At 36.6% G+C, this 68,332-nt stretch overlaps 2 protein-coding genes across 2 annotated transcripts in view; both read left to right on the forward strand.

Annotated features, from left to right (window-relative positions):
- SAMD7 (sterile alpha motif domain containing 7) overlaps nucleotides 1–6,139 on the forward strand; it is a gene marked incomplete at both ends in the record, with an annotated part of 16,801 nt that extends 10,662 nt beyond the window's left edge. The window contains 2 exons of the mRNA XM_081300887.1: nucleotides 3,029–3,139; nucleotides 5,945–6,139. Coding sequence (XP_081157013.1) covers nucleotides 3,029–3,139; nucleotides 5,945–6,139 — 306 coding nt within the window. The remainder of the gene's footprint in view (nucleotides 1–3,028; nucleotides 3,140–5,944) is intronic.
- A 27,810-nt stretch (nucleotides 6,140–33,949) lies between these two features.
- Nucleotides 33,950–60,353, forward strand: SEC62 (SEC62 homolog, preprotein translocation factor). The gene is made up of 8 exons (XM_081302327.1): nucleotides 33,950–34,105; nucleotides 41,330–41,438; nucleotides 42,346–42,451; nucleotides 48,172–48,376; nucleotides 48,606–48,698; nucleotides 51,496–51,556; nucleotides 53,377–53,496; nucleotides 57,469–60,353. Exons 1-8 carry the CDS (start codon nucleotides 34,070–34,072, stop codon nucleotides 57,936–57,938), a joined length of 1,200 nt encoding a protein of 399 aa, XP_081158453.1. The 5' UTR covers nucleotides 33,950–34,069; the 3' UTR covers nucleotides 57,939–60,353.
- Nucleotides 60,354–68,332: the final 7,979 nt, after the last annotated feature.

Genomic DNA, 68,332 nt, shown 5'->3' on the forward strand with positions numbered 1-68,332 from the left:
GTTATTGAGCTTCCAACCAAGGATCTCTGGTCTCCTAGAAAGTCTATAGGGTGGCAAAAGAGGAATATTGCTTTTGATATTTCAAAGAGATATTTCTAAGAAAATTATAATTCCTCCAATATAAGGCTACACAGACTAACCTAGACTGCCAACATTTTTAATTTGGCTCAAATTAAATTAATTCATATTAGCCTATTTGTTATTTGCTTAATTGAAATAGGAAAAGAACTAATTACTTAATACACTTTGTAAATGACTCAACCGAAACACAAGATCCTGGTCTTAGCTTTCCAAGAAATTTCTATTTTCCAGCTGGTCCCAAGGCATGCCTTTCAAGGCCTGGGACCACATAAGGAAACATGCACATGTGATTCCTCTTCTGATGGAGCTCAAAGTCCAGAGGAGGACACCAGTCAGGGATCCCACATCAACAGAAATGTGCTACAAGAGGGGATATGAAGTGCAGTAGGAGCACACAGGAGGAAATCATGGCCCCCTAAAGGAAGTGGCCTCTGAAGTGAGATGTGAAGGTCAGAAGGGAGGGGAGGCAGAAGGGAGGGAATAAGGAGCTTCCCAGTGAGGGCCAGAGCCAGAGAGAACTTAACATACTTGGATTTTGAGAATAGTTCGCAGTAGCATAAAGGGCCAAGGCCAACGTGGAAGAAATGAGAACAGCAAGGCAGGATCCTAAAGAGAAAGAAGGGGCCAGGTCACAAGGAGCCTTGAAGACCTTGGGAAGGACTTTGAGTTTATCCTAGAGGCAGTGGAGGTTTTAAGCAGGAGAGACATGATTCACTTTATTCCTCAGAAATGTCACTCAAGTTGATTTTTGTGAAAATAGATTGAAGGGAGCAAGACCACAGGGCAAGATGCCTCACGTGAGCTATAAGGAGGTTAAGCCAGGGTAGGAGCAATGTGGGTGGGCAGATAAAAACACTATCTATGAGGCAGAATTGGCAGGATTGAGCATCTAAGTTAAATACAGATGTTAGAGAGCCTTCAGCATATAGAGATGGTCATGTTCACAAAGGAGTAGTCATCGATGTCAAAAGCATCCAGGAATTTAGCAAATACAAGAAATGAAACTAGAAAATGTCCAAGTGTTTGGTACCTTAGATGCACTAGGGAGCCTGAAAAGAGAAGGATTAATGGTATGGAAGGGAAAGAACTCAGAACCTATGAGACTAAAGAATGACAGGAATGCAGGGAAGATCACTGAACCCCTTTTGAGAAATGCAGCGATGAAGGGAAAGAGAGATGTGGGGCAGACCTAGAAATGGAGTGTGTGTGTTGTCATTATTGTTCACTTATCAATGGTGGAAACTTACTTAGCTAATGGGAAAGAGCTAGCAGAAGAGGAAAAGTTGAAGACAAAAGAGGGAATTTTCTATTCATTTGAGGCCCCAAAGTGGAAGAGGTGAAGATCCACAGCAAATGTGGAGAAATAGTCTTTAAGTAGTAGAGCGACCTTGTTGTGGTTAGGATATGTGGTGCTCCAAAAAAGCTCCTGTGTGAGACAATGCAGAAAAACATTCAGAAGAGAAAATTAGATTATGACAGCTGTGAACAAATCTGTGGATTAATCCACTTGAATGGATTAAATGGGTGGTACCTGTAGGCAGGTAAGGTGTGGCTAGAGGAAGTAGGTCACTGGAGGGTGTGCCTTTAGGGTTCACATTTTTTCCCTGGTGAAGGGAGCTCTCTCTGTTTCCTGGTTGCCATGTCCTGTACATTTTCCTCTGCCATGCCTGGGCCCAGTGCTACGGAGTCAGCCAACTGTAGTCTGAACCTCTAAAACCAGGAGCCAAAATAAACTTTTCCTCCTCTAAGTTGTTCTTGTCAGGCATTTTTGTCACACCAACCACAAACTCACTAAAACAGACTTGTTTTCCATTAAGTAGGATAGTGGGAGAAACATCAGTTGTTAGTTTCATTATACAGATTTAGTGGAAATTCTTATTTATTTTTTTATTGGTTTTTCTTCCATTTTTGGTACTGGGGATTGAACCCAGGGATGGTTAATCACTGAGCCACATCCTCAGCCCTTTATATATTCTGTTTAGGCACGGGTCTTACTAAGTTACTGAGGCTGGCTTTGAACTCACAATCCCACCCCCTCAGCCTCCAGAGCGATCATGCCTGGCCTTTCTTTCTTTTCTTCTTTCTTTCTTTTTAAATTAGGAAGGTATATGATCTGCTGAAAACAAAGGAGGACTCTGTAGTTTAAGGAGGATGGAGAAGCCTTCAAAGAGAAGGAGAGAAAGCTCATGAATGAACACAAGGATTGTCAGGCAGATTGAAGTTGGAAATCATGAAATTATGGTCCCACTAACTGATCCAGACCCATGTCTTTATTTGCCTGGAAACTTTGTCCACCAGTAGCTTTCCTAGCTTCTGGAAGAAAGAAAGGCATGGAAACATCCACTAAAGAGTTAAAATGAACAGGCCTTGCTAGAAAGGCCCAGGGTAACTGCTCTCACCTGCATTTTCAAACATTAAATAGTGGGCAGAGGACACTGCATCTGCAAACCGGGGCGGTTTGAGCTCTACCGGCATCCCTTTACTCAGGGTACTTGCCCATTTATTGATTCATCCTACAGTGTTTATTGCACATCTTCTACCATAAACCACCCTGCATTAGGGGTACATTGATACATAGAACATCTGCCTTGTCCTCAAATAATAAGTGTTTTAGGTTGGAAATAAGTTCTATAAACAGAGAATTATAATCTATTCCAAGGGTTATTAATGTGCCACTGGGACATAGGAAAGAGAGCAACTAGAAATAAGTTGGGAGCTGGGAGTGTAGGACAGTAGTGTAGCACTTGCCCAGCATGTGCCCTGGGTCCAATCCCCAGCAAAGAAAGAAAAAAAAAAAGGAAAGAAGAAAGAAAGTTATTTTATAAAATTTTGTGTCAGTCCCAAATAGTCTCAATGTTTCTACCAAAACTAAAATATCTGTATACAGAGCAAGAACATTATTTTTTAAAGACATTTGAATAAAGCTGATGCCTTTTTGTTTAATAAGGTATTTAAAGATCATGCAATTGATGGAGAAACTTTACCATTACTCACAGAGGAGCATCTTCGAGGTACTCTGGGATTGAAGCTAGGGCCAGCACTAAAAATTCAATCACAGGTATGATGATTTCATATAATTAAATATCTATTAATGGGGTGATGCTTGGGAGATTTTTTTTTTTACCTTTATTCTGTTGTAATATGCAGAATATTTAACCTCTTTATTGAGCTTTCCTGTCTGTAGTGGGAACATGTTAGACATGAAGGAACCTGAAAACATTAGGTTGGAGGAGTGGTAACACACTCTTAGGTATAACTGAGAAGGCAATAAGAAGTGGTGTGTGGTAAATGTTTGACAATTAGAACTTCTTAAAAACAAATGAACCCTGATTTGTAGCATTTGCCAATCTCTAGCACATAAATCACTCTCACCATAGTCAACAATATCATAATGACACTGAATATGAATATAGAATTGCAAAGAGACCGAGGCAGCACCACACTTTATTTTCATCAGATACAATTGACATATTATATCTCAGATATAATAGATATAAATAACCCTAAGTACACAGACAATGATAAATAATAACATGCCCAGCTTACCCAGCTTGATTTTAAGTTTTTAATATAAGTTTTAATAATGGAATGTTTAACAACTGGCTCACAAACTTCCTACAAGTTTAGTAAGTGGCTGTGGTGAGTAGGAACAAACTGGCTGCAGCCACCACTTTTTGCCACCTCCCTGCTCCATTCGTGTCTAAAGCACCATTGTCTTTTTCTAAAGCACCAATTACTGCCTTAGCCTTCTTCTGTTCTCCCTGATTCTGCCTTTACCTACTCAAGTCCACTCACCAAACAGTAAAAAGTGGTCCTTTTTATACATAAGACAGATCATGTCTCTCTTCTATTCAAAACTGTGCAAGAGCTCCCCACTTCCTTCAGAGTCAAAGCCAAGGTCCCATATCAGTTGCACTGTCCCACCCACCACAACCTTGCAGATCTCACCCTCCACATCCCCTCTTCAGTGCTGTTGCTCTTGCTTACCTGCCAGCAGTTGTTCCTTAACTGCTACAGGCATGTTCCATGCCAGGGCTTTCCCAACAGCTGTTCCCTCTGCCCAAGATGCTCTGCCCCTGATGCCTTCATTCTTTAACCCCTACATTCATATTTGTTCAAGCATACCTTCTCATTGAGACTTGCTCTGATTACCCTATTTAAAATGTCACACTGCTCAGGCCCCATGCATGCTCCTGATATCATCTTCCTGCTGTCCTTTCCACTCATAACACTTATCACCTTCAACCATAAATGTGATCTATTTATGTGTTATATTCATTGCTTATTGTTGACTTCCCTTGCCACCATTTGAAAGGATTTGTCTGCTTTGTGGACTCATGTAACTTTAGAACATGCAACATTCGTAAATAGGTCAACAATTAACTTTCAAAAGATTAAGCTTCCTAAAAGGTAAGCCAAAAAGCAATAACTAATTTGTTCCAGAATTTGTTCCAGGATTCGTTCAGGACCATTCCTAGTCAGCATAAATGTTTATGCCAGGAACTAAAATTTCAGATTGTCCTTTGAAAACCATTTTTATTTGTCTAAAGTTTTTAAGGTAAGGAAATTATTTTTTTCTTAATATAAATACTTCAATATTTCCATTGATATTATTTTTTCCAACATTTCGGAATAATTTTAGATTATTTTTTTCTTAATATAAATACTTCAATATTTCCATTGATATTATTTTTTCCAACATTTCGGAATAATTTTAGAGACAGTAAAGTTGTAAAGATTGTACAGCTTATCTAGTTTTCCCCAATTTTAACATCTTATACCACATGGTACATCTGTCAAAACTAAGAAATTAACATTGATGCAATATGACATTTGTTTTTAGATTATTTACTTTTCTTTAGTAAGGATCTTATATCCCTCAGCATACTTACAATGACTTCATGATTTTTTTTCCTCAAATCAAATAGTCTTTGGCTTCAACTTATCATTAATTTTTGTTAGTATACATACTTCCATGAAACACAACTGAGCTACTACATCCCAGGCACCATCTGCCAGCATAACCAACAAGGTTCCCTCAGAACCTGGGGGGAAGGCCAAGTTGATTGACAGTTGAGATTGGGAACTGAAGTGGCAGAACTGGAAGACTCTAAGTAACATGTGGAAGATCCAGAAGGTGAACAGCCAAGCGTTCATCACTGGATAAGATAATCAGGTCTCAACATCCCAAACTGGAGACTGAAGGAAAGCCCCATGATAGCCAGCACCACCACCAAGAAGAAACGCCCCCACCACCACCACCATCAGCACAAAACCAAGAAGGCGGATCTGAACTGGCCATACAAGGAAAAGGATGGATGGAAGAAAAAAGTTACAGAAACTTGGAACAGATGTATTATTATAATGAAGGCAGTTTTGGATCTAAGCTGAGACAGTGTGACCTGGGTTCCATCCAGGGTCAAGCTTATAGCAAGATCAGCTGAAGCCTCATGTAGGGTCCCAGTTAGCAACAGGGCACTAAGTCTCTGAGCAGCTTCATTTGTCTCACCAGTAACCAGCCAGGAGAAGGACTGGCTAGAGCTGGTGTAGGTGGTGGTGGTAGCGGGTGTGGGAACGTCAAGGTGGGGTATACTTGAAGTAGAGTCATGGTCAGTGCCCTTGAACCATATTAGAACCAGGAAGGGGAACTGGAAAATTAGAGCCAGGCTGACACAAAGCTTTACGGCTGAAAACACTGTATGCTTCTAAGAGAAAGAAAAAGCTCACCATAACCTAGCACTGTGACCCTGCAAACTACATATAGGTTACATGACTTAAATTACCTCAGCCTCCCTCTGTGGTTAGTGTTGGGTTATTGAATGAATTCACAGACTTAATTACTATAATTATTTTGTCTTCAAAGGTATCTCAACATGTGGGAAAAATGTTCTACAAGAAAACTCTTTCACTTCCTACCCATACAAGACAAGCATTTGATCAACCAGCAGATACATCTCCTCTTTTGGATTTTAATTCCTGGAGTGATTTGATGAACATTCCTTGTCCCCAGGATATAAAGATTCCTAAAAGAATTGAGCAAGACAGTTCAAGAAATTAAAAACCCTCAAAGAGCAAAGGGCAGTCTGAACCAGTTTTCCAAAGAATCTAAGATTCACCAAGGGTGTGTGAGAGCTTCCCAGGACCAGACAGAGGATGAGAGAGAGGGAGCTTCTCACCGAGCTGTCTCAGGAGGTTTTGCCAGGACTGAAGTGATACTACCTTCAAGGGGTTGGAGAATTGTCCTTGGAAGAAAAGAACAATTCTAATTGTCTCCTAATGAAGGAGAGAATTCGCAAACATGAAGAAAGCCACAGTTGGTTGTTTCTGTGAGAAAATCTCTGAATAAGCCAAAAGAGCAGAAATGAAAAAGAGAGCTCCCCATTTCCCATCCTCGAGCCCTGATAAAGACAGACTGAGAAAGGAGGTAGAAGAGGAAGGGAAAGGCTCATGGTAGTGGAGGAGCTGACCACAAGACCCCCTCCTTCTTCTTTCAGGCCTGGCTGCAAGGGGAGATATTCTACACAAAAGTTCCAAGCCTGACTTGGTATTGCTCAGGACTAGATATTTTATTTCTGAAAATGATTGGAGAACTCATTATCTGACAAGAAGATGAAAAGTCATAGTATTCACTTCAGATTTTATCCAAGAAGGAGGAAAGAGTTATCTCTACAAAGCAGGTTTAAACTGGCAAGAGAGAGGGGAAGATTAAAGCGGCTTTCTGCTCCTATCTGTGGAGTTTCTCTCTCCCAACATCGGGTTTGGCAGAAGGTCTCAGAAAGGTTACACAGGAAAATGATAACAATTTGCTCAAGGAGGGGACTGGAAGATAGGGGTGTGAGAAAAACTTCTTCCTCTGTATCCTCTTGAACATTTTGAAATATTAACCATGAGAATGTATTTTCTATTTTAAAAACTTACATTTAAAGGCTGGGAATATAGCTCAGTGTGTAGAACTCTTGCCTAGCATGAGAGAGTCCCTGGGTTTGGTCCCCAGTATAGCAAAAAACAACAAAAAATTACATTTAAAATAACAGACTGTTGCAGGCAGCGTCTAAATTAGGCCCCAGCAATCTCTCTTCCCGGTGATTTACTCCTCTTGCGGGTGGGCTGGACTGACTGATTTTTTCTCATCAACAGAATACAGAAAGTGTGATGCAGGTCACTTCTGTGGCCTCAGTACTCTCTGGAACTCTCTTTGAATCACACTCTTGGGGCAACCAACTTCCATGTCTCCAGACAGCCCCCAGTGGAAAGCCCTATGTGGTCAAACTTGGCAAAGGATCTTCTGAAACTTGCCAATGGCCACATACTGTTCAGGTAGTGAAGGTGCTCTAGCTCCAGCCTACAGCTTGACAGCAGCTCCTGAGAGGCCCAGAGCCAGAGGCTCCCAGCTAAGCCACACCCAGATTCCTGAGCTACTGAGACTGAGATGAAGAATGTGTGTCATCTTCAGCCACTAATTGTAATCTGTCGCATGGCAATGGAGGACCAAAACAAACACGTTACATTTCATAACACAAAAAGCATGCTACCTACCTCACCCTTTGACTTGGAAGGTGGGCTTTCTTTTTCCCCAACAACCATGCTGATTTAGTTGAATTGTGCTTGCCTTCACTTTTACAATGAAGGTAATTGTTTTGTTTTCTGACATACAACTATATTATACCATCAAAGATACTTGTGAATTGCTTGTTTACTCTCTTGGTTCCTTTGCTGAGGGACAGGAAAAAAGCCGTCCCCTAAAATTTCAAAATTTTATTTTGTGTTAGATACTTATGATTAAATAAGTATAGATGAATAACAAGGGTCGGGAATTTTACTAAAAATAAAAGATAGCTTCTTCAACAAATGGTGCTGGGAAAATTGGAAATCCATATGTAGCAGAATGAAATTGAATCCCTATCTCTCATCCTGTGCAAAATTCAACTCAAAGTGGATCAAGGACCTGGACATTAGACCAGAGATCCTGCCGCTACTAAAAGAAATTGTAGAACCAACTCTCCATCATGTCAGCTTAGGAACCAAATTCCTCAAGACTCCTAAAGCACAAGAAGTAAAATCAAGAATCAATAAATGGGATGGTGTCAAACTAAAAAGCATCTTCACAGCAAAGGAAACTATCAAGAATGTGAAGAGAGAGCCTACAGAATGAGGGAAAATCTTTGGTACCTGTAACTCAGATAGAGTTTTAATCTCCAGGATATATAAAGAACTCAAAAAACTTAACACCAAAAAAAAAAAAAACCACCCAAATAATATGATCGATAAATGGGCAAAGGAACTGAACAGACACTTCACAAAAGAAGATACATGAATTGTCAACAAATATATATAAAAAAAATGTTCAACTTCTCTAGCAATTAGAGAAATGCAAATTAAAACTACATTGAGATGCTGTCTCACTATAGTCAGAATGGCAATTATCAAGAATACAAGCAACAATAAATGTTAGCAAGGATGAGGGGGAAAGGTACACTCATACATTGTTGGAGAGACTGCAATTGGTGCAACCACTCTGAAAAGCAATATGGAGATTCCTCAGAAAACTTGGAATGGAACCACCATTTGACTCAGTTATCCCACTCCTTCATATATATCCAAAAGATTTAAAATCAGCAAACTATAGTGACTCAGCCTCATCAATGTTTATAGCAGCACAATTCACAATAGTTAAGGTATGGAACCAACCTAGATGGATGACGAAAATGTGAGATACACACAGACACACAATGGAGTATTACTCAACTATAAAGTAAACTTAAATATGGCATTTGCCAGTAAATGGATAGAACTGGAGAGTATCATGCTAAATATGAATTAAGCCAATACCAAAAACCAAAGGCTGAATGTTCTCTGTGATATGCAGATGATAAGGGGGTTGTGCAGGAAAGAATAAAAGTTCACTGGATTAGGCAAAGGGGAATGAAGGGAAGGGAAGGGAAGGGGATGGGAATAGAAAAGACAGTTGAATGATTCAGACATTAGTTTCCTATGTTCATATATGAATATACCACCAATGAAACTCCACATCAAAAATGGGATCCTAATTAGAATAAGTTATACTCCATGTATGTATAATATGTCAAAATATACTCTACTGTCATGTATATCTAAAAAGAACAAATAAAAATTTTAAGAAGAAGTTCACTAAAAAATAAATTTAAAAAAACTTGAAAAATACCTGACTCTCTCATTCCCTCTTTGTAGTCATCCAGTATTTAGTGTGCTGAACAACTGTTTTGTCATATGACCTTTTACTTGTTATAATCTCCAGCATTGACAAGTTTCACAAAATGCCTGGTGTAAGTTAGCAGATGCTATGGTGGGAGATAAAAAGAAAAGTTTAATATTGTAGTGATAAAGGAATTGTATGGTTCAATCCATATGATGATTTTTAAATTTTCATTCCTGCTAAATTAGTCAATCAAGTTGGTAACTGATTGATTTGAACAGATGTGTCTCAATTTTGCACTGATGAACTGTTCTGATATGTCATCCTGGCATGCACTATCACCAAAAAAAGCACTGTGCTTAATTTTAGATCAATGCATAAAAAAGGACTAGAAAAGATATATTAAGAAGGCTCTCCCAAGCTCTCAGGACATTTCATTGGAAGAAGAAACTTAAATTACTTGTTCATACTGTTACAGAGCAGGGGCCTCTTGGGAAGTTGAGGCAGCATGAAGACTGTGCCCCCTTTCAAACCCCAATTCTCGCAATCAAGTCAGAAAGATTTTAGACATGTCACTCAGAGTAACAATCATGAGTTTATTGAAGAGATAGAAACAAGAAAAGGAACACTCTCAAGGAATAGCGGGTTCTCTTGGAGAAGAGAGGGACAGAGTGCCTCTTCTACACTCCAGTTTTATTAGGAATACCAAAGAAGTTTTCAGAGAGTCCCACCAGGTCTACCTCTTGACTTTTGGGTGACAGCAGGATGACATCAGACTTTCAAGTTCCCACTGCCATGAGAACTCTGTGTCACCTTGGCTCATGCTGATGGGTTCTAATTAGATTCTTAACCATAAATTCTCACAAATTGTATGGTTAGGAGGAATTATCCTTATCTCCCTGAGTTTGGGGATCTGATCTATGAAGAGGGTCACAAAAGTCTCCCCCTCAAAATAACTTGGGTTCCTCTTACATACATTACTTCAGGCCTGCATTTCTCCTGCAGATAAAAAGTAGTTTGCTGAGGAATATAACATAGCTTGCTACTTAAACCAGGCAGTGCTGCAGGTAAATTGCTCTTGGAAAAGAAAGCATGTGGGAGTCATCACAGAGGGCCCATTTTATAGAATTATTCTCTTAACCTCATGTCCCCACCATTCACATCTGTCTGTCCCCTAGCAATATCAGTACTGCTTTCTTTCCATGTTAAAGACTCCCAGGTGCCAGGCACATGCCCATAATCCAGGCAGCTTGGGAGACTGAAACTAGAGTATCATTAAGTTCAAAGCTAGTCTTGCAAAAAGCAAGGTACTATGCAACTCAGGGAGACCCTGTCTCTAAATAAAATACAAAATAGGACTTGGGAGGTGGCTCAGTGGTTGAGTGCTTCTGAGTTCAATCCCCAATACAAAAAAAAAAAAAAAAAAAAAAGACTACTAGGTACCTTTTAACAAAAGGGACACTTTGGCAATACAGATGATTTTGGAGAGTGAAATTTATCCTTATGTTATCATATTGAAATAATTTTTAACTTTTCCTCAAATGTTACTTCAGTCTTAAACATTACTCTATGAAAATAAAGTGGAATATACATTTTTCAAAAACCCTTTCTTTTGGTTAAAAACTAGTTACAATAAAATCATTTGAAAAATAAAGTATTGTGACAGGAAATAATCTATCTAGACTGACAGAACATTCACACAATAGAGTGCTATGCAACTCTTTCCCTAATGGAAGTGTTAAAACTACTAAAAGGAAGTATTAGAATTTAAATATTCTCCTATTGTGTCCCTAAAACATAAAAGACTTAGGCAATGATCATAAATACTTCAAAGATAAACAACTGGATATTATGTCCCTCCTGATGGAAGTCCACAAAACTCCAATGTGAAGTAGTCTTTTAAAAAAATTTTTTTTGAGCCCAATCTAATTTGACCCCAAAAATAATTTATAGGAAATACAGGATACAGAAGAAAGTATTAATTATTATTAAACATTACCACAGTTGTAAAAATAACAAAATCAAGATTGTGGGAGCTGGGCAACAGTGGCGCACACCTGTAATTACAGCAACTCAAGAGGCTGAGGCAGAAGGAAATTTCAAGTTCAAGGACAGACTGGGCAACTTAGTGCGACTCTGTCACAAATGAAAAATAAAAAGGGCTAGAAATGTAACTTATTTGTAGGGCATATCTGGGTTAAATCCCCAGTACCACACACACACACACACACACACACACACACACACACAAATTGAGGGGAACCACGTAGTAAAAATGATCCTATCTCCTGCAATGAATAAATTGCAAGTAAAAACAGAGAAAACACATTTTTTATGATTCTTAGTCAGGTACAGTGGCACATGCCTGTTGTCTCAGCCACTCAAGAGCCTGAGGCAGGAGAGTCACTTGAGTTCAGGGATTCGAAGCCACCAACCTAGAGTCCCATTTCAAAACTAAACAAACAGAAACAAAAAATTTTTAAGATTCAAATCATTCAGATGTAAAAATTTGGAAAACAGTGGTGTTGGTTGCAAACATTGTAAATACAATTTATACCACTGTTATATACTTAGAAATGGTTGTAATTATAAATTTTGTGTAATATGTATTTTACTACTGTAAAAAAGTGTAAGTCAAGTCACTTAATATGACTATAAAAATTATTTAGGTCCTTATTTAAATACATCATAAGAAAATAATAAAAAATTTGGAAAAAATTTGAGCACATTAGGAATATCCAATGATAGTAAAGAATTATTGTTATTTTAAAATATGTGATAATACTACTGTAATGTTTTTAAGTAGACTTCTTATTTTTTAAGTATATTTCATATACTGAAATATGAACAGATAAAATGATATAAGTTTTATCTGGGGTTTTATTTGATCCTGCCTACAACCTAATAAATTAGCCTGTCATTATTTTATGGAGATAGGCAGAATACATGAGACATTTAGAGAAGACACATAGGACTTATTTTTACCAATCGTGTATTAAGCAGCACAACCATCAGCATATTTGTGTTGCTCCCCCTTGCCCTCAGGTACCATAGAAGCACAGGTGGTCCCAGAGGATGCCTGCACACGTAGTGAATTTGCTTCACAGCTGAGGAACACTGAACTTGGATAACCACCAATTTTATAGCAAGCAGTGAGCTTGCTTTTTTGTCCTGGAGCTAGCGTGGGTATGCAAGGAGGGGAAAACATGTCTCATCTCTTAAGGTTACCAAATACAAAAACCAACCTTGAGAAATTTCCCTGGTAAAAGAACAGCTGGGCTTTGCACTCTTGGCTCATCCAGCAAGATATGCAGGAACAAAAGAGGCCCAAGAAAGAGTGTCTCTTCCAACCATACCAGGACGCTGATTTGCTCAATTGAGAGGGGGTATAGGCAAGTCAATGTGAACGTGGGTGAAACAAGTTTAGTCATGAGTTTGATATTTTTTAATGCTGAATCTTGAGTACATTAGTTTCCCTATACTTTTCACTTTATTTCACCCTATTCTATGTATATTTGAAAATTTCCATAATATAATTTCTGTAAAGTTTATTTATTACAAAGTTATTGGACTGGGTATACAGCTCAGCAAGAAAGCACTTCCATAGCATGTGCAAGACCCTGGGTGAAATTCCACAAAAATAAATAAATAAATAGTTATATAGAATATGTGTGACACCAATTTTTTAAAATAGAATATTTTATTTTATTTTAAGATAATTTTTATTGATTATTCTTAGTTATACATGACAATGGGACTAATTTTGACATAATTATAAAAGTATGGAATACAATTTGTTCTAATTCAGTCTTCAGTACTTTCTCTTTCCCTCCCCTCCCCCATTCCCTTCCCTCTACTAATCTTTCTGCTACTTAGTTTTGTTTTGTTTTTTTGTTTTGTTTTTAGTTAGTGTCTCATGGATGTACATGATGGTAATATCCACTGTGGTATATTCATATATGTCCACAGGAAAGTTAGGTCAGATTCATTCCCTTGCCTTTCCCCATCCCATCTCTTCTCCCCTTTATTCCCTTTTGTCTACTCCACTGATCTTTCTTCTATTCTTTTTTAAAATTCAGCACCAGCCCCTTATTTTGGATTAGCTTCTGCATATTAGAGAAAACATTCATTTTTTACTTTTGGGGACTGGCTTATTTCATTAAGCATTATCATGTTTGTTTTGTTTGATGAGAATAATTTCCTAGAATTAGGAAACAAATAATCATTTAATTTAATTCAACAATAAGATTAGTAAACTTTAAAAAATTTTTCAGTTGGCAAAATAAAATTACCTATTAGGGAGTGAGTCAAGAGGGAGGTGAAATATATTAGAATAGTAGTTTTTATAAAATATGTGCACAGCCTAAAAACATTAAGAAACAAATAATTTCCAGTTCCATCTATTTACTGGCAAATGCCATAATTTCATTCGGCTTTATGGTCAAGTAATATTCCATTGTGTATATATACCACATTTTCTTTATCCATTCATCTGTTGTAGGGCTTCTAGTTTGGCTCTATAGTTTGGCTACTGTGAATTGTGCTGCTATAAACATTGATGTGGCTACATTACTGTAGTGTGCTGATTTAAAATCCTTTGGGATAGCTGCATTATATGATAGTTCCATTCCTAGTTTTTTGAGGAATCTCCATACTGCTTTCCAGAGTGGTTGTACCAATTTGCAGTGCCACCAACAATGTATGAGTGTACCTTTTTCCCCCACATCCTCATCAACATTTATTGTTACTTTTATTCTTGATAATTGTCATTCTGACTGGAGTGAGATGTAATCTTAATGTAGTTTTAATTTGTATTTCTCTAATTGCTAGAAAAGTTGGACATCTTTTCATATTTTTGTTGACCATTTATGTTTCTTTCTTTTGTCTGTTTAGTTCTTTTACCCATTTATTAATTGGATTTGTTCTTTTTGTTGTTGTTTATTTGTTTTTGGTTTTGGTCTTTTGGTGTTAAGTTTTTTTTATATATCCTGGATATTAATGCCCTATTTGAGGAGCAGGTGGCAAAAATTTTCTCCCATTCTGTTGGCTCTTTTTTCATACTCTTAATTGACTCCTTTGCTGTGAAAAAACCTTTTAATTTGATGCCATCCCACTTATTTTTTATTTTACTTCTTGCACTTCAGGAAGTCAGTTGTTAAGGAAGCCAATATGTTGAAATGTTGGGCCTACATTTTCTTCTAGCAGTTGCAGTGTTTCTGTTTCAGTTTCTAGGTCTTTGATCCATTTTGCATTGTATCCCAGTAAAGGGAATAGATCACTTGAACATTATTGGTGCCATTTTTAAAAAAACTCTAAATGCTTTTAAGCTGTGCACATATTTTATAAAAACTACTATTCTCATATATTTTACCTCCCTCTTGGACTCACTTCCTAGTAGGTGATTCTTATTTTGCTAACTGGAATTTTTTTTAAGTTTACTAATCTATTGTTGAATTTAATCAAATGATCATTTGATTAATGCTAGGAAATTATTCTCATCAAACAAAACAAAAGCAAGGACCTTAAGCACCTTATTACTTTAAGGGAAGAAAAGGAAAAAAAAACCCAAAACTATCTTCTCAGTATAGGTTAACCCTTAGTCCTTGGGTGGGGGAGGGGTGGAGCAGGGAGACAAAAAATAATTTTTTAAATTTATAATTATTTTTCAAAACATCTTTTGGAAACTTCATTTATGCTAATAATTTTTATACTAGCTTTGGTTCCAAACACTTAAAAAAATAGTTACTAAAACTAAGCCAAGGGCTGGGGTTATGGCTCAGTGGTAGAGCGTTTGCCTAGCATGCATGAAGCACTAGGTTCGTTCCTTGGCACCACATAAAAATAAACAAATGAAATAAAGATATTGTGTCCATCTACAACTAAATATGTATATATTTAAAAAATAAAACTAAGCCAATCATTTTGTGGTGCCTAGGCTAATCCTCTCTTTCAATGCATGCATTATATCAGGTCTCTTTTTTCAGTAATCTACAGATTCTCAGAAATAATTAGAAACCATTAGTTCTTCAGTATTGCTGTTCAACAATACATTCACTGAATAATTTCTTACCAAAAACATATGTACCAGGCTAGGTGCTACAGGCTAGGGATCAAGGGCAAATAATGTAGATTCTACCTTCATCAAATTTGTGGTCTAGCAGATACATAATTAGACCATCTTTTGTAAACAGAACTATTCCTCTGTGTGTCTATGTATGTTTAGCTAAGCCAAGTTTGAGGGAAAAGGGTATTAGATAATGCTCAAATCTTTTATTAGTCCATTCCATGTCAGTCCCCTCTCAAATTCTTAGTTCTCTGATAAATAGTGAAATGTATTTAGCAATTTCTAGTGCTCTTCTGTGCTTCTTTTTGGAAATAGGTTTCTACACATTTTCCCCCATAGTTGCACTCCTATAGAGATAAATAGCCTATTTCACTTCAGAAAGGATAAGAAAGGTGATAAGCCAGTCATAATGAGAAACTAAAAGCCCTACTTCTTCATTGTATATCTTCCTGTCTCCCTAAGAGCATGCTTTGGGAAGCACAAAAATAAAGAAATTGTGTCTTCCTCCTGGGGATCAACAACCCGTACTGGAAGCCTGGATCCTCATAACCACTCAGGGATCCCACTTGCTTAGAGAATCTGCTCTTTGCTGAGAACCTGATGAGCGATATTGGGAGCTGAGGGCCACAAAGAGTGCATGCATCTTTGTCAGGGGAAAGGGGCCAACAAGCAAACTGAGATGTATAATACAATTCTACTTAAAGCAAAAGCTACCTGGAAAATTTCTCTCCTCAGAGCTAATGCCCCTGAACCCATCTATAGCCCTACCAGAAGTAATCTGGAGAGAGAGCTGTCAAGAAGAAAGGGGTCAGGGGATATGGCTCAGTGACCTAGTACTTGTCTAGCATTCCTGAAGCTCTGAGTTCAATCCCCAACATCACAACAAAGAAAGAGAAAAGAGACCCAAGAGGAAGGAATGCAAAGAAGATGTTACACTTGCCTACTTTTTAGCTTCTACCATCTGTGGCAACAAGAGAGCTAGAGAAATTGTTACCTACCACTCAACGACCTCTCTTTTATACTGATTATAACTACCAAAACAAACAATGAGATTGACTCACCCCCCCCACCCCACCCATAGTGTCCGTTTTGAACTACACCATCTATCTTGTCTCATAGGAAAAGGGAGAGATTTTTGACTGTACAACCTGTGGATTAGAGTCTGTGGTTTGGATTCACCTTTTATAGTCACCCCTCACCTTGAATAAATGGCAGATCATTGGCAATCTGCAGCTCCTGGCCCCTTCCCTTTTTCAGCTATATCCTCCTGGGGAACCCATCTTGCAGATGTCCTAAATTAAGGTCCCAGACTTCTCTGGAACTCTACCTTTCCCAAACAAGCAAACTCATTACCGGAGTTTTGGCCAATGAGATTCTGGGAAGTCTCACTGATCTCACTCTGGAGGGATATTACTCCCTGTGCTTAAAAGACGACATCAAATAGTGCTTGGTTCTTCTTCCTGCTTCTTAACTTCAAAGTCCTTAAGCCTCCACATTCTAAATGCAGAGTGTGTCACTTCCTGAGTACTTCTGAAACAGTAAGACATCTGTTATTTCTCCCAAACTGTTGAAGTTTCTTACAGTGAACATCTCAACCATTCTTACACTCAGTGTCCCAAGATGGGGGGGGGGGATTATTCAAATGACTCCCAGGGTATAGGATTCTAATATCTCCCTTTTATCAAAGGCACTGGCCTCTTCAGACACACACCAGGATGCACAATCTATGAACTATACTTATAGAATGGCAATGAAGTAAGTTTTCTCTTGGATCTACAATCCATCCTGCTGCTTCTGTCTGACTTACCTTGCTTCTCAAATTCTGTTTTAAGCATTTATGAGTTTATATTCACTATTGTAAAGCTGTTTAATAAACTTAAGTTCTACACGTTGCACAGTCTCCCCAAGGCAGAGTTTAGTCCTATAACCAGATGGCACCACCAGTGCTTTGGACTTTAGATTAGAAGTCATTCGGGTGCTCTCTGAAGACTGCAAAATGTGGAAACTATAAGAAATTTCTGTCTTCCTATATGGGCCAGGCTGATGCTTTGCTACACAGTTGACCTATTCTTTGACATTTATGTGAGTAATCCAACAAGTTCTGTACAGGAAGCACAGTATTTGCTGGAGTTATTTCAAATGCAGAGCTGTGTTTTGCTTTGATAATAAAACTCCCTGCAGTTTTCCTTCACCTGCAAAACAGAGATTACAAGTGTTTACAGAAAGCACTTGTACAATTTGATAAATAATACTTCAGAGCAGTTCTCTGATGTTTGCAGTCCTCTACATAGAAGCATTTACTTTTCAGACACATCCATATATAGGTCCCCAAACATCAAATAAATAGAAATTGTTTCCTTCAGAAGAACTTTTATCCATGGTAGTCTTTTTTTTTTCTTATGAGGGAGATGATGATCAGGAAGTTAATTGTTACATGGCATTGAAATTACTGTCACAGTCTAACTTTTGGTTCAGAATGCTTTAATACTCAGCTTTCCCTAAGTGATGGAGTTGGGTGTGTGTGTCTTTTGCATTAGTACCAAATATTTGTCATTAAAACCACTCATTTAAATGAGCAAGAAAATAAATAAATGAAGATTCACAGCACAGGGAACAGAATGAACCAGCCGACGACGACAGATTATATAGGTTGTGCAGACACAAGGGATATCAGCAACTCCAAAGTAAAGTTCTAAACAGGACAAAACAGCAACATGTTTAGTATTTGGAAACATATGGAAAAGAAATCTACTCCAGGCATGATAACTGTCCTTATGCTGTGGGCATAGCAAATCTTTATTTACTAGGCTTTGTCTATACCCACCAATTCTTTAGGCAAAATGACATCTACAATAAGTATTCTAAGCACTACTTCCTATATAAAGATATTACCTCTTTTTTTTTTTCCTTTTCTGTAGCGCTAGGTTTTGAACCCAGGGCTCCTACATACTAGGTAAGTGTTTCTACCCACTGTACTACATCCTCAGTCCTGAGAACTCTCTAAAGTGAATGGTCTAATTGAACTTTTTTTTTGTACTAGGAATTGAACCCAGGGGCACTTAACCTTAACCACTGAGCCACATCTCCAGCCCTTTTTATTTTTTTATTTTGAGACAGGTTCTCACTTAATTGCCTAGGGCCCCACTAAGTTGCTGAGGCTGGCTTTGAACTTGGCAATCCTCCTGCTTCAGCTTTTTGAGCCGCTGGGATTACAGCGGCTGGCCTAATTGGATTATTTTTAATGAAATGTTAGTTAATAGAACTGAAATTTTTAAAATCATAAATTAGGATTTTTTTTAATTTGGATAAAGGAGAAGAATAAGAACCTTTTGGAAGCACAGGTATTTGTATATGAAAAAGGTGACTGAGTCTGGGTAGAAACTATGAAATGTAATAATTCTTATAAAATTTCAAACAGTGGGCCAGGGTTTATGGCTCAGTGGTAGAGGGCTTACCTAGCACATGTGAGGCACTGGATTCCATCCTTAGCACCACATAAAAATAAACAAAATAAAGGTATTGTGTCTGTCTACAACTAAAAAATATTTAAAAAACAAACAAACAATACGTTTGTTCTTGCTATCTATTGGGATCCTTGATTATACCAAAACTCACAGATGCTCAAGTCCCTTGGGTCAAATGGATAGTCTTTACATATAACTCACACACATCCTCCTAGATACTTTAAGTCGTCTCTAGATTGCTTGTAATGTCTAATACAATGTAAGTGCTATGTAAATTGTTGTTATACTACATTATCTAGGGAATAATGTTGAGAAAAAGTCTGTTCAGTGTAGATGCAACTTTTTGTGAATATTTTCAATCCATAGTTGGTTGAATCCTCTGATGCAGAACCAGTGGATACAGAGGGCTGATGATAGTTTGTTCAGTTATTATTATGGTTTAGATCTCCCATAAAGCTCATGTGTTGAAAGCATGGTTCCAAATGCAGTAAGGTTCAGAGATGGGACTTAGGCAATGATTTGATCATGAGGGTTCTGACCTCATGAGTGGATTAATCCTCTCATGATAGCTGAATCATCCATTGATGGCTAAATGGACCATTGGGAGGTGGGGCCTCATTGGAAAAAGTAGGTCACTGAGGGTGTGCCTTAGAAGATTTTACCTTCTCTCTGGCCCCTTCTCGGCTTCCCTGCTGCCTGCTGCTGTGAACTGACAGCTTTCTTCCTCCAGGCCCTTCCACCGTGATGTTTCTGCCTTGGGGCCAGCCAACCATGGGCTGAATCCTCTGAAACTTTGAGCCAAAATAAACCTTTCCTCTTTGAAGTTTTTCTTGTTAGACTGGTCACAGCAACAAAAGGCTGACTAACACAATCATCTTGTTTCACGGTAGTGTATCAGTTAGAATGTTCTACAATGCAAAAATAACCAAAAAAAATTTTCAAAACTATAAAGGAAGCATCGTATTTAGTAACTAAAAAATTCTAGATGTCTGGCTTCAGGCAAAGCTGAATCTAGTGGTTCAATGATCACCAAGGATCCAGTTTTTCTCTGTGACCTGTTCCTTGATTTCATCTTCAGCATCCCTAGAAGTGATTTCTAGGCAGTCCAAGGCTCCTCTCTCAAGGTAGTAAAATGGTTCTTGAAGTCCAGACCTAACATTCTCAAACCACAAAGTTGAAAAGAAGAATACATGTCTCTTTGCTGACCTCAAAGTCCTGGCAGTCACTCTGTCTCATTGGTTCTTTTGGATCTTGTGCCCAATTGCTGTGGCCAATAAGGCTGGATATACTTATCAGGCCATCCCCAAAGACAGGAATTTTTGAAACAATTTTTAGCCCCATAACTTTGTATTTAATTTGTAATATCTCATCTCACTCTTTTGACTGTTTGCCCCTTGAGGGCAATTATTATGACTCCTAAATTTCTTGCACTGTTTCAAAGCATCCAAAACAAATGCTAAACAAATGAAACTATGAGCCAAAATAAACCTTTCCTCTATTTGATCACTCAAATAATTTAAGATAATCATATGTTGTGATGATCATGGTAATAATTTATGAATGGTTATCTAGTTATCTAGTTACCCCAAGGTCCTTTGTAAAACACTGTTAGGGTCACAGGACAATGCATGTTCTCCATGGCCCTTCCAGATCCTCTCTCCAGCCTCTCCTTCATTCTCAGTGCTCAAGAGGTTGACTTCAATAGACTGCATCAAATGGCCTTTTTTCTTTCACTCAGTGCTGAGAGCCACAGCCGTGTCGGAATGGCCCCTGGCATTTTGCCAACAGTATTGGTTGACAGGCGAGGCATTACTATCCACCTCAGCCACTACTTTGGAGTTCTCGTGGGGATTCCCGGGGATTCCCGGAGAGTTCCCATTGGTTGGGGAAGTGCAGGAGGAGGGATTTCCGGAGGAGATATTTCTGGTTGCTGATTCCTAGAGGAGCTGCGTGGCGGTCGGCAGATTTCCCAGGAGCGTGTGTGGAGTGTGCTGGTAGAGTTCAGAAATAAAGTTTGTTCCTGCTTCAGTGGCTCATGATTTGTGCCCAGCCAGACTGTGGCAACTCAAATCCATCCAGTGGGAACCAACAAGAGGAGTTCAAGGAGTAGAAGAGAAGTCAGAGTATTTATTCTTTGGTTGCCTCTCTGCTTTCCCCGGCCACTGGTAGACCCAGCCTGATTTTCTCTTAAAATTGGGAGCCATCTCACCACAAAGCCATGAAAAGATTATTTTGGTTTTACTATAAATTACTGCAAATTCTGTACTAGCTTGGAATGCCTGCCCATGCCTTGAACTCACCCATGCCTGGCTCTCTCTGACCAGATAGCAGCCCTCTCTGAAACTTTAGTGATGCCTCATCAATCTTCGCCTTCCCTGGCCAGATAACGACCCTCTCTGAGGCTCTAATGACCTTCATAAATTCTGATGTCGGGGCCAGCAAAAATGTAAACTAGCCTTTGTGTTATGCTCCTCAGAGTTTTGTTATCTGTAACCCCCCTTTGTGTAACTTTCTGGGCTATAAAGCTGGGCTGCAAGAAAGATGCAAGGCTGTCTTGTTCCCACGGTTTTTGTTGGGAGAGGCAGCCCGGCCAGTCGAAATAATAAGCTTGCTTTAATTTGATTTTAATTGGAGTCAGTGGTCTTTTCTTGTGTCCTGGTCTAACACCACCTTCTCCATGCAGGCTACAGTTTATATCAGGCCACCTTTTCCCCAAACCCTGGATTCTGGGAAAGTGGTTCCTCTGCCAGTCCTTTCAGGTGTAGGAATGAGAAGGCTTCCTGGCTATTTCTAGTTCTTGTTGATTTCCTTTAATCCTCTCCATACCTGTGTCAATGATCCTGCACTATCTCCTCAAGTAACTCATTTAAGTGTGCCATTTGTGTACTGCCAGGATCCTGACTCATACACATACTATCAGAAAATCCAGTTCAAACAAGCTTAAATCCCAAATGGGATTTGTTGAATCAGGCAACCAAGAAATATGGACATGGCTTCAGGCCAGTGCAGTGGTTCAAATGATGTCCAAGGTTATCTGAACTAGCAGGGACTTTTAAAAGTCAGATTGTTACTTTGATTATAGTAGAATTAAGTCTGTTGTGCAGAAAAGGTGAGAGGAAGTTTTCTTACCCCATTTTGCTGATAGGAAAAGAAAGAGAAAGGTGGTTTGCCAATCTGGTTGTTTCATCTTATCTAAGCACTTTGTAAACATTTGAGGTAAATAAATTAGAACTTTCAGAGACAAAAGCAGAAACTAACACTAAGCAGAGAAACTAAAGAGAAAAATAAATGGCCATTTATTTACATCTTTGTATATCATTAACTTTATTAATAATCTTTTATTCCCCACCACATCTAACCAGTCTGTATTGAGTAGGTTCAGTAAATTGATGGATGATGGAAAGTCCAAACTAGATCTTTTCCCTTCCTTCCTTCCTTCCTTCCTTCCTTCCTTCCTTCCTTCCTTCCTTCCTTCCTTCCTTCCTTTCTCCCTTCTTTTCTTTCTTTTCCCACAGTACTGGGGTTTGAACCCAGGGATGCTTTACCCACTGAACCACAGCCCCAGCTCTTTTTACTTTTTATTTTGAAACAGGGTCTTTCGAAATTGCTAATGTTGGCCTCGAACTTGCAATCCTGCTGCTTCAGCCTCCAAAGTAGCTGGGATTACAGGTATGCACCATTGTGCCACACTAGCTCTTTTCTTTCATGTGATGCTGGAGGTGATATCGCAGCTTCTGTACCTCTGCACTTATATCTGCTTGCCAGCCTCTGCTACAGTCATAAAATGGAGAGACAGGGGAAGACAAAGGAGCACCAGTCTGTGATTTATATGAACTAAGGACAGTGAAACGTACACTAGTTCTGATTATTTTAAATTAAGACTTTTGCTGTATGTACAATATTTATAATGACACTACAGTGCCAAAGTTAGGGGAAAAGGTAGCATAAAGTATGTTTTTAATTTTTTATTGTTTCAAGTACTTTGAATTATTTGCCCTTGTGAAAAATGAACAGTTTCCCCACTAAACTAAAATACTTTTATGTGATTTAACACACAGCTGACCTTCTATCTAATGTCCCCTAAATTAACCTTTTACACTTTCTAAGTTTGAAAAATATGTTAATCTGGCAGAAGAGCAGAAAGGGATAAACTGTCTCCCTCAAACCTTTTCTCAGGCTGTAAATACCACTTGTGAAGGCAGAGCCCTCATGGCCCAATCACCAACTAGTGGTCCCACCTCTTAAAACCACTTCTTTTAGGGATAAGTTCCAACGTGTGAATTCTGGAGGGATACACACACACACACACACACACACACACACACACACACACATCCAAACAAGAGCAGCATGTCTTAGTTAATTTTTTTACATACAAATACATTTTTTAAATTCTAAAAGCAATAAATTCTTATTATGAGGAATATAGAAATTTGAGATTACCCCCCACACCCCCCCAAAAAAAAGGAAATGGGAGAGAGTAGGCTTTAATTCTATCACTTAGGAATGAGTGAACACTTTGGTGACTATTTGAAGTTCACTCACTCCTCTCTCTCCCCTTTTGGGATCTTATTGTAAATATTCTCTTGCATTCCATTAATTTTATCTATCTGACATTCCTCACAGAATCTAACACTGTCTAACCTGTGTAGATTTTCAGTAAAAGGATGAAAAATTGGCTATCCATATAGTAACTGCTATACCATTTGGTTCCCATGTGCCTGCAAAGGAGTACAATTTCAAGGGCTTTTCTGTAGCCATCGACAACCATGATACTAAACTCCACATCATGTACAACCTCAAGAATGGGACCCTAATTACAATCGTTTATGCTCCAAGTATATACAACATGTCAAAAATACACTCTACTCTCCATATAAATAGAACAAATAATATGAAAAAGAAAAAGAACCATAGTACTGCATCTGCCTTCGGAAAACCCCTCCTTAAAAGGAGCAGGACTTCACAAGCCTATTGGCAGTGCCTTCCAAGTAAAAAGGCTCTCAATGTGGAGCTAGAAGATCTAAGTTTGAATTCCAATTGGGTAATTTCATTTCTCATTTTACTTCCTTAAGCCTCCATTTTTCTAATCTGTGAAACGAAGACATTGACCTATAGCCTATAAAATCCCTAGCTATGCAAGCAGTAAAATCAAGAATCAATAAATGGGATGGATTCAAACTAAAAAGCTTCTCCTCAGCAAGAAAAACAATTAATGAAGTGAAGACAGAACCTACAGAATGGGAGCAAATTTTTACCACACACACATCACATAAAGCACTAATCTCCAGGATATGTAAAGAACTCAAAAAACTTAACAAAAAAACAATAACCCAATTAATAAATGGGCTAAGGAAATGAGCAGACACTTCACAGAAAATATACAATTGATCAACAAATTTTTTAAAAAATGTTCAACATCTCTAGCAGTTAGAGAAATGCAAATTAAAACTACTCTAAGATTTCATCTTACTCTAGTCAGAATGGCAATTATCAAAAAATCAAGCAACTGGGCTGGGGATGTGGCTCAAGCGGTAGCGCGCTCGCCTGGCATGCGTGCGGCCCGGGTTCGATCCTCAGCACCACATACCAACAAAGATGTTGTGTCCGCCGAGAACTAAAAAATAAATATTAAAAATTCTCTCTCTCTCTCTCTCTCTCTCTCTCTCTCTCTCTCTCTCTCTCCTCTCTCACTCTCTCTTTAAAAAAAAAATCAAGCAACAATAAGTACTGGCAAGGTTGTGGGGGGAAAAGTACACTGATTCATTCATTACTGGTGGGATTGCAAAACGGTACAACCACTTTAGAAAGCAATATGGAGATACCTTAGAAAACTTGGAATGGAATCACCATTTGACCCAGCTATCCCACTCCTTAGTCTATACCCAAAGGACTTAAAATCAAAACGCTACAGTGATGCAGCCACCTCAATGTTTATAGCAGTCTAATTCACGGTAGCTAAACTGTGGAAACAGCCTAGATGCCCTTAAATAGATGAATGAATAGAGAAACTGTGGTATATATACACAATGGAATACTACTCAGCCTTAAAGAAGGATGAAATTATGGCATTTACGGGTAAGTGGATGGAATTGGAGAGTATCAGGCTAAGGGAAGTAAGCCAGTCCCAAAAAAACAAAGGCCAGATGTTTTCTTTGATATGCTGATTCATAATGGGTGGGGGGCAAGAGAAGAAAAGAGGAATTTTGGATTGAGCAGAGGAGAAGGAGAGGAAAGAGAGGGGAAGGAAGGGGGAGTGTGTGTAGGGGGAAAATGGTAGAATGACACAGACACTATTACCCCTATGTAGGGGTATGATTACACGAATGGTGTAACTCTACATCATGTACAACCAGAGGAATGAAAAGTTGTTCTCCATTTGTGTAAAAAAAATAAAATTAATTAAAAAAATAAAATCCCTAGCTATTAATATTCTTTTATATTTTAATATATCTAAACACACATACTTGTATATATAAATGTGTGGATATACATGTAAAATTTTTTAAAAAATTTTATGGAGAAAGGAGGCAATGACTATGCCTGGAGGTGCAAGTATGATAAAATCTGATTTGGTTTGCTTATTTTCTGAACAGTGAAAGTCTTACAGGAAATCCAGCCACTGTTTTTCATCATACAAACACTTTCTGTGGCTAAGTTGGGAAAATTAAAAGCAGGAAACCCAACAAGAAACAACAGAAAAAAAGTAATAAAAACATCCCTCTATGTATGTGGTTTTTATTACTTCTCAGTCACAGTCTCAGATGATTGTCATAATTCTGTCTGAAGTTTTCCTTTCTTGTTTCACAGCTTTACACTTTGTTGTGTCATTTCTGAAACACTCCCCCATTTTTAAGGTTATAAGCAAAAACAACTCTTTGCTCACTTGTGAACAATGAGTTTTGTGAGAGAACACAGCAAATGAAGCAAAAGAAATCCTAATCTCAGATCAAGTTGACATGAGCAAATGTGTTTCTGCTTGAGCAGCGTGAACTATCACCACCCACCCACTCCTTCCCATCAAACTTGGAGATGTTTTAAACCCCACACCAATTCTCTGAGAACATTTGGAAATGAGAAGTTTCTAACATGATCTGGGTTGTGCAGAGATGCCTCCTCACTCTGCCTCAGAGGAGGTAGATTAAATATGATAGATGGGGACCAAAGGGAGATACACTTGGGGAAGTGTGCCCCTAGGAAGCCTGTCCACTCATGAGGCTTTGGAACAAACCACATGCATAGTGTCTGCCATCTTAAATAACCACTCAGGACAGGTTTGTTAGGGCAAATTCTTGAAAATAGAAAATGGAATGCTGGGCCAAAAGGCTTTTACAATTATAATTTATACTGATGTTGCAAAATTGTGTTCCAAATTGCACTAATTTATACTCTTGCCAGAAATATGAGTGAATGCCTTTTGCTCCACACTCTTACCCACAATTTCATTAAAACTGTTGATTTTTGTTGTCTAATAGGTGAAAAAAAATATCAGTATACTTTTAATTTGTAATGGTTCCCAACAGGAAGTAGCAATAATGGCCACCATGATTACCTATTCATTCTCTCCCTCTGGATGAGTGTTTCCTTTATCGAGCTAGCTATACTCTGGGCATTGTTTTTGTCAGCTTTTTGTTGCTATGACCAAAACATCCAACAAGAACAACTTAGAGGAGGAAAAGTTTATTTTTGCTCACAGTTTCAGAAGTTAGGTCCATGGTGGGCCAACTCCATTGCTCTGGGCCCAAAGTGATGGGCCAAGGGCATCATGGCCAAGGGCATAGTGGATATAAGGTCCTTGCTTAGCACCTGGATGGCAATTTTAAGGAAAAAGTTTCTCTTTCCCGCCCAAGGGTGTTTCTGAGAAAGGCTCACCATTCCATCATACCAACCCAATCCCTAACCACCTGCATTAGGACTCGCCCAGCTCTGATTTCTGAGCCTGCCCTATAAAAGTTCTGGAACCCAAGCCTGTTTTGCCTCTCTCCGCTATAGAGAGATGGCCTTTATGTGTTAGTTTTGATAAATAAACTCTCGTGTGTATCTCTGCCTGGTCTCCATCTTTCATTTCTTGCTTACCCGTCTCTGTTTCTCACTTTCCCTTCAGTGGAGAGTACTGCTCGGTTTATGGTGGCCAGGAAGTGAAGAGAGAAAGGAGAAGGGGCCACAGGAAAGAAGAACTTTCCAGGGCTTGCCCCCAGTGACCCACCTTCCTCAGTCACACCTCACCTCTCTATGGTTAATACCCAGTTAGCCCATTCAAACTAAGATGGACTAATTAGATTATAGTTCTCACAATCCAATCATTTTGTTTCTGAATATTCCTGTATTAACACAGGAGCTTTTGGGCGACACCACCTCATATCCAAATCATAATAGGCATGTATTTAAAAGTTCAATAACATTTCCATGGAGAGGGAAGTTCATTTCACCCTCTCAGAGGGAGGGAGAAGTTCTAAGTTCTCATATATGGGGCCCTAAAAGATGTCCACCTTTAAATAAAGCATCAAACAGAACAAAATACAAACTCCAAAACAAAAACATCATAGAACAAATTATGTGTTTGGAATCATTCAAAACTATGTAATAATTCAGTTGAAAGAAAAAAAAACAAATATAATGTACACTATATAATCTCTCTCCAGAATTTGCATAAAATATTGTAGGAGGTACAATTGAGTCAACCACAAAAAGTATTCAGGAAGCTTTGATTCTGGAAGTGACATGTTTCCTGACCTTTGAAAGCTTGCCCAGGTAGGAAAGGGGGAAAAAAAAAAACAGGAAACACATGAATGTGAAAGTACATGTGATGAAATGGGAGGGGGAATGGTTTCAAGGTGACAAAACGCATTGTTCCTTAGGAAAGTGAAAAGGTAAGACTAGATAAGGTCATTCTAAGGAAGAAATGATGATGTTGGGTATGGTCAACGGCACACAGCAAAAGATGGAAAGCCTTTATTTTCAAGATTCTCTTTAGCTAGAGTTCTGGTTTCAATTAGATGCACTGGAAGGATACAAAGAGGATACATGTGATGAGGAGGCCATCTTCCCTCTGCTGCTGGCTATCAAATGCATAGAGACAGGGGTTTTCCACAGCATAGCACCAGCAGCAATTCTGGATCTTTGTGGGAATAAAGCAACTGCAGCAGTACTGGCAACGATTTCCTGATCTTGACTTCCTGGCATGTAGATCACAGCTCTCCTAACAGTTTGCTAAACTCAGTGTTGCTATGGCCTTCCTCACACCCCAAAAGAGGAGGTTCTCCTGGCTGGTCCATTCTGCAGAATCTGGCAATCATTCAGGCAGGCCCAGCTTGGAACCTGCTCCTCCCAACAATTTTGGAAGCATTAATTACCCTATCTATGCTACTTATGTACCTTCTTATTAAAATACTTGTATTTGTTTCATTTTTGCACTGAATTATCACTGATATAAACTAAAATAAGAAAATGATGAGCCTGGCTAGTATGCATGAGGCCCTGGATTCCGTTCCCACTACTAAGAAGAAAAAAGAGGAAGAGGAGGAAGAGGAGAAAGGAAAGAAGAAGCCCTTGCCTACATGTGAACGATATTGATAACTGCTAACTTTTCTACTCAAAATGACAAAATAATTACCATTCTATTTAAGAAGACAAAGTGATTTGTCTATGATCTTAGTCTAATATTTGTATGTTAAAATTTATTATAGTTTTTTTGAAAATTAAAGTATGTGTTTTTCAAAGGTATGTCATTTATGTCATTTCTTGAGTAGAAGTCTAAAGAATCAGCACTTTTTAAAATGTTAATTTAATTTTCAAGTAAAATAGGCTTATTTCAATTTATTTAAATATATTTTATATTAAATGTATTTATTTTTCTTTGTGGCAACAGTACTAAGTCACTAGCATTATTAACTACATATTTTTAAGTGCTTTTACAAAAACCACAGCACAAAACAACCTGGCCATTATTTTAGTTCCCTACAATTTTTTTCCTTTTAAATTTTGTCACACGTTTACCATATAAAACAGAACCAGAGAAAGTATTATTTAAACCAATAAAACAAGAGTACCTATTTTCAGATTTCATAAAGCAATCAATGGGAACATTATTTCTATATTGTCCAGTTCTACTTACTGAGAGAGTAGACTTCCCGGGGGAACTTAAATTTTTCAAATTGCCCCCGTGCATCAGTCTTCCAAAAAGGGGGTCCAGATTAAAGAATCTTTGTTTCACAGAACACAGTGATGAATTTTTTTTAATTTACAAAAATATGCCCAGTATTGAGAGCTCAATTTCTCTACCCTATAAAGTAAGGGAAATTCTGAATTTCAGAGGCAGTCCTAGGGAGAAGTGACAGAGCCCAGAGATTCAGAAAGGTGATAAATGTTCTAGAGAGTGAAGAATGCGGTAAGCAGGAACAGAGGCACAGGCATGGGGTAGACCTACAGGATTAGCTATCAAATATCCCTTATTAACCCCTGGATAGCAATACCATTGTGGGGTACTCCATTTAGCACTGGAGAAGGAGTAGAAATAGAGAGCCCATTAAAGGAAACTGATAAGGGATGAGAGGTAGGAAGAAAGCAAAAAGCTATGCGGTGTCCTGAGGGGAATCAAAAGATACTTCAGGTTCTTGGATTTAAATACCATCTATGCGCCAGTGACTCTGTAGAAGAAAATTATTCCCTTACCCTCTTAGGTTCTATAATGGGGTCCTGTGAATTAAACTGATAAAAGGCAGTTTAACAGAAGTATAAAATTTTGCATCATGTTATTATGTTCACCATTCATGGGAAAGAAGTGAAAACCTCCTTGAATTCAATCTCCTGCACCAAAAGGGGGGGGGGGGAGTGAAAAATCAAGGAAGTAGTTACACATGGAAGCTTACATACTTCATAACAAAAAGTGATAAATTGTTGAGAAGCAACTAGATAAAGGAAATGGGTTTGGGATGTCTAAGGGTGGGCAAATTGTGGGACAGCAAGAATATGGAGTTACATGGGGTTATTCAGTAAATTTATGAGATTCATCTGAGCACTGTCTCTATCACTATTGATAAAAGGTTTTTTTCCTCTCCCTGGTGCAGGGAAAGGAAAGGAGACACCTTCACAAGGAAAATGTATGCCCCGATTTCTAGGCAGATAAGAGGGGGGCAGAGAGCTCTTCTGGTGTCTGTTTTTTCTTTTCTTTTTTTTTAATTACCTTCAGATCAAAATACTCAAATACCTAAAATACCTATTCTTCCCATACCAAACTGCTTCCAATCTTATCTTTACCATTTTATTAAGTTGCAATTCCATTCTTCCAGTTAGTCAAGCACAAAATCTTTTGTCACCATTACCATCTTCCCCTCACTCTCAAAATCACATTAACTACCTTCAGAATATACCTAGAGTCTAAGTACTTCTATCATCTCTACAATAACCATCCAAGTCTAAGCCACCATCATTTCTCACTTGTTTGTAACAATAACCTACTAAATGAATCTCCCTACTTTTATCCCTCTTTTAGCATTTATTCCTACAGTCTATTCCCAATATGGTAATCAGGATCCTTTTAAAATATAAGCCTTTATCATATCACTCCTCTGCCCCTAATCTGGCTTGACACACCTCTTGATAGCCCCCATTTTACTCAGTGTGAAATCCAAAATCATTACAATGACATACCAAACCCTGTGCGATCTGACCCATTTCCTTCCTGACCTTAACCCCTAATTCCCTTCTCTTTTGAATGTACTGCAGCCACTGACCTTACTGTTTCTCAAACACACCCTGATTCTCCCACCTCTGGAGTTTTGTGAGTACTGTTCATTCCACTTGCAGTACTGTACCACATAAAGATATAAACAGGGTGCTGGGAAGAGGGGCTGAGCTGTTTTTATAAAATTATTAAATGGAAGTGGGACCCAGAAATTTGACACTTAGTTTATATATGCAAAAATTAGCCATCAGTCATGCTGCTATACTTAATGGGGAGTCACGGGAGAGTTTTAAACAAAGGAGTAGAAGATGACCTGAAGTGTAGAAGATAGAGTTGGGAAGAATAATTAGGATGCTGTTGCAGTAATTGTTCACATATGTAATGATAAAGGGCTGATGAGGGCAATGGCAATAGGAATGATGAGACAGGGAAGAATTCCAAACATTGTTGTGGAATCAATAAGATTAGCAAATGATTAATAGAAAGGAATGGTTGGGATACTTCTAAGGTTTCTAGCATGATTGACTGAGTGAATAATGATGCAGTTATCAGAGTTAAAGAATATAATAAAAAGGGTCAGGTTTTGCTGGGGAAATGGTGATTTCCAGTCAGATATCTAGTAGGTATATGGAAGAGAGTCGGAAATAAACATGTATGCAATATTTTGGAAATAAATTGTTTAAGCATGAATAAGATTCATCAGAATGTATAAAGAGAAGAGAAGGAAAGAAACCAAGTACAGAAATATGGCAGCCAGAAACATTTGAGAATTGGATAGAAGGAGAAAAGTCAAAAAAAGAAATCAGAAGGAAGAAGGTGCTAAAGGTCAAATATCCCTATCCAAAATGCTTGAGATCAGAAGTGTTTCACATGGATTTTTGGTGGGAATTCTGGAATATCTGCATATACATAATACATAGAGATATTCTGACTTCATATACACCTTGCACAACAGCCCAAAGTTAATTGTATACAACATTTTTGGTGTACCTACATTTGTATTGCAATCTCTCACTTGAGATCAGGTGTAGAATTTTTCACTGTGACATCATGTCAGCACTCAAAAAGTTTGAGATTTTGGATTTTCATATTAAGGATGCTCAACCTATAGTTCCAAAGCAGTCTTGGGGCACAGAGCACAGAATGCCTGCGATGATGGGAAGATGGGAAAGATAGCAAGACCTGGGGCTAGGGGTCCTGTGTGCCTTCCCAACATCCACTTAAGAGAGATCTGGTAAAATGAATAAGGGAAAATTAAAATTAAATGACAACGGAGGATGATTCATAAGAAGAGATGGACATAGATTGATGAAGAGGTTCCTTCTAGAAAAATAGCTATTGCTTTACACTTCCCCCCAGCTCTCAAACATCCATCATCAATCTACATACTTTCACAAATTTTGCCTTATCCACATAGCGCTACTTATTTTTTCCTCTGAATTGACTTTCTTTTCTTTTTCTTTTTTTTTTTTTTTTGGTACTGGGGATTGAACTCAGGGGAATTCAACCAGAGCCACATCCCCAGCCCTATTTTGTATTTTATTTAGAGAAAGGGTCTCACTGAGTTGCTTAGTGCCTCACCTTCTGCTGAGGCTGGCTTTGAACTCGTGATCCTCCTGCCTCAGACTCCCAAGCCTCTGGGATTACAGGTGTGTGCCACTGCACCCAGTCTAAATTGACTCTTTAATTTAAATGCTTTGTTAAAAATGAGAAACTGATTATCACCATAACTGAAATATGGGTATCACTTTTCATAGGTTAACAAGACTGTTGCCTGCTGAAGTCTTTAAGTGGAGGGTCATTTTCTCTTTCTTAGGAAAAAATGAGAGGGATTAAAGGCATTCTGTATCATAAATGCTAAAGATGGAGAATAGGAAGTTAATGGTCAATTATCAAATACTTTTATAAGATGCTAGCTGGAAAAAGTACTGGATTTGACAAATGAATTATTAGTTAATGGTGAAGATAGAAACAAAATTGTAGTAATCTACAGAGTAAATGGCAATGAGACCATGGGAATAGTAAATCAAAACTCTTCTGTAGAAGATGGTAGAGATGTAGCTTGAGAGACGTTGTCCACAAAGGATTTTCATTCCTCACTGTAGTCCTAGCCTAACATTTTTCATCTACTAAGGCACTCAATATCCATTAAATGTGTTTTCATTTATAGATCAGCTGTCCTATGAAAAAAAGTCTCCAAACAAAACAGATTCATCATCATTTTGGGTGGGGAGGGTTGGAGGAGGAAAAGACATTTCATAATTCTAAATTATTTTTCAGATTAATTGGTAAGAATCATTACTAGTTCATCTCCCTTCTCACTACACACACACACACACACACACACACACACACACACAAACTATACCTCTTAGAGGAAAGAAACTAAATGGTTTCCCTAAGAGCAGAATAACATAGTCCAAAAAGAACTTTGCTTTATAAAAAGATTAGGCATTAAGATTCTGCAAGTTGCCGTAAGTACACATTAATTGCTAGTAGGTTATAATTGAAGAATTTTGAAACAATAAATGCTTACAACATTAGATTAATAGGAAAAAATCAGGCTACCATTATTGCATGTGATCTGTTTGGGGAATGGGAAAATATGTAAATAGAACATATCCACAAGCATGCACACACACAAAGTAGGAATAAATACTAGAAGAAAATTTAAACGACTAAGAGACATCTGAGTGGTACAATTAAACTTTTCTTCATCTCACCTTTATTTTCCCAATTTTCTGCAATTAAAAATGGTTTAAAATCTCCATAAAGTCATGGGACTTTGTATGTAAGCGCTAGCTATTTAAACCCCTCTCTTTGGTCTTCGGTGGCTCTAAAATACCAATAGTCCATAATAATAATCCACCAGACTTCCTGGGATCTTTCTCCTATTCATCTTAAACTTCCCTGGGTTCTTTCTCCCTGACTTCAGGATTCTAAAAGTGAGTTTTAAGAAACTCCTGGACAATGGCATGAAGAGCCTAATCTATTTAAAGGAGCTGCTACCGAGGAAGCGACGTGGGAAAAGATCACTGACTAGGGCCTCGCCCTGCGCATTGGATGAGTCCGTTTCTATCTCCACCCCTCATTTACCTCGTTCTTCTCATCTTTTAAATGGAATCTCATGAAATTTGAAAGAGGTGAGATAAAGCTTGTTGGTGACATGATAGGAATTACCACGTTAAAAGTTTCTAGGACTCGGTAGGTCTCAGCCATCCAGTTGGGTGAAAGGCCCCACCCCAAATATACTGAGCCTGACTCTGAGGGGGCGGGGCCCGGGAATCTGCATTTTAGTAGCTTCCCAGGTAGTTCAGATGCTCAGTCAAGTTCGAGAACGGAACTCTCTTCCCAGCCTTCCTATTTTCTGATTCACTTCTTGACTTCCTCCGGGTTCTGGCGAATTCTCCAGTTCCCACAACAACAACAGGAGAGGAGGGAAGAGAAGCCGCCACCAAGTTCCTCAGGCCCTTGGGGTAGCCGACCTCCCTCTCTCCCGGCGCCCGCCGGCTGGTTACATAACGGACCGCGGGACGCGTTCTCGCGAGATTTCCACCGCCCCCCTCCTCGCTCCACGTCAGAAGGAACCGGGCGGAGCGGCCAACATGGCGGAACGCAGGCGACACAAGAAGCGGATCCAGGTAGCAAAGCCCAGTCCAGGGGTAGGGGGCTTCAGCGCGCTCGGAAGTAGAGGAAGCGGGGAAGACCTCCTGAAAAGGCGCGCGAGGGAGAGGAGGGGTGGGGTTCCGCCGCAAGGCAGCCCGCTTCAGGCTGTGTCGTTGCGAGGGGCCTGTAGTGGGGCGGTGTTGGCTACCGCGGAGACGGAGGTGGTGGTGGAGCAGCAGGGGAAGGAAGGAGGCGCCGCTCTGGGAATCCGGCCACGGAGACGCGGCTGAGGGCCTCGGGTTCCTGTGGCGGCGCCGGCCCAAGCCTGCGCTGGCAGGTCAGCCTTCTCCGGAGCTCGGACAGGGACCCACCCCGCCCCGGGGCCCCTCCTCCGTTCCCTTCACCCATCGACTCTCGCCTTAGCTATCCCGAAATTAAGGCCACGGTAATTGGGGTAGAAGGAGGCGGAGGGCTGACCTAAAGCAGAGGTTCTTTGTGCGCGTAGACGGTAAGAGGAGGAAGGACCTGGACCTGGTCAAATGTCCCAGGGGCGCAGGTTGTGATCCCCTAATCCAGATGTTCAGTTGCGTTTACGTTTTTCCTCAATATTTTAACCTCATAGTTCCACTTGAAGCTTACTGGCTTTCTTCCAGGCGACACGTTGTAAACAAACACAACCTTGCTGGTGCTGCAATGAGCTGGTGGCACCCAGAAACCTTTCACATGCCAGTTTGTCATCCTCATAACCTACATAACATCCCTCCCTCATTCCACATGCATATCATCTGTGCATTTCTTCCCAGCAATTTTCCCCCTGTTGTTCTTTGTCAAGAGGATTAAATATGTTGAGCATCTTGGACTCAAGATGTTTATTAGTCTCAGCAGTTCATATGCTGAGAAATCAAAAGCATCATAAATTGATAGCATGTAGTAAAGTTGTCAGTTATACTAATCTCCAATTGTTACACTTACTGTTTTCTGTTCCTCGAATAGAGTGACTTTCCTATTTATATTCTCTGCACTTTTGTTTATCAGCTTTTTGGCCCTCTTACAGGTGTTTTGAGCAAGTTAAAGTTTAAATTAAAAATTTTTAAAGTGGTCTTTCAAGTACTCTGAAAAAAGATAATGATCTAGTTAAAGTTTGCAGTTTGGCAAAAAAAAAAAAAAGTAATTGTGAACAGGGTACCAAAGGGAATTAAAAGAGGCAAATTCCAAGTTCAGACAGGTCTGAAGACAAGGGCTTAAGATCGGTAGAAGTTTCTATTCATACTATTCCTGATCTTTTGAAATTTAGTGTTACTGATTTATATGGACAACATTTTACCAAAATTTTATTGGAAGTTGTCAGATTTGTACTTACTGTACTCCTTATACTTTACAACACAAATTTTGTGCCCATGAATACCCACTGTTTGTAAGCTGTATTTACAAACCATTCAAAGAGTTTTGAATTCATACTCTAAAAGAAATAAGCCAATCCCAAAGAAACAAAGGCTGAATGTTTTCTCTGATATGGGATGCTAATTCACAATGGGGGGGGGGGCGCTAGGGAAGAATAGAAGTACTTTGGATTAGACAGAGGAGAAGTGGATATGGGGGGTGGAAGGATAGTAGAATGAATAAGACATCATTACCCTATGTGCATATATGATTTCATGGTGTAACTACATAACATATAACCAGAATAATGAGAAGTTATGCTTCATTTATGTATGATGTGTCAAAATGCATTCTATTATCATGTGTAATTAATTAGAACAAATTTTTAAAAATATATACACACACACACACACACACTATTTTACAGTTTAAACTGCACCTTAATATTGTCAGGAAGGGTATATAATTCACTTTTTGAATAGTTGCTGATAAAAAGGTAGGTGAATATAGTATAGTACTACAGAGGTAGTGGCCCAGAAATTTAGTGTTTGCCACTGTGCCTCTTTGTACTGAAGCTCCACCAATTTTTAGAGTAATTTTGAGCAAGTTAGTTTTTAACCTCAATTTTCTGCATATGTAAGGGATTTTTTTACCTTTTAAAAAGTTGTTTTAAACCTTAGATTATATTATACAGTTGCTGTGAAAACAGTAGGTAAATCAAGTACTTACTAAGTTATAAATGTTACAAAAAGTGCTTGGTGCACAACCTCTTCCTTCTTATCCTCCCCTAGGACAAAGAACTTAGGTTGGATTATTATTTTGGTTTTTGTTAAACACTTTTCAATGTGGTGAAGATTGATTAACAGCTATCTATTCAGTAAATAAACATTAGATTGTGAGTTACAGAAAGTGTATCTACTTACTTTCTATTGTTTATTTCAGGATCTGATTGTTAAAAATTAGTTCTGCATACTGCAAAATGAAAATACGTTATTTTCTCATCACAGTTTTTAAAATAACTGTGTAGAATATTTGTGGAAGATCTTGGAGTGGTACTTTTATGTCATTAAAATTCTGACAAATTTATAAAAATACACTGTCCTAGTCAACTCCCCCTTTTTTTTCCTTACCAGAGAGTTAGAAACTCTATGCTATTGATATCACGTGAGATAAAAAGATCAAATTAATGACAAAGTTCAGAGTTTGTTAAAGAAAAGATTCTTTTGTAGGACTTAAAAGCAGAGTATTCTACAATAACACCTGTTTCCTGTTATTTGATGTTTCATGATTATTCATTTCTAGAAAAGATTTTATGTTAAGTAGATTCAGTAACCTTGAATTATAATTTGTAATTTGGGGGAGGATGTTTGGTATAAACAATAAAATAAGCTCAGGGTTTAAAAAAAAAGTAGTAGCTAATTCATTTGCTTTTTCTAGTGCAGCATAATTTCAGATTCTTGTGTCCCATCAAAGTTGGAAGCAAGAAGACTATTGTCACATTTCCTTCTAGGACTGAAAGTACTCATCACTGAAAACCTGAAGTGAGCCACATATTCATTGACATGATGAACAAATTTTAATGATGGAGATTCTCAAATAAGAGTGATATCAATCCAAATTAATGAAAAATTTGAATAGAGTTTTAAGTTATTTAAGAAATGCAATTATGTATGTTTTTAAAGAAATACAGTAACTTCGTGCAGATTTAACAGTGCTGCTTACTAGAAGCATTGATTTAGAATCCTGTTGTCATGAAATTTAAGAGTTGAAAATAGTCTAATAAAATTTTTTTTGAACCTTCTTCACCAATTAGTCTGATATAAAAACAGATGATGGGCCTAGAGTGTACTGCCTGCCCTCATTTTACAGATAAACTGATGTCCAGTGAGGTTATGTGACATAACCAGGATTGCTCATCAAGAAAGTAAAACTAGTTTTAGACAGATCTTCTAATTCCCGATTGAATATTCTTTCTACCTCACCATTGATAAAAGTAAGTTATTCAGAAATACTTAAATCCTGATTCTTTATATATCAAATTGTACAACAAAAAGACTTAATATGACTTGTCCCAGCTAAAGGGAATCATCTCATCCAGTATTCTGCATGTGTGTATATCTTGTTGAGTTTTGGGACATTTAAATGGCTTACTTGTTCTAGAACTTTTATAACCTCCATCAGTTATTTTTGTTGTACTTAGCTGTCTTCCTTGCACTAAACCCCTGACATATCATAAGCTATGCTTAATTTCAGGAAAGGAAAGAAAATAGCAACTTTTGGACCATAGAGCCAGACTACAGGTCTTACTTCTCAGGACCTTCTGAAGAAAAGAGAAGGAACCCAGGAAGATAGTCCTAAGTCTGAAATCTCCCCACACAGGTTTAATGGAGGGTTTTGCAGTTACCTAACAAACCTGTTGTTACAGAGAGAATACAATAGAAGTGAATTGGAGGTGTTACAGAAGGATACTAATACAGTCAATATACAAAGCTGTGTGACTTTGAGCAAATGATTTACCTTAGGTCCCTTCCAGCTTTCAGATTTTATTCTGTTAACCTATTGTTGGCATTTTCACAAGTATTTTATACTGTCTTTTTTGTGTCTTTGTGTACAAATTTACAGTTTGTAAACTTGAGCCTTTTTCTTTTTTGCTCAGTTGAGTATTGACAGATCAAGTAAGGCATTCTATTGGATATAGTTTTTAAATTCTTCTGTAACAGAAATTCTGTAAGATAAAACCCATGTTTACCTACTCTGGATCTAATTTTTTTTCCTCAAAAATGTTAAAAGTGTTTGGCTAAAATAATGTAATTGGTAATCTATGTCATTGAAGTATTTGTTGATGTGTTCTAAAGTAAAAATAGTTTTTGTTAAACCATCTTTTTTTTTTTTAAAGAGAGAGAGAATTTTTCAATATTTATTTTTTTTAGTTTTCGGTGCTGAGGATCGAAACCGGGCCGCACGCATGCCAGGCGAGCGCGCTACCGTTTGAGCCACATCCCCAGCCTGTTAAACAGTTTTATAAGAGTGTTTTAACCAAACTTTAAATTTAAAAGTGGTTTACAGCAATTAGCACATTGGTATTTGGGTGCAAAGAAAGGCAATCTAGCTAAACTTGTTGGATCTTAATGTCCTCATTCTAACACATTCTAATTTTTTGTCTAAAAATTTCTCTCCTTTTGTTTCAGAGTTGATGGGCTGGTTTCCTTTTCATTAGTGGGTGCTAATTTCCTAAAAGGCCTTTATTTCTTTTTATAAACCTTGAAATGTTAATATTTTGTTCATATCAAAAGGGAACACAGGGAAGATACTATAGTTCAATGTATAAACAAGAAGCAAGTTAGACTATTTTATACCCTCTTTAGGCTGCAGCTGGGAAACAGAATAAAGCCATCATATAGGATCCCCTGTATGACCAACTTCTCATAGTCAAAGCCCCAGGAGATAACAAATTGTATTGTTTTCATAAAGGCAATCCATATTGTAATACAGATAACAATTATAAGTTACTGATACTTTAAGAAAGTATCAATGGACAAGTAATTCTGTGTCTAGTTAGGAGAGATTATCTATATCCTATATTTTCTAAATCTCTTCTGGTCATTGTTTCTTAGTAGTATCTTTCCAGGGAGGGTATGCAGTTGTGGAAAAGTTGGCTAACTTGAATTTAATTGTTAAATGAGATTTAAAAATTTTGTGTATACATTATATACAAAATTCCCTATTGCGTAATAGAATCAACTTTTCATCTTTTTATGTATCCTGATATTTAACCCAATTTTACATGTACTACTTTCATTACCTCTCAGAAGATTAATACATTTATCTGTAATCAGTAAGTGTTTTAATTGACTTAGTATGAATATTGACATACCATGTCAGAGTGACATTATTGTTCTCCAGAATTACCTTCCTCCCAGTTTCCTTTCTGTTATTGAAAAACTATCATTTCTGTTGACCTACATACCTTTAACTAACCTTTTCATTCATTCTTTATAATTGAATCCTATTTATTCTATGTTTGTAATGTTTCAGATATCTACATTTTTTCCCCCTGTTCTTGGTCTGGCATCACATCACATTTACTTGAATATTGTAGTAGTCTTTTAACTAGTTTCCGTGTTTTATGAGTTTTTTGTTGTTGTTGTTTTCAAATTCATCCCACAGAACCACCAAAGTAATATTTAAAACATTTTTCTAATTCTCTTATATTCAAAAATTACTAGTGGTCTTTCTGCTGCTTACAGAATAAAATAAAAATTACTTATTACTTATACATATTAATCTCTCAGAGCTTCATAACTGGTCTCTCCTGGAGTCCACCATGTTTATACTTCTCATTCAGTTTACCCCAAACTCATTCATCTTTCAAAATTCAGTGCCTTCTTTCAAGAAATCCTTTTTAACTGTTCCTATCCACATTTATCTCACTTTTACTTTGTGTACATCTAAAATATATTTCTTCCACTCCTTTTGGAAAATAGCAGTTGCTTCTTTTGATGGTTATGTGCCAAAGTGAAGGTGTCATGCCTTACAAATGTGTTTGGTATTAACAGTAGCATCTGAAGATCATAGGATAAGCAGTCAAGAAGTACATATTTGAATGGTTTTTCCTCCCACAATTTTTAATGTCAGTAACAAGTTATCAATTAGATATATCTTCATATTGACAACAGATGTATTAGATGAGGGGAAAATGAGTATAGTCGTGATTATAAAATAGAATTGGTTTCTGTAAGGCATTAATATATCATTATTTTCAACTATTATGTAATTTTTTCAGCTGTATGAATATATATTTACTAATAGATGAAGCTCATGTTTATTACACATGTATATTATACAATTAAATACTGTCATTTAACATGTGATGTCAACATATATTAACATAAAATGGTTTTAAAAATTCTAATAAGGAATTTCACCTTTTATTATGTCAGGAAATGTATATTATAGCTAAGACTCAAATCATGAACCATGTAGATGTTAGTGAACTTTTTGAGTGTTAAAATATTGAATTTGCAATTTTTCATGAGTATTTTGTTTTTATAGTAGTCTTCATTCCAGTTGAGTCGTTTGAGCTTTTAATTTTTATTGCTACAAATAACTCACAGCTGATAGTGGCAAAGTATATAATAGAAAATTTAGAGAGAGATATGGAAGAAAACAGGGAAGAATTAAAGCTTTTTCAAAACTACTTTGTGAGTGTGCTTCCATTAACCAGATGTTCAAATGACATGGTAATATCTGTTTTCTGCAGTTCTAATTTTTGCCTTATCTTTATTAAGGAAAAGAAGAAGGCAAGATAGGAAAGGAGTCCCAGACAATACCTGGTATCTGTAACTAAAGAGGAAAGGGGAGGGAATGAGTACCAATTGTCAGCATCTTAGGAGTTCTTAAGGCTACTTCTTGGAGGCAGCTATCCTTGGTTACTTTGAGAACTGTCCCAATCAGCTATACATATTATTCAGGGTACATACTTTGGTTGTAGCTATTTTACACTTAATTCATTATACTTTGACATTTGGACAGTCACTATTGGCAACATCTTATCTTTTAAATTATTGTTTTGTGACTATTAAAAAGATGAACTGGTACAAAGTAGTTACCATACTGGAAAAACAACTCAAATGCCAAAAAGCAGAGTTGAGGCCAAAAAGCAGACAGGTCTGGCCCTTGTCTATTTGTATTTGAAAAAATATATAGTTTAAAAATCTCTATTTTTCTCTTTTTTTGTGCATTACCAAGCTCCAGAGAATGCCTGAAGCAAGGGCTGTAGTTCATTTGAAAAGATTTACAGAACATATCTGTAAATTATTCTTCAGTGCATAAATTTCTCAAGTAAATGATTACATTAAATTAATATTCTTACGTTGCAGGAAGTTGGTGAACCATCTAAAGAAGAGAAGGCTGTAGCCAAGTATCTTCGATTCAACTGTCCAACAAAATCCACCAATATGATGGGTCACCGTGTTGATTATTTTATTGGTAGGATTATAAAACCATATTAGTGCACATATCATATGAAGTTACCTAAATTTGGATTTTGTAGAAGTTTTAGAAGTACTTGCCAAGTGTGTTTATTGAAAGTTGGTGATTAATATATGACAATTGATTATCCTATTCTTTTTAATTGCATTTGTTGGGAATTTTAAAAATAGGATTTACTTTTAGTATTCTGAAGTATTAACTTTTGATAGTATGTGTACTTGGAACTAACTAGGAGCTTTGGTTCTTCATATTATCCATACAACCTTGTTATAAACTCTTGTAGTGTATAATAGGGCCCATAGCTTATAAATAGTGGTTGTGTTGCCTTTTTTATCAATTAAAATTGAGTTGCCATTATAGAGAAGAAATTCTGTATCTTCTCTTTCTTTAGTAATATTAATGATTTTGATATTCAGAGTTTTTTAAAAATAGACATACTGATCACTTTAAATCTAACATTTAGCTATTTCTACTGACAGTAGTTGATTGTTTACAGAGTTATTCTTCAGTGGGTTACAGTAAAATTTGATGAGAATTTTTATTACTGTGTGGAGAAAGAGGAAGGTGTTTGAGTTTGTTTATCCTGTATTTGATAAGAGTGATAGTTGCATACAAGTATTTTGCAAATTTTTGTCATAAACATTTCCCTATTAATTTACCTTGTTTTAAATAGTATTTCTGAGAGCCATTTATTTCACAACATTACTTTAAAAGATGCTTATCAATATATTTCATATATTGAGGTTTTAAGGAACTGTTATGATGGTCATATTATACTTAATTTTACATTGTGCTAGGTTTTATTTTCTGTGTCAGAATGTTGAAATTTGCCTTATGAAATATTGTTTATGTAGACATAAGTTCCAATGAATACTAAATTTAAAATAATAAATTTCTTCTTTAGCTTCAAAAGCAGTGGATTGCCTTTTGGATTCCAAGTGGGCAAAGGCCAAGAAAGGAGAGGAAGCTTTATTTACAACAAGGGAGTCTGTGGTTGATTACTGCAACAGGTAGTATTGTTTCTTAGCACAACAAAATTTATTTCTTTGTATAACAAAATAATTTTTAAGTTTCACCATAGCTCTTTACTTATTTTTTATCATCAACGGTAGCTCTTTTACTCTATTGCCAGGCCTGCTAAACTAAAGGGTCAGCAATATATCATATGCCAAAGTCTATAGTGAACAAGCTCTTTCTCTTTTAGAGCAAATGGTTGGGAGTGTTTTTCTAAAACTTTTGCAGAGATTCCTATATCCTTGTTATCCTTGGTTTTTTAGTGTCTGTGCCCAGAACCATAAGCCAAATACCCTTCCCTGTTTTTAATGATTACTAATGTAGTATTCCTTGAAAATCAAGGCAGCTACATCTACCTTTCCTGTCTTTGAGAATTCAGGATGCAGTACAATTTGGTAACATAGACATATTTTTCACATTACATATTTTTTCTTTGCAGACACTCCATGGATTTACTTATTAATACTTACTAAGTATATTCAATAGTAGATATTGACCGAATTTTGTTTTCATGACACTGATATTTATAATCTGAGAATTGGAGATTTTAGATTATTTTTCATGTTCGTAGGGAGGGATACATAGCATTTCCCCACATAATCTTCACAGCACATTAATGTGTATTCACAAATATTCCATGCATCCTAATCTTGCACCAAAGATTAATAATAAATGATTTCTAAATGACACCGGCACAATTTTTAAAAAAAAGAAAAAGAAAAAAGCTGTATATAATGGTTCCATCCCACTTTTTTGCAAAAAAAAAAAAAAAAAAAAAAAGCTGAGATATGGTATTAATATTGGGTTTACTAACACTTAAGATATTAGCCATCTGAGAATCCTCTTAAAACCCACTGTTTCACAGCCTGATTTCTTAAGCTGTTGTATTATATAAATCAAATATTTATCTCTTTTTTTTGTTGTTTTTTATTTTTATTTTTTGGCACCAGGGATTGAATCCAAGGGCACTTTACCACTGAGCCACATTCCCAGCCTTTTTTTTTTTTTAGTTAGAGACAGGGTCTCACTGAGTTGCTTACGGCCTCACTAAGTTACTCAGTCTGGCTTTGAACTCAGAGTCCTCCTACCTCAGCATCCTGATCCACTGGGATCAAATATTCCTTAAAATTCTTAGTTGTCAAAGACGAGAGATCACTAATAGGCGTTTCAGAAACAGTACGTTTCATTCTTGGGTGGGGATACTCTAACAGTGGTGCAGCTGATAATACTTGTTCCTTACAGCAATTTGTCTAATAAGAATTAGCTCCAAAATACAAACTCCCTGCCCACTTCAAAATAATTTTTTTTAACATATGGTGTAAAAATTATAAATGCAGCAACTGAGGCATGAAGAATTTAAGAACCTTGCCCAAGGTCACAAAGCTGGTAAGATTTAAGGTTCTAAATACAGTATTCTGGCTTCAAAGTCCATGCTCTCAACCACTGCACTATGACTATCTCCTCCAACGAGATGATGGTTCTTTTAAGGGAGCAAAGATTACAATTGAGTCACTTGCCAATACTAATTTTTTTGGATATTAAATCTCTGAGACTATTTCTCTGAGGAGAGCAGCCAGTATGGCCCATATCTATTTGGGCTTGTAGGAGCTATGGAACAATTTTAAAAACTTTTAGAAGCTCCAAAGACCTAGGTTCAGAGAATGTCATAGAGGTGGTCTCACTTTTCATTTTATATGTTATTTCCATTTATGTTGTGTCTGTCCTTTTTTCATTAAAATAAAGGAGAGAAGCCATTTCTAATATAACTATTGAGGATTGGATGGCCAGTCCTTATGGGTTCCTACTCAGCCATAGAGAAAACCACAGTAAGATTCTTGTCCAGTTTCACCTGAAATGTGAGGAAAGACACAAAACAGGAAAATGTGGGATAATTTAAAAAAAAAAAAAAATCTTTTCTAGTACAATCTGTACATTTTGTGGCCTACTGCACACGTGAACTCTTCAAACTAGCAAACTAGTTCAAACTAGGTGTCAATGAAATTTTGCATCACTGACCTGCAGTCTAGTAATGTCCTCCTCACTCTTGTACAAGTGAATCACACTCTTTCTCTCTTCTGGTCTTTCTGTGATCCTAACCTGCCACTTTCCTTCAGTAGTTCTCTTTCCTCTATCCAATCTGCCTGTCAATATTACAAACACATCTCTCAAGTCCTACTTCTACCATGTAGTATTCCCCAGGTCCTCCAGTTCATATTAACTTTTGTTTCTAAAGTTATACTGACTTATCAAGTTAGTATCATCCAGTTTGGCCCTTAACCATTTTAGAATTCTAGTATATGTGTTAGTGTTTTAATCTCTTGCATCTAAATCTGAAAACAGTTGTAGGATCGTTTCTCCATTGCACTTGGCACAATGGGACATGTAATTAAAATTCACCATTAATACATAGGTGAAAGTACCTAATACATGCCAGGCGTTAAATAAATATTTGTTAAATCTGAAAAAAAAATGCTTAAGAAGTGAGAAAAAATACAGAAGTAATTTTAAAACTTTTTACAAGCTGCTTTTAAACCATTTATTTACTCAACCATGTATTTATCTCATATCTATTGTAAAGCAAGCCCTGGAATACAATTACTGTGACTTGCTTCCTATCTCAGAAAACAGAATTATAATCTGTTGGGAAAGATTTATAATTAATAACAATAGCTGATGAAACTGTCAAGAATGATTTCACAGAGAAAATGCTTTAATCAAAATTTGAAACATAAATAGGCAGTTACCCAACAAAAAAGAGAAAAGGGGTATTTATTCCAAGGAGAGGGCATAGGATATATTAAGATAAGAAAGTATAAGTAGTTCTGTGAAAAATATCAAGACAGATATTTCTTTGGGCTCATGATTTGTTCTGTATCTCATATGTAAAGCCAAATAAGTAGAGGCTTTGATTTTATTACAAAAGTTAAATAATGTTAATCTCACACTTTTAGGCATAGAATGAATTGAAATAGACATCCTCTAAAGACCCATAAATGAATAAGTCAGTGATTGTACTTAGTACAAAATGGACTAGTGTTATATGATCTTTGAAACCAAATGTGTATGTATCCCATAACTAGTAATTGCAGTTGAAGATTTTGCCATAGCAATAATGATAACATTTATTGACTCTATGTATACCAGACACTGTGTTCAACAGTTACAAGTTCTCAATCCTAAAAACCCCTATGAGATAGGTATGTCATTTTAGAAATCAAGTGAAGTTAAGTTACTTACCTAATGTCATTTAGCTAGTCAGGTGGTAAAGATGATATTTGAACCTAACTCAATGTGAAATTATTTTCAACATGATTTGATTGGAAGTTAATAATCCACTTTTCTTTCATGGGTGGGGATAACCTTGCAGGAAGAGTGAAAAGTGACAGAAGAAGCGGACGGTCCTACTTGTCCTATGCCCTTCTGTATCTGCTCATCGGGGAAAAGGTTTTTTCCCTCTTACTAAAGTTCAATGGTTTATTTCTTAAATTACTTATTTTTTTATTAAGAGTTTTTTCCACTGATATAAATTTCAGAAACTGAAGATAAAGAAAATGATACAGAAGAAAACCTAAATTATTGATAATGTTGTTTTATAGTTAACCACATTACCATTTGAGAATATACATTTAAATTATCTATATGTGTATACATGTACTCAATATGTGGACATTTATTATGTGGACATCTGAAATATGTACTATAATATAAAATGCTGGTTTTTTAAATTAACATTACATGAAAAAGATTTCATTTTCGTATTAAATGATGATAAATGTTTCTTCTAGGAAATCACATAAAGGCACAAACAGAATTGGAATATATGTTCATTATAAATTTGTCAAGACATTCTGAAGTAAAAAATATAAATTACCCCTTTATATTCAAACACCCCACTACTATTATGTCCTACTTACTGTTTATAAGTAGCTAATCATTAATTCTCTTTTCAAATTTTATTTACATGTATATGTATACATATACATATATATGCATAGCAGTTATTAATGGTAACATTTACAAAATTATATGCTAAATAGATTTTCTGAACAAATAGAATAGGCAGATGAGGAAACCTAAAAGTAAACTTTATGGTAATGATTATGGATTGGACCTAATGTGCTACAAATGGAAGCCCAGCCAGGCAGATGAAATATAACTGCTCCAGTGGGCATAACACAGTGACCAGAAAGAAGTGGTCATCTGGACAGGAAGATCATCTATATCAAATGACATGATGTTCTAGAGCAGGCACCTGTGAGGTGTAAATAGAAAGGTAGATTAGCGGGTAGAGAGAGTACTAGTGAGACCTTGCTTCTAGATTGTGTTGTGGTAGTTGTACATTATCAAGGCAGAAGTGAAGAAAAAGATAAGGAACTTAGAAGCTTGAACATAAGATTTGAAAAAGTTGCTTATAAATGATAAAAAGAAGGGTAACCCAGTTTCTTGGTAGGATTATAAGGTTAGAAAGGAACTGTCAACCGCAAAGTTGATTTAAATTGGGATCAGCTGAGCTTCTAAACTTATCATAAAAATGAATAAAAGATCTCATGAAGAGTTTACTGTTAGTGAAAGAGCAAACAGTTGTAGCAAATTATATAGTAAGAAGACAGATGCTAAGGATAGGATAACAGGAAACAGAAGAGAGGATGGGGTGGGCTTGTGGTTTATACACGGTCAACTAAGGTTAAGGGAAAACTTGAAAAAAACCTTAAGGCAGTAAAACAAAAAGACATGTTTATTTAGGGAGAAAACATTCCAGATGAAAGGATCAGCCAGTGTAAAGGTCCAGAGGTGAGAATGTAAAAAAAAAATAATAACTACTAAAAAGAAGAAAGAACAGTGTGTATAGAGAGAAGTTAACAAAAGCAAGAATACATAATATTTTGCCAAATATATTTTTCAAATTGATCTTGTGATAGTCCTTATCAGAGTCCAGAAATCTCATCTTACTGTATTTAATTATTCATTACTTAATTGAAAATATCTCATCATAATGCCAGCTTGAATAGTGAAGTCCATGGAGAAAAAAAAGACACCCAGAAAAATGGTGAAGAGATATGAATAGAATTAATCAAATCATGGACACACTTTTTTCCTTTTCTTTTGCTGTACTAAGGACTAAACTGGGAGTCAGGGGGAGGGTTACTCTACCACTGAACTATATTATTCTCAGCCCTTTTTATTTTTTATTTTGAGAGAGCATCTCACTAAGTTGCCCAGGCTGGGCTTGAACTTTTCAATCCTTGTGCCTTAGCCTTCCAAGTTGCTGGGATTACAGGTGTGCACCACCATACTTGGCATGACACACTTTTAATCTGTTAACATTTTTACACTATTTTCCTCTTTATCATTTCTGGCATTGAGACTTAACATTAAATGAGGCTAGTCTTGCTCTTAAAGGACCTAGAGATAAATTTTATATCAGTAATTACAAACCTATAATCTCTCTTATACCTAAATTAAATAGTTAAAAGTGAAAATTATATTGAATATCATTGAGTTTTGACAACTTTCATATAATCTAATTGACCTATAAAAGGTTTTTTGACTGTTGGTGTAGTTCAGTATATTTCCATGGGCTTACTAGTTGTAATTTATGGGTTGCCAATTTATGTCTTTCTTTGCTCATTTTATTTGGGTCCTGATCTTTTTTGCTTTTTAGTCTATGTCTGTATAATAGATTGGGAATATAATGTTATACTTTTTTTCCCCTAAGGCTTTTAAAGAAGCAGTTTTTCCACCGGGCTCTAAAAGTAATGAAAATGAAGTATGATAAAGACATAAAAAAAGAAAAAGATAAAGGAAAAGCTGAAAGTGGAAAAGAAGAGGACAAAAAGAATAAGAAAGAAAATATAAAGGAAGAAAAGACAAAAAAGGAAAAAGAGAAAAAAAAAGATGGTGAAAAGGAAGAATCCAAAAAAGTAAATTAAACTAAAATTAAGTAAAAATGATGTGTATTTGATCTATTGGGGTATAAGCATATTTAAAATATCAGCACCCATTTGAGATGATTATATTGGGATTATTTATAAATATCATAGTTAAGAATTTTTTGTGTTAAAAGTGAAAAAATTTTTGACTATATGAATGTTATATTGCTTTTCCTTGATAATAAGTGTTATTTCTATTATTCACCTGTGGTTTTCATAGGAGGAAACTCCAGGAACTCCCAAAAAGAAGGAAACGAAGAAAAAATTCAAACTTGAGCCACATGATGATCAAGTTTTTCTGGATGGAAATGAGGTAAGAGTATATGGCCTGTGCTTAGAAATCCAGTTTTTCATGGAAATTTTTAGTAAAATTTTTGATGCCTTTATGAAGAAAAGAAATAATTAGATAAATCTAATCATGCACCTAAGTATATAAAAGCTATTTAGAATCAGTTTCTCTGAATTTAGATATATTAAAAAAAAATTCATGTGAATAAGAGGAAACCTAAAGAAATAATGGCTTAATTCAAAATAGTTGCTTATTTCTTTCTCATTAGTGTAATCTAGAGAGATAGGGCAGCTCCATAGTGGACCTAAGTTCCTTTGTTTTCACCTTTGAAGATTGCCTCATGGTCCAAAATGATTGCCAACCTGGATATCTATATCCAGAAGAGGAAAAGAGTGAAAAACCATGCTTCTTTTTAAGAAGGCCTCTTAAGGACACTATCCAAGAAGCTGGCAATTTCATTTCTGCTTGAATTCCACTGACTATAATCTAGTCACATGGTTATACTTACCTGAAATAAAGTCTTAGATATGCACTTTTTATGCTGAATGATCATTTGCCCAGCTAAAATTGCAATTTTCATTATTATCGAAGAAAAAAAGAACAGAGTAGTTAATGGGGGACATCGACTGATCTCTGTCTCTTATACACATCACTTGAGGGACCTAAAATTTTCAACATTATTTGATGCTTTGCTCAAGGAGCTACCTTTTATTCTATCTTATAATTGTAAATTTGTGTGGTGGCAACCTTCCAGGAAGATTACATTGGTTAATGTAGTTACTTAACCGATACAAAAACATTAGTTAGGGGCTGGGGATGTGGCTGAAGCGGTAGCGCGCTCGCCTGGCATGCGTGCGGCCCGGGTTCGATCCTCAGCACCACATACCAACAAAGATGTTGTGTCCACTGAGAACTAAAAAAAAATTTAAAAAATATTAAAAATTCTCCCTCCCTCTCTCTCTCTCTCTCTCTCCCTCTCCTCTCTCCTCTCTCACTCTCTCTTTAAAAAAAAAAAAAAAAGAAAGAAAAAAAAAACATTAGTTATATATAATGGGCTATTGTGAATTTCAGGGCTTATTCTTTCTTACTAAAACATTAAGTAGTGTATATAAAATACTGGCTTCTAGGGCTATGTGTTTGAAATTTTGGGGAAGCTTTTTTAAAAATATGTGTTCTGAGGGCTGGGGTTGTGGCTCAGTGATAGAGTGCTTGCCTAGCATGCACAAGGCACTGGGTTCGATCCTCAGCACCACATAAATGTAAAATGAAGATATTGTGTCCGCCTAAACTGAGAAATAAATATTTTTTAAAAAAACGTGTTCTGTCTAGGCTTTTGGCAAACATATTTGCATGAGAATCTTAAATTTCTTAAACGGAAGGTGGGGGGGCCATGGGTATGCATCTGCATACACATATCTTATGGTAATTTTAATGGTTAAGAACCTTGGTTGATGTCTACCATGTGAGAGGCCCTGGGTTTAATACAGTGTACAAAAAAAAAAAAAGACAAAAGTTTGGTTAAGAACCCTTGTAATAGAAGTGCACTAGTACCATCAGTTAAGCATTGAGCATTAGCTATATGCCAGCTATTTTTATAGGTGCTGGGAATAGCATGGTAAGTACAATGAAATTCTCTACACAGAAGCACTTAGCAGTCTATCAAACACAGAAGCATTTAAACCTGTTACTTTGTTGAATGGTAAGCATTAATGGTGTAAGATTAACAATTAGGAATTGTTATTCAAAAACTAATTAGAAAGGACAAGTAGGGTTTAAAGACCCTGGACACAGCTGAGCCTTCAAGGCTGACAGGCAGATTGCCAAGTGAACCAAAAAGAATTTATGTCTGTTAGGGAAGGAAGCAAGCTGAGCAAAAGCATGGGTGCTTGCCATCCTGAAAAGACTAGATTTTATTCTTAGAAACCACCATGTATTCCACAATTTTTAAAGGTAGGAAATGTCTTTTTTTCTTAATATATTTATTTAGAATGGTAAGTAGCAGAAGTAATGTCTATGGACTTATTTCCAGGGAGATTGTAAAGAATAAAGTAGGGATTGAAGTAGAACCCCAGGTGTTAGAAATAGAAGAACCAAGTTGGAAGGACAGAAAGAGTTCTGGTCAAATAGGAAATGAAAGACTTCTGTTATTTATAGAAATTAAGAAATAAAACTAAGAGTTATGGATGATGATTGAACATATCTCCAATCTGAATGATGTTCTGTTGTATAAAATTGCCTGCTAAAAGTACATCAAGCTTGAAAACAGCGGTTCTCTACATGTGGGCATAAAAACCCTCCTTGAAGGAGTGAACAGTGAAATTATTGCAGGGAGTCACTGAAAATTTATGTTCTCCAAGCATGATAGTGATTCTTTGTTGTCAGTAGGAGAGAAAAAGATGTAGTTTAGAGCTGTTGGATCTTAGTAAAGCCTGGCTGGAATCTTAACTATGTTCTTAGCCCAAACAGATCCATTATTACATAGGAACAAAAGGATTGATAATTGCTGATCCTTATTTTGAATAAACAGTGATTTGCACACATAAACAAATTATCAAATGCATGGAAGTATGTACAAAACAAGCAGCATTCTTATGATCATTTTCTAACTGAATGAATGCCAAAGGAACCATTATTATTGAAGGGAAAGTCTTTGGAATTTTTCTTAGAAAGTAAGCCTCATATATTAAGATGTTGGTGACTGCCTTAGAGGTCCTTAAATGTAGAAATAAACTTTATGGTGGATGCAGTGGTGCACACAAAAGACCTACTTTCCATTGTGACCTTAGAACTTGTAAGCACTAAGTTTTCTTGGTTCTTTTAGGTTTATGTGTGGATCTATGACCCAGTTCACATTAAAACATTTGTCATGGGATTAATTCTTGGTAAGTAGCAGGATGTAAGTAGCATTAAAGTATAATCTAAAATTTAGGAAACAAATGCAGAACCACAAAGGAAATTATTTCTAAATATAAAAGTTATCATTTCAAAGTGAGTACTTTAAATAAAGTCAGAAGATAAATGGTAAACTAAGGAAAATACTTGCAATACATTAAAATGAAGATCTTTAAGGGATTAACAACTTGGTAGAAAAATGGTAAGGTAGTGCACAGATAAAGCATTACAATAACCAATCATGGATGATACTTAATCACGCTCAAATACAAAATAAAGCAACAGTGATTAAAGGAATTATAGAGTTTGACAATGAAGGTCTTAGTTAGAAGGTCTCTCCAATAATTGACAGGTATATCCATTGTTTTAATTTTAGAGGGAGGTCAGTTTGGCATATCTTTCAAATTTTAAATGCATATAGTCTAACCCTTCAATTATACTTGTAGGAATTTATCCAATTTTATGCGTGTAGTTGCACAAGCATATGCATTTACGTGTTGCGTATTTTAATCCAAATTCTTCAGACTATATTTAAGAGCATAATCTAGCATATAATCTTTGAAATGTTAAATGCCTATATCTTTTGGCCTAATAATTCCATTTAAAGGAATTCACTCTGTTAAACACAGTTGCACAGATGTATATGTACAAGGATATTTGCACTGATATCTATTAGAGGTTCAAACTGAACAGAATTCAAGTTCTTTAATAGGAAAAGGGTAAAATAAATTACAGTATAGTAGAATACCATGTATCTTTTAAAGAATTAGTATGCACTGATTGAAAGATATCTAGAATAGCCAGGTGTGATGACATGCACCTATAATCCCAGGATCTTGGGAGGCTGAGACGGGAGGATCGCCAGTTCAAAGCCAGGCTCAGCAACTTGGTGAGGCTTTAAGCAACTCAAGGAGAGTTTTTATTTAAATAAAAATATAAAAAAGGGCTAGAGGTGTGGCTCAGTAGTTAAGTACCCCCGGATTCAATCCCCAGTATCCAAAAAAAAAGAAAGATATCTGGAGTATATCTAATTTTAAAAGAAATTGCAGAAGAATAATATTTAATTCAGAAATGGAGTAGAACAAGAATTAAATGAAGATGTAGTCTTCACTATACCTTCTGATTTGTTTTTTTAAATATGAGTATATTTCTCTAAGTTCAGGGTAGGAGTGGGTAGGGAAGAATGATATAACAAATAGAAAAATAGATATTAATTAAAATAATATTGGTGAATATGATATCATAGGACCTCATTCAAAACAACTCTTATGATAAGAGTAGAAACTGTTAAATCCAAATAGCTAATAGCTATTGATTACTACTAATATAGTAGTCACTTTGCTAAATATTTTACAGACAGTATATCATCTCATCCTTACAACATCATCTAAGAAGTTAGAACAGCACTGATTAACTCTAAAGTAACTTAGCCTGAAAAGGATTAAGTAACTTGCTGTGTGTTACTTAGCTTATAAATGATAGAGCTAGAATTTGAATACTGTTCTAAAGACCTACTAATACTGGAGATACTTATATACAGTACGCCTGATTTTAAAAAGGCAGTCTGTAGCAGAATCAGCTGATGAGCTTCTTGAGTCTGTGAATATCAGAGCTCCACCCCAGAATCACAATCTCTATGATAGGGTCTTTAGAATTTAATTTTTTTTTTTTTTTTTTTTTTGGTTTGTTGGGGTGTTATTTTTTGTTCTTAGCTTTTCCCCCAAAGAATATGTTCTCTATTGTTACAACCAAGTCATTTAAATTTTTATTCTAGAAGTTATCTATGTAACTTTGTCATTTCTTGTTCTAGTGATTGCAGTTATAGCAGCCACACTCTTCCCTCTTTGGCCAGCAGAAATGAGAGTAGGTGTTTATTACCTCAGTGTGGGCGCAGGCTGTTTTGTAGCCAGCATTCTTCTACTTGCTGTTGGTAAGTATTACTAGTAGTAAAACTAACCTCAGTAAGGTAGGTATTGAGCAGTTGGAAATATAATCTGGAACATTAGTAAAACTTAATAGCAAACTTAACATAGGTATGTCAAGAGTTACATGATTCTACTCTCTGGGTTAAATCCCAAAACGTGGCTCAGACTTGATTAGTTTGGGTCTAATCTGAAGAAAGGATTACTGGATTTTTTTAATTTTTAATTTTTTGATTAATATTACATTTGATTGACAAATCATGATTATACCATGAGGTACAATGTGGTATTTTAATGATTAAATCAAGCTGATTAACATATATATCACTTTGCTTACCTTATCATTCTTTATGGTGAAACATTTTAAGTTTATCCTTTTAGTTATGTTGAAATAAATAATATATTATTATATTTTAATCTGAAAAGGGTTTGCTTTAAAGATTAACTACAGCAAGAATTTATTATTTTTGCAGTGATTTATTATTCAGTAAAACACTTTGATATTTCAACAAGGCCAATGCAGCTTATATTAAATATTTAAATTCTGTGCTTTTTATTCAATAAAGCATTATAGAATTCTGCTATGGCCAGGCTATATATGGTAAGATTAGGTTTTATTTGTTCTAAACAAATGATTTGCCACTTTGGGGGAAATTGGTAATTTCTACTCAGGTACCAAAATAAATTTTAGATACATCGAGAAATTAAATGTTTTAAACATCAAACAGGAAAACATAAATAAATTGGTGTCTTCTGTAGCCAAGAAGATGATCAAAAGGGCTAATAGATTTAGATCACATAAAAATTTAAAAACCCTTTTCACATCAAAAAGACAAAATTAAGAACAGGCAATAAACTGACAAGGCAGACAAAAAATCAAAGATTCCCATCTACTCTTTTTTTTTAATCAGATACAACATTTTTTATACCTTTATTTATTCATTTTTATGTGGTGCTGAGGATCTAACCCAGTGCCTCGCACATTGCTAGGCAAGCACTCCACGACTGAACCACAACCCCAGCCCACCATCTAATCTTATCAGTTAATAAAAGGACCTGAATATTAGGGAATAGAGAACATGAACATTCTTTCATCCTTTGAAAAAGAGAATAAAAAAAATAAATGATTAATAAATTTTCATCACTAGTAAATAGTATAATAAGATAATGAGGTATTTTTTTGCTTGTTTAATTGGGACGCTTTCTTCTTTTTAACATTAACATTTTTAACATTAATACTCAAAACACCAGGGAAGGTATGATAGTTATGATTTTCATTTTCTTACTTAAACTTGTATTTTTCTACAAGGGGCATGTTATTTAATCTGGAGGGGGGGGAGCAACAAATGTTACTTTTAATCCTAGTCTTTGAAGATTTTTCCTTGTAGACTGAGCAGTTTTTACTTTGGGAAAGGTAAATGAATTTTTCTCAGCTTACCTAAAGTGGTTTACATTGAATTCCTTGATCTAACTGGAGTGTATGCTATTATATGATATGAATTTCTGATTATTTTTCCCAAATGACAAATCAGCTTTTCCACCAAGCCCTAAAAGTACTTCTTTATAGAAGAAAAAATAACACCCACATTATTTACCTAATATCTGTTGTTAAGAGGACAGAATTGGACCAAGATTATCTTAACTGGGTGCATGTAAGAGTCTATAAAAAAAAGTTTTCATTTTTATAAAGCATTACTACTATAGCTAAGCAGTTTCCCTTTGCACATCCCTTCATCCTGGTCATCAAGATGTCCTGGGTTGGTACCCATGAACCCAGAAGCTCATCCTGTATCTTTCTTTAATTTTTTTTTAATATTTATTTTTTAGTCAGACACATATCTTTATTTATTTTTTATGTGGTGCTGAGGATCAAACCCAGGGCCTTGCATGTGCTAGGCAAGCGGTCTACTGCTGAGCCACAACCCCAGCCCCTCTCTCTTTAATTTGGCATGATTATATGCCTCCTTTTTTCCTCTGTGATGTGCTTGAGTGAGGCCTTCTCCACACACCTTTCATTTTTCTTTCCTCTTATTCACCTTGAGAAAATCCACTGCTGCTTTTGCAGGTAACACACAATTGTAGACCAAGAAATAATATCTAAGCCTATGAAGTAGGTAACTAGAGTAAGTTGGTGTGGATTTAAATATGGAGCAGATAGCCTTGCAAATTCAGGTAGGAAACAAACCCAACATGTTGATTCTGTTAGAAAATGCAGCTCTAAATCTTTTCGAATAGTATTGATCTGTAGTCATTTATAAAATGGATATTACTTTGATATTCTATGAAGTATTATATATTGTTTTCAATTATATTTGTTGTTACTTTGAATATGCTTTGTAAATTCACCGTTTGAAATAAGACTTTGGGCATTTTTCTAATATTTGTCACTGTTGGTATAGAAATGGTATTACAGTACATGTCACAGTTTTTCTGTGATTCTTCCCTTTGCTCCTGGTAATCTAATGCCATATGGAGAAAAAACTAAAGCATGTTAGAATTCTGCCATGCCCAGTTGTGCCATTTCTATATTGAATTTTCTTAGGTTTTGATACAAGATTTCATATTATGAATCATCTGTCTTATAAACCTATAAATCCTATCGTAGTATCATAATTGTGTTTGGAGAAAAAATGTTCAGCCTTCTTAAAAGTTATTCATTTTCTCTCTAATCCATAATGGAACTTGTTCTTGTCATAATTTCAAACATTTACTTTTTCTGTTTGGACCACCAAAGATTCTAACAACATTCTTTTTGCGTATTTATATTCTTGTGAAAATAAAATACTACTTTATAAATAAAGTAGTTTATTTTTAAATGCTACTCTAAAAAATCAAGGCATAGCTATAACTGTTTTTTATTTTTCCAAAACAAAATAATGGAAGAAGCATTGACAAGCTTTTTTGAGGCTTTATATGAAACAGTGATATATAGTCATGAAGGAAAAAAAAAAGTATCAATTGATTAGCCTATAGCATTTATATAATCATTATGGTCTTTATAAAAGAAAAATCACTGAGCCATACATAACTGGTAAATTAATAGAAGACTACATGAAGTATTAGAGTTTGTAAAATTTCATTATCTCAGTTTTGTCATAATATATTGTTCTAAAAGAGTAATGTCATAAAACATACATAAACTCCCTTGCTTTCATTAGTATTATATTGTTTCTTACTATTGAGAGAATTGGTCCTTAAATAAGCAAAAATTATATAACTTACCTAATTAGTAAAACAAATAGATTAGAAGATAGATGCTAGGATTCTTTTTCCAGGGTTGACCTATCCTTGATTTTTTAGAGTAGCATTTAGGCCATGTAAGTGCATGCCTACTATACCTTGTGCAATCCTCAAAAATGTTTTCATTTATTTTAAAATCAGAAATAGCCCAGTGGTAGATTGTGTATATGTATGATTGTATATATTAGTAGACTGCAGTATTATGTTTGCATTTGTACCATTACATATGTAAAATATAATTTTAGTTTATTTTTTATAAAGGAAGCTCCCTACAAAGGCAAAAGTACCTAGGATTTAAAAAAGTCATAATGCAGCCCTGCTTTTTCCTTTATAAAGCCTTTTTTCTTAGGATATACTTCATTTCTTACTCACATTTTTTTCATTACTTACACAGTGGTCTCATGAATGCTTAAACTTCCAATTGACTGCTGTTTTTTAGAGTATAACATCACAAATTACATAAATCATAAGTGTATGTCCATGGAACAATACCCAGATGAAAAAAATAAAAGTAATTCTTTGGGAGTGGCATTTCAGCATTGTGCACTTAAGTTCAGAGCAGAATGTTCTGCCATGAGAATGTTTTGATAGATGCTAAACTAGTCAGGATTTAAAAACTCATATTAAGGTGCATGAAATGTGCAAATAAAACTAAATGTTTTCCCAGCGTTTTATTAACATATATTCCCTGCTCCCTGATTCAGTGTTTGAATTATTCAAAGAAATTTTTCTCCCCACAGCTCGTTGCATTTTGTTTCTCATCATCTGGCTCATAACTGGAGGAAGGCACCACTTTTGGTTCTTGCCAAATCTGACTGCTGATGTGGGCTTCATTGACTCCTTCAGGCCTCTATACACACATGAATACAAAGGACCAAAAGCAGACTTAAAGAAAGATGAGAAATCTGAAACCAAAAAACAGCAGAAGTCCGACAGTGAGGAAAAGTCAGACAGTGAGAAAAAGGAAGATGAGGAGGGAAAAGTAGGACCAGGAAATCATGGAACAGAAGGCTCAGGTGGAGAACGGCATTCAGACACAGACAGTGACAGAAGAGAAGATGACCGATCCCAACACAGTAGTGGAAATGGGAATGATTTTGAAATGATTACAAAAGAGGAACTGGAACAGCAAACAGATGGGGATTGTGAAGAAGAGGAGGAAGAAGACAATGATGGAGAGATACCTAAATCTTCACATGAAAAATCATAATTCGACTAATTTGGGGACTGAATAAGGGCAAGAGGTTGGATTTTCTATGTTGGCTGATCATCATAATGTACACTTCTTATTTGTAGCATTCTTTATATCCCATTTACTGAAATGTATTTGACATCCAAGCAGTTATTCAGTTCATTTTATAGACTATTGGTACTACTATTGGTACAGTCTAAAGCCGTTAATAAGTTTATCCATTTGATAATTTTACAGTAAGTAGGTCTCATTCATTTTGATAGTTATCAAAGATGCATTTTCCACAATGACATTTAGATTAAGGGCATTTTTGATAGTTGTATGGCTTTTTACTGTTAGACTAATCAAAATAACTTTAGAAGGAATAAAGAAATTGCAACGTTTCAAATTATGCAGAGTTATGTAGCCATTTCACAGTTTCTTTAGAATGAAATGCGTAACACTTTGTTCTTGATAGTTTGCTTTTGTTTTTCATCATAAAATTATACCAGGAAATTTCTTAAGATTCTGTTAGCAGGGTTCAAAAGCATTTCATGGAAACAAGCCAACTAATAACAATGCAGCAGCACTTCTAGTTTAGCTGCAAATTCTCCTTTTCCAACTTAGGAAATCCAAACTGATTTGTACGTTTGATTCAGAGAAAGATGGTCATCTCCAGTAGAGAACATGAACAGCATTGGTTGGAAGGTGATGGCTCTCCTACCTTCTTCCCCATCTCCTTGTAACGTAAAGCGTATTCTGTATATAATTTACGAATAAAACATTTTATTTTAATTGTTACTTATTATTTAGACATTTCTCAACACTTAAATTTGTAAAATTAAGACCATGTAAGGGTATGTTTTTAGAGAAGTGAAAGTTTCGATAACCCACAGAACACCTGTGATCTTTCTACAGCAGCTTCAGTTTTGTGCCAACATTCCATGTATTTGAATATGAGTAAAAACTGATCCTTATTAAATATAAGAGCAGACTTAAAAGTAGCTGTTTGTAAGCCTTAATGTTCATTTTGATTTATTTTAAAACTTTACATTCAGAAATGGGGTACTGTATTACCAGACCAGGAGGCCCTGCTGTGAAAGATAATTTACTGTTCTAAAATATCAATTTAAAATAAAGGCTATAAAAGAAAACATAGAGAACCATTGGACTCTAATTGCTTCAAACTAGTTTTGTAATTTGGTTTTATGTTTCAAATCATAGAAGAGCCTTGTTTACTTATGAGCATAATCATTCCTTGGAGTTATACTCTCAAAGTGATAGTGAATATTAAATTATTTTCCTTCTGTCACAGAGCAGTTTGCTTTGTTATTGAAATAAGTGGAGTAGGTCTTTAATTTTTTTAGGTTGTTTCCCATCCAAGTGTTTGACTAAAGATGTTAAATTCTTATAATTATGAAAAAATACTTTTTCTGTATATTGAAACATCCTATCAAACATGGCTTGATTGCTTCCCTGTAAGTGGCTAGAAGTGTGGCTCTTCCATGTTAATGCAATACTGTCAAGGCTGCAATCATTTCAAATTTTCTCTTAGCAAATGTTTGTTGATTTTAGTGCCTGGGTATTTCCCCCTCACATTTGCAGATCTCTTTTGCTTTATTTCCACAATTAAGGATATATAAAATTTGAGCTTCTTAATCACCAGTAACACTAATATCTATTATGGGGTATTGAAAATGATACCAAAAGTGTTTCTCAGAAATAAAATTAATTTTGTTAACAATTACTACAATGGGAATACCCGAGCACTCACTGTTTAAAGTTCTTTCTAATACATGTATTGTGTCTAGTCCTCAAAGACATGTGGAGCATGGCAGACAGGAAAGTCAGCTTTTTATTGTGTGTGGATTCTTACAGAATGTTAGTACAAGGTTTTTAAATATTGGTGATTCTGAGGGGAATTGCATTCTTAAATGGTTAGAAAGTGAGTTTGAAATTTCAGCTTAGTTTCTATTGTACTCCTCAAGGTTGTATACTTTAAACAAACATAAAACTCAAAGGCTGCATATGTTACAATGCTCAGAATAGATGACTGTCTTTGTTAGCTAACTTTAAATATCCTCCAGAGCATGGAGAATTGTTTACAGTAGTCAATAGAATTGATGATTAAAATAAAAGGGGGCAGGGGAAATCTTCAGATTTGCTATGCCACTGTTAAGTATAAGCACAAAACTTTCAGATACTGTAGGATTTAGTGTGGAATGGTTATAAACTGGCCTAACTAAACAGAATTGAATTAACAGGACTAAGTCCAGATGGTAAGAATAATGCATATGTGAATGTTCTTAAAGTTACTATATTAAATAGGGTGCTTTTCCTTTTCCCTTCCACTGAATTCTTTAATTTCCAAATATAAGGCCTAGACAATGTTAATTGAATAATTTAGATGAACAATATTCAGAAAGTAATAAATTTTAATATATCGCATTGAAATTATGCAGTGGTGATGGATTTTGGTGTTTTCTCCCTCTTTCTGGTTTTATATAGTGGGTACCAATTAGCTACTGACTAGAAACCATGTCTTTTGCAAATTGAATTTTCTTTTTCCTAATCTTTATTAAGAACTGGAAAAACAGCATCTCAGTTGTTCTTGTATTTGTGGTAGTTACGTGCTATATAGTCAGTGTGATCACTCAATTAAACCATTGCTTCTAGGGGAAATAGAGGGCTGGGTATTTACAAACCTCTGGCTACATTTTATTTAAACAGTCAATATGTAAACTTGTTTTAGCTGTTCTTTCTGTTAGAAAGACACTTTATTTAATATAGCTGATTCATTAACCCTGTACACAACAAATAACACTATACTTCCTGTCTAAATAGAGCTTTTCTGACACTTTTTTTTCTTTCATAAGGCACATCACAGCCTTAGGCCAAGTGCCTTATTGGACACACTCCTTGGGGGTCACTTTAAACAGTGAAATCACCAACAAAAAGCACAAATGTGAAAAAAACATGGCATTAAATACAGCAAAAGGACTCTCATTATATATAGTATGAGACCTGGAACAAGACGGCATTATTCAACCTTAGCTGAGAATGCATTGGACAAGTCACAAATTTTTTGCTACTCTGCATATAGCTACAAAAACACTGCAGAAATTTTAGCCAAATTCACAAATATGGAATGTTAGCTTTACTATGAATAAAGATTTACTGTGTTTAACTATAAACTTGTGGTATTTAGTTACCTAATCTACAGAATAGAATATTGATGAATTGTGCTTCAGTATTTGCGTAACATTTTAAATATCCACTCTGGAAGTAAATAGTTCCTAACTGTTGCATAGTAGATAATTTGCTTTTACTTTTAGAGCTGTATTTCAGGTCTTTGTTCATTCATTAATGCTGAGCACTTACCATATTACCAGAGTGTATTAGTCAAAGCCATGAGTAAAATCCAGTATTCCTGTTGACCATCAAATAGTGTAAAATGTTGTGGCAGAGATTTGCCAAATGGGCTAGACATTTCTTATTTACCTTCCAGCTCTCCTCTACTCCATGAGGCTGAACTGAATGGACCAGAGCAGTGGGCTCCTGTGCCTCCTGGCTTCTGGGTGAGATTGGCCAAAGATGGTCCTGGCCAGAAATCTATTCTTTTGGCTCTTCCCCCAGTGGAGCTGCCTCAGGAGTCGAAGGCTACCACTTCTCCCAAACTTCCCTTCACCACTATGAGTTGTCATTCTCTGTTCTCTCCTTTTGACCTTGGACAATATCAGATTTGAGGCTCATATCCTGGAGTTTCTGAAAACTAATATGCTTCCTCTGTACCCTATTCCCACACTTGTATCCTCCAAGTATCATAAGAACCATGTTAGAACTAAAACCAATGGCTGGGCACATTGGTGCATGCCTGTAATCCCAGCAGCTTAGGCGGTAAGGCAGGAGGACAGCAAATTCAAAGCCGCCCTCAGCAAAAGTGAGGTGCTAAGCATCTCAGACCCTGTCTCCAAATAAAATACAAAATAGGGCTGGGTATGTGGCTCAGTAGCTAAGTGTTCCTGAGTTCCATCACCAGTACCAAAAAAAAAAAAGGCCTATGATCTCTGTTCTCAATGGAACATTAGAAAGAGAGGGCAGGATGGCTTCAGTTCCAACTTTTTTTTCTACATGGACCCTTAGACTATTTTTAAATGCAGAAAATGAAATGCATGGATTACAAAAGAAACCAATTAATTAATGTAAGCTATTAAGCTGTTGTGTTCTGATACAGTAATATTTGTGTGCAATTACTAGATTTAGGAGGGGGGTCTAATACTGGAATGACACTGAAGTAGCATAATATACTGAGATCTTTGCATCAACTGTAAAGTGGTATGAAAATAACAAATTTCTATTGACAAAAAATTACACTACTAATACAACTGTGGATTATTTTTTACATTTACAATCGAAGAAAATACTAAATTTCCATTATAGTCTAGTGAAAATAACTTTTCCCCATCCATGCTCATGTATGCTCTGAATTCTAAAATCTCGTCAAGATCTGTGAACTACAGGTTTTAAGAACACCTGAACCTAACTAATCAGCTCCACCAATGTTTCAAATAGGACTATAATATTATATTCAAAGGCCAATAATGCTTAATTTAGTATAATACTTAATATTATTCACATCTCATGTCTACTTCATTAGCACAAATCAGCAAATTAGCATGTTGCAGAACGTTTTGTTTTTTTATCTTACTCCTAGATAAAAGGTCAAGATTTTTTTTTTCTGTAGCAACTTTAAAATGAAGAAGCAGGGCAGGATCCTACCCATACTGAGATTATCTTCCATTCATTTAACAAACATTTGTGAAGCCATTACCATGTGCCAAGAGTTGAGCAATCATAGAACTAGCATGGGAGTTAGAACATAGAACTAGCTCAAAGAGCCAGTTTAGTGAGAGAGACAAGTATTCATTCAGTCAGTTGCAACAGGGTTGAGCAATGTCAGATGTGTCTGTGACATGCCCATGAAATCCCATGAGTGTCTAGCCCAGACCAGAGGGAAATCTGGAAAAAATCTCATGATCTTGAAGAATGAGTTGGTGTTATCCAGGTAAAGAATAGAGCCAGTGCAGCAAGATGTGCAAAAATAAGAGACAATGAGTGAACCTGGCATTCCCTGAAACAAAAAATAGGTATAGCCAGAAAAGACAAGTCCATCAAGTCTTTCAGGTGACAAGTCATTTTTTGCCTACAAGGCCTTGCTTTGGAAAACATTCTTCCCCCTTTCGTTACAGTCCTCAGTTTATTCTAGGTGACTGGCCTCCAGAAAAAAAACTCCCAATCCTAACCAGGCCAAAGTCCACACTTCCTCTGGATCTTGAGTTCTTGGGATCATGTGTGCCTAAAGATGCCAATGGCTATATTGTCCCCACAGGAACAGAGCCTGCCTAGAAACAAAACCCCATGACAGAAGCAGAACCAAGGGCTGGATCAGGACGACAAGGCTGCCTTGACACGCCGTCTTATTACATAAAAATCAGAAGACGCTTCTAAGTAAAATTAAACAAAAACCCCGACCTTATTCTTAAGGGACAACTACTCGTAGTCTATAAACCCAAGGTGTATAACAAGTGTGTCCATGTGTTCACTGAGATGGGAAGAGATTAAGTAAATGGGGTCATAACATGTGTATCTTACTCTTAGAATATTCAGAAATTGATGATCTGGAAAAAGAGGGAAACCAAAGACTTGAACTTTTTCCAGAAGAACAAATCACTGACTGATTTCTGGTTTTAAATTATATTTCTGCCCACCAACTTCCAGCTTGAAAATGTGAACATAGGCTGACCTTAGACCAAGTATGTACAAAATACAACATACAAAATGTTACAGACTCCATATTCCACATTACACCTGTTTGATGATCAATGAGGGGATTAAAAGAGGAAGTTTTTATTACTAACTTTTCCCATCTTCAAATATGTATCTTCTCCTTTCACAGTTATGGCCTATTGTACTTCAAAGAAAAAAAATAAAGATCAGTCACAAGAAAATTAGTCTACAACTGAGGACAGGAACAATAAGTGTGCACAAACTGGTCTGCATTTATAGTCTACAATATCAAACAGATTTCACAACTGTAAAGAACTACTGGGGGCTGGGGTTGTGGCTCATTGGCAGAGTGCTTGCCTAGCATGTGTTAGGCACCACATATAAATAAATAAAATAAAGGTCTGTGGACAACTAAGATAATAAAAATTTAAAAATTAAAAAAAAAACCATTGGAGATTACACAAAACAAGGCAGATTGGTACTCTTTACTTGCAAATACTCTGCAGGTTTTCAAAATTAAAACCTTATTCTTAAAAGCAGTTTTTCCTCATTAGTCTTCAATAAAAGAATCCTCAGAATTCTCCACTTTTCAAATTCCCATACTTTCTTCTACCTCGCCTTCCATCTTGCCCCCAACATAGACTCCTTCCAATGGACTGGTTATAAATTTTGTTACTAAAAATACATATGCAAAAAAAAACGAGGCTTGGTGGTGCACGTCTGTAGTCCCAGCTATTTGCAAGTCTGAGGCAAGACAATTGCTTGAGCCTGAGAGTTCCAGACCAGCCTGGCAACACAGGGAGACCCTTTGTCAAAATAAAAACAAAAGACACATGCAAGAATTCTGAAAATATCTAGTGCCTCCCTCAATTTCCAACAACGTTACTTTTTAAATAATATTGGAAAGGAAAATAGTATATTTGTTCCTAAGTTTCCATTGATGTCAAGTCACAATTTTACACAAATAATTAACCAACAGGAGGGAAACAACTCCTGGCAAATAAATTCAAATTTTCAGTGTCTTTGTCACCTTTACATTCTTATTCTACCATGGTAGGGACAAACGACTGCCATTTAGGCTCCAAGTATAGACCAGAGACTGCTTTTTTCAAGAGGCACTTACTATTCTCTGCAGTATTCATCTTGAAACTGGTTCACCTAATTCACCAACCCTTCTTTTTCTTCAGCTAGAATTTATTGAGCCTCTACTATGTTCTAAATAATGAAGATAAGAACATGAGGAATCGGTAGTCCCTTCTCCAGACAGCTCATAGTCCAGGGAAGGACAAGGAATCTGTGTATGTTGCAAGCAGGAACAGAAGCATTTTCTATCTCAAGAGCCGTAATTCCTGCCATCAGAAAACTGCTAGCCTGATAAGGTTGAGATAGGGTAAGTATAAAGCAGAGCCCTATTTACTTGGGGAATGCAAAGTATTGTGGGCTCTGCAGGAGTGGCAGAACAAGACCAGGAAACTGTGCTTACCCAACAAGGAAGGGTTTTTACAGCTGCTCTGTTTCCTTTTTTTTGTCTTTTTGGTACTGGGGATTGAACACAGGGGCTCTCAACCACTTAGCCACATACCCAGCCCTAATTTGTATTTTTATTTAGAGGCAAGGTCTCACTGAGTTGCTAAGCACCTCGCTGTTGCTAAAGCTGGCTTTGAACTCACCATCCTACTGCTGTAGCCTCCCCAGCCGCTGGGATTACAGGCATGCGCCACCAAACCCAGCTCCCTGTTTCCTTTTTATCATTGATAGGACTGTCCTCAAAACCAGGAATAGTGCCCTCCAGGAGTTTACAAATACAAGTGAGAAGTAGTCATTAATTGTAAGAGTAGAAAGGAAAGCAGCAAAATAACTCTTTTGGCCTTTTTGTTTTAGAGGCTTCCAGCCCACATCTGGAACAATAGCAAATAAGCATTCCATTTGCCTCTTAAAAGTTTTCTGTTTATCATGATTAAAGTTAAACCTGTGTAAAATAAATCATCAGAATGTTCATTTAATATACCCTACCCAAACCCTCCCCCAGCACATTACCATGAGGAAGCAGCCCAAGACACTGTTCTATGTTGCCAAGAACAATTCCTTCCTGTTGCTTGTTTTTTTCTAGAAACAACATACAAGTATAGTGATTTATTATTATTATTATTATTTCAAATAGATCTGTGCTACAGAGCTCAGCCCTGCCTGTTGCAACACGAGCACTCCCTTCAGGATCAGGGCAGCCAGAAATCAGCAAAGAGGGGAGTCTGCTCTAATGTTGTCTAAGACCAACTTCCTGTTGCCTTTTAATGTCTGCTAGCACAGCTTAATTGTGTAATTAATCACAAAATATTAATTAATGTTTGTGTAGTGCTGATTTTGTTTCATTAAAACATTTACAGAAGTTCAAAGGTAAGCAGATGAAACATCTAATTGATTTTTGTTTTCCACTGTTTTTGTTTTGTTTTGTTTTGCATTTCTGGGGATTGATCCCAGGGCCTCAGGCATGCCACATAAGTGCCATATCTGAGCCATATCTCCAACCTTCCCCTGTCATCATTTTAGGGCATGACACATAAACATAAACTTTCAAAATAAGTGTAACATACCCAAGAACAGTGCACAAATAATAAATTGTATGGCTCTGAATTATCACAAAGTGAACACACCCATATAACTATAAGGCCAAGAAGCAGAACCTAGAAGACCCCTGCTCCCCAGCCTCCTGACTCCTCCCTACTATGCTCACTTTGAACACTATGGATTAGATTTGCTTGTCTTTGAACTTCAGGTGAGTAGGATCATGGTAACTGAAAGGGTAAAGTTTCTAAGCTGGAAAGCTTGAATTAAAATGTAAAAGATTAGGTATTATTAAGTTCCTCTGTTACACCCAGATTCCTGAGATAGTTAAGACAACGCCCTACTGACCATTCAGCCTAGGGCCCTTGCAGTTTGTCACAGGGCCCGAACCAATCAGTTTGAATGTGTACCCAGTTTAGAAGTGACCAATCACCCCTGCCCAGCCTGTTCCCTCCAATGAATGGACTAATCATGTATCAGAGTTGTTGTTCAATTTTCCCGCGCCTCATGATGATTTGTTCTGATGTATGCAAAGCCCCCCACCCTCTCCAAAAAGTGTACTTAAGCTCTGCTTGACCTCTGCTCTGGGCTCTGGGCTGCTCTCCCTTCTTGAGTGAGCACGGAGCCCCAGCGCGCTGGAACGGATCCCTAATAAATCCCCCTTGCCATTGCATGGAGCTAGTCTCGTGTGGTCTCTCCTTCTCCGGACCCTTACATAACTACCCTTTTGCATTTTCTTTAACACTGACTTTTCAACATGTTGAGATTCATGTTGTATGTACCAGCAGTTCTCCAATTACTTTTGTACAGGTTATTATCCACTTCCTAGATGGGAGAGAGAACTAGCAGATGATGGTAAAGGTTCCAACTGAGACCCCAGGTACAACCGTATTTCCTCATCTTCCTGATCAACATGGGATGAACAGGGTCATCGTTGTCCAGTGAGGGTATATTCTTGCCTTGAAGAATAATATCCAGAGAACTATCTAACCATTATGCCTCAATCCCTATTAAGAATATCTGTCCCCTTCACTGTGAACTTGACTGGAATTTGCTGAGTGCCTCCCACGTGTAGGTCCTTGTGCTGTGTGAGTGCTGCAGCTGTGATAAGCAGCTTACATTAGAAAGGAGCCATAAGACTAGCCATACAATTTATTATTTGTGCACAGATAACAATAGTTCAAGGGCATAATATGACTAGAGATGATAAGAGGCAGAGACACAAGGTGCTTTGGGAATTCTTAGAGGAAATCACTCTCACTTGAGGGATCTGGAAAAAGGCTTTGAGGTAGTGTTTGAGCCTTGAAGGACCAGTGCAATCACCAGGACAATCTGTGGAAATATTCCAAGCCACGGTCATATCCTGAGTAAAAACAAACCAAGAGAGACAATAGGGCTTTTGTGGAAAATATTAAGTGTCCTAGTTGGCCACTTGTCCTCTCTTTGCTTTTTTTTTTTTAATTTTTTTTAAAGAGAGAGTGAAAGAGGAGAGAGAGAGAGAGAGAGAGAGAGAGAGAGAGAGAGGGAGAGAATTTTTTAATATTTATTATTTTTTAGTTCTCGGCGGACACAACATCTTTGTTGGTATGTGGATCGAACCCGGGCCGCACGCATGTCAGGCGAGCGCGCTACCGCTTGAGCCACATCCCCAGCCCTCTCTTTGCTTTTTAAATGGGGGGACTCCCCAAATTTCTTGGTTCAGACTCATTAAATACCCTCAAGGTAATGAAAGTCCCATTCTTGGCTTTGAACATGATGAAGTCTTTTGCCCAAGTGTCAATGGGCCTAAGTCCTAAGACACCTCAATGTCAACATGTCCCAAATGGAACTTTGATCTCCATTCCTGCAGGGCTGCTTTGCTTACTGAGCTCAAGTCAGGATCAACCCAGCTAGAAACTTAATCATCTTCAATCCACACATATATATTAGCCACCAAATTCTATTTGTTTCTCCTCAGAATTATCCCTCTACTTGTTGAAGTATTTTTATTTTTATTTTTTAAATTTGTTCTAATTAGTTATACAAGACAGTAGAATGCATTTTTGATATATCATACATAAATGGAGTATGACTTCTCCTTCTTC

Source organism: Spermophilus citellus, assembly GCF_964194105.1.
Source record: "Spermophilus citellus genome assembly, chromosome: 7".
Lineage (NCBI taxonomy): Eukaryota > Metazoa > Chordata > Mammalia > Rodentia > Sciuridae > Spermophilus > Spermophilus citellus.

Excerpts from the sequence above, each read along its gene's own strand:
- SEC62 (XM_081302327.1), top strand. The coding sequence starts at position 34,070 with ATGGCGGAACGCAGGCGACACAAGAAGCGGATCCAG. Across the intron at positions 34,106-41,329 it reads GACACAAGAAGCGGATCCAG|GAAGTTGGTGAACCATCTAA; the intron begins GTAGCAAAGCCC and ends CTTACGTTGCAG. Across the intron at positions 51,557-53,376 it reads TGTCATGGGATTAATTCTTG|TGATTGCAGTTATAGCAGCC; the intron begins GTAAGTAGCAGG and ends TTCTTGTTCTAG.